Below are 70,496 nucleotides of genomic sequence, written 5' to 3'. Positions count from 1 at the left end.
CAGATTTCTGATTTCTTCTCCCGAAATTCAGAAACCTCTAGAAAATCACAGAAAATTTCAAAAATTGTAAAATTTTGAGAATACATTCCTCATAACATACACTATCATGGAAAAATAATTTTCGATGAAAATAACTTCCATTTTCAAATCTTGATACAAAGTTCAAAAACTTTGAAATAGTTCAAAGTTAAGTCAACTTTGTATTACAATGTTCAATGATGAATGCTATCACTAAAATGACTTCATCAAGGTTTTTCAAATCAATTTCAAAATGATTTTAAACCTTTTAATTTAGGACCATAATCTTAGGGCTAAATGTACATGACTTGTACAAATGCTTTCCCTATGATCCTCAATTTAGAATTAGGCTCATCTAGGTACAAGAGCTATGCACCTTGATCCTAACTCATCATCCTAATATCTCACACACATCTAAAGTGTATCAAACACATCCAAGTCAATTTTGATGTGAGATATGGGTTTAGGTCAACTTAGGCTAAGTTCTCATGCATTTTCTAAACACCAATTTGATCTCAATATCAAATTGTATTTTTATCCTTAAATCAATTTCATTGATTATTAATGCAAGAGATGATGACATGGCATAAAATGATGTCATAAATAGAAGCATGTTCCAATTTCATGATGTCATGGCATAAAGTATAAAACTTAAAATAAGCATGACATATAATTAGCCTAAGCATGATCATGACATTTCGAATGATAATAAGTTAAACATGACGTCATGACATGGCATATGGCAAACAACCATGGTAAGTTAGCACAAATAAAATACCTAGATTACCTATCTAAGTATCCTTAACACCTTAGCTAACTTAAAATCTAAACCTAGATTGCTCAAAGTGCTTCAAGAAAATGCCCAAACCTAAGTTGGCATTCCTATTTTTCTTGATTAATTTATGCCACTTAACATTAAGTATATCCTCAAATATTGGCATATTTCATATTTCCTCAAGAATAGCACCTTTTTAATTAAGGCCTAGATTGTCTTAAATTCCTAAGAGAGTACCAAGACCCCAACTTGGTATTTCTCTAGGTTTTCCTAACTTGTGCCAATAAAGATTAAAGTCGATATATTTTTTTTTCAAATATGGCACAATTTACTCTTCAAGGAGTAAATGATAAATCCATTTCATTTTCAAAGATTCACAAAACCTTGAAAATGTTCCTCGAGTGTCAATTTCCTCAAAGTTGGGTTAACTACCCTTCTAATCGGAGTTGACACTTTCTAACCCATCTATGGGGTAGAGAAGATGCTCCTAGGAACCCAATACCTATTAGAGCTCATTGGGTTCACTAAATATTCACTAGGGATAACTTCCCTAGCAACCCTCCTAATGACCCTCTTAGGCTTTAAAGCCTTGGCCATTTGGGACTCATCAAGATCAACTCTAGGGGTGACTCCCCTTGTGACCTTGGTGTTGGTCTTCCTAGCCCTAGGTTTTGTTCCATAATCGAATGGAACATTGTGATAAGTGGGCTTGACCGTTTGGGACTTAGGTTTGTGACCCAAACATTTCTTGTCCTTGGACTTGAATTTTTGACCCGTAAATCCTAGAGATGACTTCTCCAAGTTCTTAAGAGCCTTTTCCAAAGTATCAAGTCTTGACCTCAAGACTTGATTCTCCTTTTCTAATACCTCAAGTTTTAATTTGTCATTGTTCCTTGAGGTACTCCTAGGCATATGTCGAGTAGTTTTGGGATTTCTACCTAGATTTTCCTTAGCCTTAGATGAGTTGATCCTAGGGTTGGCTTTCCTAGTGTTATCCTTATCTAGGCTAACATGTTTAGCACCTAAGCACATATATTGGTTCCTAAAGTTAACATGCTTATCATTATTAGCAATTGCAATAAAACTACTAGCATGCGTCTTATTAGAATTGCAATAATGAACTTTAAATGTTACCTTAGGGTTTGCCTTCGCTCCCCCTATTGACGTGCTCGGTCTCTTGTCCTTGTGAGGTTGCCTCCCCCTCGGACATTGACTCCTATAGTGTCCCCTTCGCTTGCATTGGAAGCACACCACGTGCTCCTTGCCTTTGCGTATCGGGACTCCGACTTCCTTGACCTTTGGCGCCGGTGGAGACTTTCTAATCCTCTTTGGACACTTACTCTTGTAGTGCCCAAACTCCCTACACTCAAAACACATTATGTGTAATTTGCTTGAAATTAAAGTGCTTGAGTTACCTAGGGTTGAGGATGGATGAACGCTCTCTCCTTCATCCCTTCCGGAGGTAGAAGCTTCTTCTTCTTGCTCCGAACTTGAAGAAGAACTCTCCTCTTCTTCTTTAGATGTTGAGTGGCCCTCAACTTCTAAATCCATTCCTCCATGATGTGAACTCCTTGGCTCACTTCACTCCTCTTCATGACTTGAAGTGGAGTTCTCCTCATGGAACTTTGCCAAGTTATTCCACAACTCCTTGGCATCGTTATATCCACCTATCCTACACAAAACATCATTAGGTAAAGAGAATTCAATGATTTTCGTTACCTCATCATTGATGGTTGATTGGTGGATTTGCTCCTTGGTCCACTTTTTCTTCTCTAGGGTTTCTCCGTCTTTATCCACCGGATGAGTAAACCCTACCTGCACACAACTCCAATTTTCAAGGTTAGTCATAAAAAAATACCTCATTCTTACCTTCCAATACGCGAAGTCGCAGCACTCATAGAATGGTGGAAACGTGATGTCTTCTCCGAGTCGATCCATTCTCTAGCTTGTGCTTCCCCGGGTGTTAATCCGACGAAGAGCAACCTTGCTCTGATACCACTTGTTAGGACCGATGGTCGCGGCTAGAGAGGGGGGTGTGAATAGCCGACCCCAAATCGTTCGTTTCTTCCTACGAATTAGGTTAGCGCAGCGGAAATAAACAATAGAAACGAAAATGAGAAAGACAAACCTCAAACAACCCGATGTAACGAGGTTCGGAGATGATGCTCCTACTCCTCGGCGTGTCCGTAAGGTGGACGAAGTCTATCAATCCGTCGGTGGATGAAACCCCGGAGAACCGGCTAATGAAAACTCTTTCTGGGTGGAGAAACCTCACCACAAATCCTTTGCAACAGCAATAAGGAGTACAACAAAATAGAACAAGAAGAACAAGACTAGAAGAAATGTGAACAACACTTGCTTGCCTTCTCGTCGGAGTTTGTTGATGAAGCAGCAGCTTCACGGCTCCTAGAATCGCTAGAAAACCAGCACGAAAGTTCACCCGAAGCTTCAGCACAATGAGAGCTCAGCAAAGCTCTAGAGAAACAGTAGCAGCAACCAGGAACAAGGAGGAAGAAGAAGTTACTATAGAAACCCTTGAACTCCTTTTATAACCTGCGAAGAAGACACAGCAGAAACTAGCCGTTGCTACGCAACGGCTAGGACCTAGACCGATCAGGCTGAAGCCTGATCGGTCCACAGAGCTCCTGGACCGATCAGGCATGCTCCTGATCGGTCCAGCTGTTGAGGTTGCAAGGTTGCAAACATAGTCCCATATTGGAAACACATGGGAAAGATCATGGGTTTATAAGAGAAAAGATATCTCCATTGGCATGAGGCCTTTTGGGTAGAGCCCAAGAGCAAAACCATGAGGGCTTAGGCCCAAAGTGGACAATATCATGTCATTGTGGAGATATCTAAATTCTTTTCGATCCTACAATTGGTATCAGAGCCCGGATTGCCAGAAGGTTTAACCGTCGACTGCGCACAAGAGCTATGGTCTGATTGAACCATGTGAGTATAATATTGACCTCGAACAAAAAAGTGGGGGCTCCTATGTTCGGATCAAGATGACCAGACACCAGGCAGGAAGTCCTAGTAGGTCGGGTGGACCGAGGGGCAGGAAGTCCTAGTTGCGGCTAGGCAAGGAAGTCCTAGTAGGTCGGGTAGACCGAGGGGCAGGAAGTCCTAGTAGGTCGGGTAGACCGAGGGGCAGGAAGTCCTAGTAGGTCGGGTAGACCGAGGGGCAGGAAGTCCTGGTGGGTCGAGAATCGGACGTGGGAAGCCCATGGTCCTTTGTTTGAGGGGGGGATTGTTGAGGTTGCAAGGTTGCAAACATAGTCCCATATTGGAAACACATGGGAAAGATCATGAGTTTATAAGAGAAAAGATATCTCCATTGGCATGAGGCCTTTTGGGTAGAGCCCAAGAGCAAAACCATGAGGGCTTAAGCCCAAAGTGGACAATATCATGTCATTGTGGAGATATCTAAATTCTTTTCGATCCTACACCAGCTTCATCCTGATCGGTCCTGGGGACCGATCCCCTTCCTTTTCTCCCGAGCTTTTTGCCTTTTGATCGTTGTTTCCTGATCGGTCTGCAGACCGATCAGATAACACTCAGTAGGCTACTGTTTGGTCACTGATCGGTCACCAGACCGATCCAGATACCCAGCGTATCACTGGATCGATCAAGAGCTTGGTTTTTTGCCCAAATCAAGTCCCAAGCCTTCCAAACCAATATCCGGTCAACCTTGACCTATTGGTATCTCATGCTTAGCATCTGGTTACTCCCTTGACCTGCTAAGACTCCCTACCAAGTGTCCGGTCAATCCCTTTGACCCACTTGGACTTTTCTCTTCGTGTCAAGTATCCGGTCACTCCCTTGACCTACTTGACCTTCTCAACACCAGATATCCGATCACCCTTGATCCATCTAGATTTTCCCTTGCCCGGCTTCACTCACCAGGACTTTCCCACTGCCTGGCTTCACTCACCAGGACTTTCACCTAGCTTCACTCACTAGGGTTTTCACAACTGCCTGGCTTTACTCACCAGGACTTTCTCGTCTGCCTGGCTTCACTCACCAGGACTTTCCCGTCTGCCTGGCTTCACTCACCAGGACTTTCCACATCCGGTCCAGAGAACGAGCTACCGAGCCCTCTCTGACCTCAGTTCGGAGAACGAGCTACCGAGCCCTCTCCGACTTCCATCCGGTCTTGAGAACGAGCTCCCGAGCCCTCTCTGACCACAGTCCAGAGAACGAGCTACCGAGCCCTCTCCGACTTCCCATGTGCCAAGCTTCCATACTTGGACTTCTCCGTGCCAAGTCTCCATACTTGGACTTTTCCCATGCCAAGCTCCCTGCTTGGACTTTTCCCGTGCCAAGCTCCCTGCTTGGACTTTTCTGAGTCAGGTCAACTCACCTCGGGTCAACCAGGTCAACCTTGACCACGGGTTGCACCCACAATCTCCCAAGCTTGTATCCTTGTCAAACATCAAGATACAACCATTGTCAAACACAACTCGTCAAACATCAAAACACAACTCGAGTCAAATCAACTCGAGTCTGGTCAACCAGGTCAACCTTGACCTAAGGTTGCACCAACAGTTTCTTCGTGCAACTCAAGGAACTTCTCCCAAAGTTCCTTCGCGGAGTCATAGTTGTCGATCCGGTTGACTTCTGGTGGTGGCAGAATGCTCAGTAGATGATACTCTACTTTGTCGTTTGCCACGTAGTCAGCCTGTTCTTTTTTCGACCACTGATACTTTTCTTTACCTTCTGGTGTTGTAACACCGAATTCTATAATTAATAATAAATCGAAATCGGTCTTAAAAAATATCTGCATTCACTTTTTCCAGCTAGCAAATTCCCCTTCGAACTTTGACAGGTAGATGCTTGGTCTGACCATTATTTCGTTGCTTCATTCGGCGGTTAGTCCTCTCGAAGCGCCTTGGCTCTGATACCACTTGTTGGACCGCTGGGGCCGGCTAGAAGGGGGGTTGAATAATCTAAAAAAATAAAAACATCCCTTCTCGAACTTTCAACAGAATAACACTTTCATAAAGTAAATTAACTAAACATAACAGAAAGAAGAGGCAAGAGGATTTTTACTTGGTTACAACCGGGGAGGTTGTTAATCCAAGGAAAGTGTAGCACTAAATACTCCTTCAGGGGGAGAAGCCTCTTACAACGATGAAGCGCAAAAACATAAAAGCTAATCTAGAAATGAAGTGTACAAGTGTTGGAAATAAATTGCTTGGAATGAATGTAAAGCTTCTGGACTAAGGCTGCATTTATAGCCTTGGTCGGGGTGCCCCGAAGTGTTCCGGGTGCCCTAGGGGCATAAAACTTTATCCCCAATGCATAGATTTCGGTTTGACCGAGATTTGGATATATTTTTGGTCAGGATGTTTGATTCCCAAGCGGCGAAGTTTGGATGTGTGATTTTAGTATGAAGACCTGACGGGTCAAATTGTACGTTAAGAAGGTAACTTGACATTTGGTAAGTGGAGGTAAGTTACTGGAGGAGAGTGACTCGGTGACGACGTGTCCAGGTTATGGGAATAGTAGACGTTGGTTCAGTTTACATCCATTTTGGATCACTAAATTGAGACATTGACTAGTTCATGATTTTGAAAGGATAGGAACTAATTAATATTATTTTTATTGTGTTAATTTTGTCTTGCAGGTTATTATTTGTTGTGTTGAACTAACAAATTTAACAGGGCAAAAGGAACACAAAGTCCCTCGAGTGAACAATACCCGAGGTGCCTTCCAGGCGACGTAAGGCGCCTTGAGTCAGGCTATGGAAGGCGCCTTCACTCGGATAACGTAGAAGGCTTCGTTGACAATAAGAAACAATTTTGTTGGGATAATTTTTGAGGTTGAAGGCGCCTACAATGCTATGGAAGACGTCTTAGCTTCCACACTCAATAAAAGAACATCTCGACCAACAATTCTTACACATCTCTTCTACAAGCTACTACGCGTCCGTTTGACATTCTGACTACTCTGGCTTCGTGTTATTGCTCTACTACGACACTACCGCATCCGACTGCTGTTGAGAAGTAGTCCAACACTGAGCTTGATCAGTCAAAACTATAAGTGTTGGGTAACGAAGTTTCATTATTGTACTTAATTGTTATATAAAGAAAAAAGTAGTATGTTACACTTTTCATATTACTTTATTGTACTCAATCCCTTCTTTTGGTGATTTTGGAAGAGATATTTAGTGGATTACCCGTTAATAAGTCCATGAGACCTAGGTTTTGGAGTAGGAGTCACTGAAGACTCTGAACCAAATAAAATCGATTGAGTTCGCGTACTTATGCTCTTCTTCTTTCTATCTTTGTATTTTTCCACTTCGTACTTATCTTAAAAGAAAAAAAAAGAAAAAATTTTAAACCACATGATTCACCCCCTCTCACGTGCGTCTCGATCTAACAAGTGGTATCAGAGTAAGATTCTGCTCTAAATTGATGCAACCACCAATCAAGCCGGGGGAATTGTTTTATTTTTTTGGATTTTAGTTTTTCATATTTATTTGAATTGGTTAATTTACCTCTTCAAATAATCCTTTCTTTTTCAGTTTTTACTCGAAGTTGGTTCAACACTACTCGAGTCATTGATATATTTTTTTCTTAAAACTCTACTAATTTAAGACCTAGTCTTGAGACATTCCTTCTAATTTTTTTTGCAAGATAACTTAAATGGCACAACTCGAAGGGTGCAGTACTGCTCGCCCTCCTCTCTTCGACGGGAACAACTTTCTGTATTGGAATAAGAGAATGGAGGTTTATTTGAAGACCGACATCAAGTAGTGGTTTTCAATCCGACGTGGGTACTAGGAACCGGTTGACGAAGCAACCAAAACACCTTTCGACCCGGAGGACTGGAACCTGGAAATGAAGAAGAAGGCAAGCCACTGAATACCCTCCAATGCGGGCTGACTAAGGAAGAGCTGAACCGAGTCAGATCATTCAACAACGCAAAGGAGCTGCCAGCTATGGAACAAATTGGTCAAACTACACGAAGGAATCACCAACTCAAGGGTAACGGAACGAGACCTATTTCTAAATTCTTTATTTAATATCAAAATGCAGGACGGAGAAACCGCAAGTCAACTACACATGAGGATTAAGGATATCCACAACAACCTACACATGATTAAACATCAACTCGAGAACCATGACATCATTAGGTATGCTCTAAATTTGTTTCCTCGAAACACACTGTGAGCATCGATTATAGATGTCTATAAAGTTTCAAGGAACCTTTCAAAGTTAAAGTAAGACGAGCTATTTTGTGAATTGGAACTGCATGAACAAATTAACGCCACAAAGGTTGAGAAAGGGATTGCTTTCCTTGTAGGTACTTCAAAGAAGACAAAGCAGAAGAAGGGGCTTCAAGCAACATGGAACGAGTCTTCCTCGGATGGATCAGAAGCCGGCAAACTAAGCAAGCTAGTTACCTCGCGTTGATGGTAACCGGAGGTGAATCAGATCAAGAAGATGAGTCCGAATACAAGTTAAGCGATGGATACACATCCGGTTCAGACGAACCAAATAGGGTAAATTTTAATTATACAGTAAAGTTTTTAAAGATAATTTCTTGCTTAAATAAAAAAATTAATAAAAACTAAGGAACACGCTAAATTTCTCCTTAAGGAAAACAACACCCTTAAGGAACAACTGAACTTAACCTCTTTAACTGATTAAGTTCAAGATATAAATTCAACTCAAGTTACAAACCTTGAGGAAGAAAATTCTATCTTGAAAAGTTAAATTAAAGAATTAAAAGGACAATTGGAAAAGTTTAACTTGAGAATCAAGTATCTAAACATGATACTTGGATCTTAAAGAGCTATATACAATAAATCTGGAATCGGATATGAGTCTAACTCTGCCCTTAAATCATTTCTAACCCTAACTCAAAATAAAAGACTAACTAAAACTTGAGTTCCTAAAACTTATTTAACTAACCATATAGGACAAAAATAATATTATGTACCTAAATACAAAATTCACATTATTAAAATGAACCCTAAAATAATTTGAATCAATCAAGAAAATTTATAAAATTAAGACATAAATCCAATCAGAATTACAAAATCCACAAACAAAACTATAATCAAGTTTATTATAACTATAAAATATATCGACACAAACATAAAACTTAAACCCAAGTTTAATAATTCAGGGGAGACACTAAATTAATTAGCACCTCCAAAATGATAGTTTACCCGCCTGGGTAATTAGGACTAGTTTAATTAGGGGCAAAGTTTAACTTGACAAATAATACTGGAGAAGTTTTGGATGATAGTAGATTAGGGAAGCTCTATTTGTGTATGTCTAGGAAGATATGACTTTGACCTAGTGCAATTGACATAGTGGAACTAACTGAAGTTACCTTTTACTAATCTTACCTAGTTAAACCAAAGTTTTATACTAAGTTCCATAGACAAGATCATTTGAAAAATTTTGAAGAACGTGGTTACTCTAATGATGCCCAAGTGACTCACCACAGCCTAGACGTTTATCCAAAAAATACTTGCTTGTTGAACTCAAAACTAAACTTGAATCTAATACACGTTAAATAAAATTCTGAAATTCAACTTAATTTATCTCATAAAATTAAAAGATTCTCTTGATTGAAAATATAGATCGGGTGAGATGAATAATAATTAAATTAAATATAAAAAAATTAAATCAAATTTAATTAAATTTAAATAAAATTAAATTAAATTAGATTAAATTAAAATAAATTAAAATTAAATCAAATCAAGATAAATTAAATTAAATTAATTGATTAATATGAATTTAATAACTAAATATTAATATAAATCCAAAATTTAATTAATCAACTAATAATAAGTAATAACTTAATTAATTACTAAAACCTTAATTAATTAATAATTGGTTTGAAATGATTTTTTCACAATCAAAGTAAACAATAATTTATTTAATAATACTAACATAAAAGAGTGACTCTAACTTAGTAATAAATCATTATCTCAATAATTAATTTCTTTAAAATCTATCGTATTTGTAAATCTAGTAAAATAATTATAAGTAAGTTTTTTTACCTGAAAAACTAACACCTTAGGTTAAGTGTAAGGATATTTATTCAAATAATTTTCAAATTCTAAGCTAATTTTTACTAATATTTTTTAAAAACTCCAATTTTCATTGTGTTTAAAAATTAGTTATGGACTTATCCTAGATATTCCCCCTAGAAAAGCATCATCATATACATTTAAGCAATGAACATCTCACAAGGACATTAAGTCTACCTTGATTGTGTATTCAAAAAATTTAGAATGACATGAGATGCGTAGGCTTTTTGCCTGGACTTCGGATGTTTATATCAGTGCATCAACATAAGTCAGGATAAAAAATACAATAACACATTGAGCATGTTAAATAGTTTTTTTCAGTAAATTTCTAACTGGATATTATCACTTAACTTAACTAATTAAGTAAAAACTGCTATCTTCTGATAATTAGTTAGTAACTAACTGTTAGACATTTAAGGATAATTTAAGATGAATATTATTTTTTTAAATATCAGGTTCAGGGAAAGAATATTTGAAAACTACTTTCAAAAGAGTTTTATTTCATTTTAATTTTTTTTTTTTTTTTGCAAAGTGTTGGTTTAAAAATTCTTTTGAAACTTTACTAAAACTTACTTTGAAAATGATTCAAAAATTATTTCTAAAATATTTTCAAAACTACTTTGCTTTCTGAAAAATATTTTGCAAAATGCTTCTAAAACTTCATTTTAAAACTTGCTTTGAACAACACTCTTATATTTTTTAAATATTGATTTTGAAAAAGAAAAATGAAAGTGTTTTGAAAATTACATTGAAAAAATACTTAAAACTACTTTGAAAAATATTTTGAAAGATGTTTTCGAAAACACTTTGAAAAGTTTTATAAAATTCTTGTAAAGGTTATCCTTTCACTTTGAAAAATATCTTTGATAAACCTTGTTAAAATTTATTTGAAAACTATTTTTAAAATATTTTCAAAATTATTTTTCTTAGACAAATTTCTTTGAAAACGCTTTGTTTTGCAAAATTCTTGCAAAATCTTTAACAAATTATTGTAAAATGTCTTTCAAAATACATGAAATTTTTCAATACTTGTTTCAAAAATTTTGAAAATTATATGAAGGATCGAAAAGAATTTAGATATCTCTATAATGATATGATATTATTCACTTTATGCCTAAGTCCTCATAGTTTTGCTCTGGGACTCTACCCAAAAGGCCTCATGCCAATGAAGATATATTTTTCTTATAAACTCATAATCTTTCTCATATGTTTTCAATGTGAGAGTATGTTTCAACCTTGCAATTCTAACAATATCTCCTCAAACAAAGGACCACAGGGTCCCCCTCAAGCATCGGATCACTCTTGACCTGCTCAGAGCCTCCCCTCAAGCATCAGGTCTCTCCTACTTCGTTTAAGGTTTCACCCACATGATTCAATCTTGGATCATGGCTCTGGCTCATGCTTCTTCCGGCGGTTAGTTCGGTGAAGAGTGACATCTCTCTGATACTAATTAAATGATCGAAAAGAATTTAGATATCTCCATAATGGTATGATATTATCCACTTTAGGCCTAACCTCTCATGGTTTTACTCTTGAGCTCTACCCAAAAGGTCTCATGCCAATGAAGATATCTTTTTCTTATAAACTCATGATTTTTTTCCATATATTTTCAATGTGAGATAGATTATATTTACAACCTTGCAACCCCAACACTATCTTACAAAATAGTTTGAAAAATTCTTACAAAATTTAGCTTTGCAAAATGCTTTGTTTTTGTAAAATTTAATTTTTAAAATTTTGAAAACCTTTCAAAACTTTTGAAAATTATTTTCAAAATACTTTAAAAATTTTTCTTAACTCCTTCATACAATAAACCTATAAATTTTTATGCTTACTTTAATTTTTTTTTTAATTGCTATGCTTGTATATGTATATTTTTTGATCAATGCCAAAGAGGGGGGAGGGGGGGGGGGGGGTTGGGGGGGGGGGTAAGAGTTTAAGTAAGAAAAAATAAAAAAAATATGAAAAACTTAATCCTTAAAATAATCAAGAGAATAAACTTAACTCTTTCATTTTTGTTCTTAAAATCATTTTTATATATGTTTTGCATATTTTTTTTTAACTTTAATCCAAGTTATCATTGCATAAAAAAGGAGGAGATTGTTGGTATATTTGACACCAATGATCAAATTTAAATTTTGATGAATGACAAGTGAATTAAAGTTAGATGTGTTGTTAATTTAACCTTGTTACTGAGTGCGCAGGGCTGACTAACTTGACCGATCAAGAAAACCACACACCAGGTGGGAAGTCCATTCAGGATGTGCGATTCTTAATTGACGAAGTCCATATGTGAGATTCTGGCTGGAGGTCGGGATGTTCGATTCCCGATGAGTTGAAGTTCGGATGTGCGATTCCAGTAGGAGGTCGGGATGTTTGATTTCCGAGTGAAGCAGTCTGGATATGTGATTCTGATAGGAAGACCTGGTGGGTCAGATTGGACGTCAAGGAGGTAACTTGACATTTGGTAAGTGGAGGTAAGTCACTAGAGAATGTCGAGGATGTTTGATTTCAGATGAGCTGTAGTCCGGATGTGCGATTCAAGCAAGAGGTCGGGATGTTCGATTCCCGAGTGATGAAGTCAGGATGTGTGGTTTCGACAGGAAGACTTGGTGGGTCAGATTGGACGTCAAGGAGGTAACTTGACATTTGGTAAGTGGAGGTAAGTCGCTAGAGGAGAGTGACTCAGTGAGGGCATGTTGGTTGAGGGGACAGTAGGAATCAGTTCAGTTTATGTCAATTTTGGATCATTAAACTGAGACATTGATTAGTTTATGGTCTTGGAAGGACAGGAACTAATTAATACTATTTTTATCGTGCTAACTTTGTCTTACAAGTTATTATTTGTTATGTTGGACTAATACATTTTACAGGACAAAAGGAGTACAAAGTGCCTTGGGTGAACAATACCCGAGACGCCTTCCAGGCGACGGAAGGCACCTTGACTCAAGCTATGGAAGGCATCTTCGGGAGCTTGGAAGTCTCCTTCACTCGGATAACACAGAAGACTTCCTTGACAATAAAAAGTAATTTTGTCGGGATAATTTTTGGGATTGAAGGTGCCTCCAGTGCTATGAAAGACACCTTCAACACTCAATAAAAGAGCATCTCGACCACCAACTCTTACACATATCTTCTATAAGTTTCTATGCGTTCGTTTGACGTTCCAAATACTCTGACTTCGTACTGTTACTATGCTACGATACTATTACGCCCGACTGTTACTGAGAAGCCGTCTAATACCGAACTCGATCCGTTAAAAGTACTAGTGTTGGGTAATGAAGTTTCATTATTGTACTTAATTGTTGCATAAAGGAAAATGTAACATGTTACACTTTTCCTATTATTTTATTATACTCAATCTCTTCTCCCAGTGATTCCAGAGGAAGTATTTGATGGATTACTCATATATAAATTCATGAGATCTAGATCTTAAAATAAGAATCGTTGAAGACTTCGAAATAAATAAAATCGACTGAGTTCGTATACTTAAGTTCTTCTTCTTTCTATTTCTATAATTTTCTGCTTCGTATTTATTTTGAAAGAAAAAAACTAAAAGATTTTAAACCACATGTTTTTCCTAACGTGCGCAACGATAACTAATAATTTAGTTCCTTCTTCGACTTAATCTCTCTACTAGCAATTTCATTTTACCATATGACATTTTCTCCTTTCGAGTCTCATTTACTCCTCCCTCGACTCTCTTCTCGCAAATCAATGGAAAAGTCTTCTCGCACCTTTTTATTAGGGATGCAAATGAGCTAGACTACAGCAGACTAATATTTGCGATCGTCCGCGATGTCCGGAGACTTATCGCGAAGGGTCGGGTTTTGTTATTTACTTCATCCGCTTCAATCAGATCCATTTACGGACGAGAAAATTCTAATTTTACTGCTGGCTAAGCCTAAGCGGTAGCGAAGGGTTGGATTTTGTTATTAACAATCCGGTTGCACCCCGGTCCATTTACAGACTCAGCGACCCGGTTCATTTACATAAACGCTCGATCGTTTCGGCCGAGCCTTGATACCACTCTCCTACTTCCAAAACTCTTTCCCTTTCTCCGTCGATCCCATCGGATCTCGCGACTCCGGCATGGCTCAGCCCTTCGTCAAAAAGGACGACGACCACGACGAGGAAGGTCATATCCAGTCCTCATTTTTTTTTGGTTATTTCATGTTCTATCGTTCATTCTATTGTCTTCGAGTTTACCAATTTTGATTGAAATCATCGCGCCGTGATGATATCTCACGATCTACCGTATGGAGATCTGCAGGTTTCGATATAGATCCGTTTTGGAAAAGAAATATGCCTTTTCTTCACGAGATTTGTCGGGTTTTTTTTATAGTGGATCTGAAGTCGTTGAGCGATTTGTTTTCCCTTTGACCTTGTGGTTCGTGCATTGAAGTGATTTAGTATTTAGATCTCGCTAGTATTGCTTCCGTTGGAGGAAGATAACGAGATTGAAACTCACCTGTTTTATCACTTAGATTCAAACTGGTATTTATGTGCTTTGGAAAGGAATAATGATCTCCAAATCTTACTCTTGATGCAGAGGAATACTCTCCCTTTCATGGTATTGAGAAAGGGGCTGTCCTACAAGAGGCGAGAGTTTTCCACGATCCCCAACTCGATGCCAGAAAATGTTCTCAGGTACCCATTCCAGATCTCTGCGGCTCATATGCCTATATAATAGTGTTAGATTATTCCACATGCTTTATTCCTAATTTTTACGACAAACCCACAGGTGATCACTAAGCTACTGTATTTGCTTAATCAAGGAGAGACATTTACAAAGGTGAGGTCCTGTTACTCTTTCCTGTTTCAACCGAGTTTCTATTTTTTTCCGGCTATGTTTATGTTCAAAATGGTTGCTAATTTCTATATATTATAGGTTGAGGCAACAGGTGTCTTTTTTGCTGTTACAAAACTATTTCAGTCTAAGGATACTGTGCTTAGGAGGATGGTGTATTTGATGATTAAGGAACTCTCTCCATCTGCAGATGAGGTAGACTGTCTGTAATCTGCGTTGAAAAGTTTTAGGATATTAATAGTCAATAATACCAAGGATTTGCTATTTTACCTCTTCTGTTTAGGTTATTATTGTCACAAGCTCTTTGATGAAGGATATGAATAGTAAGACTGATATGTATAGAGCCAATGCCATTCGAGTCCTTTGTAGAATTACTGATAGCACTCTTCTTGCTCAAATTGAGAGATACTTAAAGCAAGCTATTGTTGACAAAAACCCTGTTGTTTCTAGTGCGGCTCTTGTTAGTGCAGTTCACTTGCTTCAGGTATCATGTTATTGCTTTTGGTTATGCCCATGGTTTACTTTCATTTTGCGACATTTATTTCAAATATGGATACAGACAAACCCAGAAATTGTAAAGAGATGGAGCAATGAGGTGCAAGAAGCTGTTCAATCAAGAGCTGCTCTTGTGCAATTTCATGCACTTGCACTTCTACACCAGGTGTGTTACTTAGTTCTTTTACAAGGTGCCTGCATCTTGACTTGCATGCACATCACCATGGTTCATTATTTACGAATTATATGTTCACCCGCATGCAAAAGATAGAAAGCACAAGTAGAATAATTGTTTTGAGTTGCTGGAGATGACGGGTCTTATGTAATTTTAATTGGTTATTTGCTTTCAATTGATTTGTTAATCTTTGTATCATGCATACATGAGATTTAAAAATATATTAGAGTTTTTGACATAATCTCTATATTGTTTTTGCTAATTGCTTTTATGAATTGCAGATTAGACAAAATGATCGCCTCGCTGTCACAAAGCTTGTTACTAGTTTGACTAAAGGATCAGTGCGTTCACCTTTAGCTCAGTGCCTATTGATGAGATACACTAGCCAGGTATTTTCATGGACTTGAGGTTAAAGTAAACAATGTAAGATTTTATAACTAGACATTTTTTCCCAGGTAATTCGAGAGTCAAATGCTAACACACAAGGAGAGCGCCCATTTTTTGACTACCTTGAATCTAGTCTGCGGCACAAAGCTGAGATGGTTGTCTTTGAGGCTGCAAGAGCAATAACAGAATTGAGTGGTGTCACTAGTCGAGAGTTGACCCCTGCAATCACTGTATTGCAGTTGTTTTTGAGTTCATCAAAACCTGTTCTTAGATTTGCAGCTATTAGAACACTAAATAAGGTAAGAGTAATCAAAATTTATTATCTTTTTCAAATAACAGATACTAAGTAAATTCTCAGAAAATCTCATTTCATATTTTAACAATCATATATTCCAAGTTTGATCTATCCTGTGCTACACATGCATATCTTATTACTTTCATAGTCCCTTTAACATCAATTCATAGGTTAGTTATTCATTTTATTTATCAAAGAAATTGTTGAGCCCGAGTAAACTGTTGCAGGTTGCTAATACTCATCCTCTAGCAGTTACAAATTGCAACATTGATATGGAGAGCCTAATTTCAGACCAAAACAGGAGCATTGCTACCCTTGCTATAACTACACTTCTAAAAACTGGAAATGAATCAAGTGTAGATCGCCTGATGAAACAAATAACAAATTTCATGTCAGATATTGCAGATGAGTTCAAGATTGTTGTTGTAGAAGCTATAAGATCTTTGTGCTTGAAATTCCCCCTTAAATACCGTTCTCTGTAAGTAAATTCCTCATCACTTTATCATCTCTGTTAGATATTTCTTTATTGAAGGCAAACTTTTTTTTTTTTTTTTTTGCAATTTACTTCCTAGGATGAATTTCTTAAGCAACATTCTTCGGGAAGAAGGGGGCTTTGACTACAAGAAAGCAATTGTTGATTCAATAGTCATCCTTATCAGAGATATACCTGAAGCAAAAGAAATCGGCTTATTCCACCTATGTGAATTCATCGAGGACTGTGAATTTACATATCTGTCTGCTCAGGTAATTGTCATGTGATGTTCTGCCATGTTCATTTGCTTGAGTTGATTTTTTTTTCTGCTTTCTACTAGATTCTTCACTTTCTTGGAAATGAAGGCCCAAAGACTTCAGATCCTAGTAGATATATTCGCTATATCTATAACCGTGTGATACTTGAAAATGCAACTGTCCGAGCCTGTGCTGTGAGCACCTTGGCAAAGTTTGGTGCTATGGTAGATTCACTAAAGGTACCAGAACTTGTAGTTTTTTGAAAACAGTATTCTTTTTATTTATAATTGATCACTTCTTGTTATCGGCTTTGGTTATTTTCTGCAGCCTCGTATATTTGTTCTATTGCGACGGTGCCTATTTGATAGTGATGATGAGGTAACTTCTGCTATTATATTAACTAAGATTATTAGTGGCTCATAGAACTCATTTTTCTTTTCTTGAAATGTGGTAAATTTTGGTTCTACAGAAATCAGTAAAATTTATAAGTGCCTCCCCTTTCGGTGATATTTAAAGTGTTTTCTTGATATTCTTCATTCACTTACAATTCTGATTCGAGTTACACTATTTTTCAAAATGGTTCCACTATGAAAACACTAAGTTCCTATGAAAAAGAATTATATGTTTAATGGTTAAATTTTCAGCTAGTGCGATCACTGGTACAATTCATATCCATACCTTCATTTCTTAGTTATGGTTCATTGTTATTCTTACATTGCTGCCTCTATTGTTAAGAGGAAATAATCTTTTTTATCACTATTGTCTGTAGGTCAGGGACAGAGCTACACTTTATCTTAACACACTAGGAAGTGATCCTTCCGCTGAAACTGATCAGGAAGTAAAGGAATTCTTATTCGGTCCCCTGGATGTGCCACTTGTCAACTTAGAAACTAGCTTGCGTAATTATGTATGATCATCACTATAATGTTTTTGCCAAGCATGATAACTATTTCTTCTACTTAATTTACTGCCTTTTTCTAATTCAGGTGGCATCAGAAGTACCCTTTGATTTTGTTTGTGTTCCCAAGGAGATAAAATCACAACCTCTTGCTGAGAAAAAAGCTCCTGGTAAAAAGCCTGCTGGCTTAGGGGCTGCTCCCACTGCTCCCACTTCTGCCATTGATGAATATGAAAAATTGCTTTCATCCATCCCCGAGTTTGCCAGCTTTGGAAAACTTTTCAAGGTTATTTATAGCTGTTTTCAGTGTGATATCTTATCTTTATTGATATTGCTTATTCACTTTGTTTTCTCAGTCATCTGCACCTGTGGAGTTGACCGAAGCGGAGACTGAATATTCTGTTAATGTGGTGAAGCACATCTTTGATAGTCATGTGGTATTCCAATACAACTGCACAAATACCATTACTGAACAATTGCTCGAGATGGTCAGTATTTATTTAGGAAATAGTTACTCAACTAGCGATGGCCAATTTTACAATATTCTTATTTTCATTTCATTTGCATCAGGTTACTGTTTTTGTTGATGCATCTGAAGCAGAGGAATTTTCAGAAGTTGCAACAAAGCCACTACGATCCTTACCGTATGATTTGCCAGGACAGACTTTTGTCGCTTTTGAAAAGCCAGAAGGTGTTCCTGCTACGGGAAAGTTCTCAAATCTCCTGAAGTTTGTGGTTAAGGAGGTTTGTCACACCACTCAATTCAGTGGGATGTTATTATAAGCATGTTTGTAAATCTCATTAAAATTTCCATTCCTTTCTGCTTATAGTTTTAGTAAGATTGAAGATACTGCCTATCCGACTACAGCTTCCTGAGTAAATGAGATCATCAGGCTCTTTCCTTTGTTTCGTGTAGTTTAGATTTTATGTTAGTTATGTAGTCACATTAAGATCAGCACACTTCAGTAGTGCTTGGATGCTTATTTATTTATCATGTGTCACTGGCATAAATTCAACCATTCACCTCTTGTGCCATCATCAGGTGGATCCAGCTACAGGTGAGGCAGAGGAAGAAGGTGTTGAAGATGAGTACCAGCTCGAAGATCTTGAAATTGTCGCAGCTGATTACATGCTGAAGGTGGGAGTCTCCAACTTCAAAAATGCTTGGGAAAGTTTGGACCCTGACAACGAGCGCATTGATGAGTATGGCCTAGGTGTGAAAGAGAGCTTGACAGAAACCGTCAAGGCAGTTATAGATATTCTCGGCATGCAACCTTGTGAGGTTAGTCTTCTTCCAAATGATGCACTCCATCTTACCACAGAAAAAAACCAACCATGTTCAACTTCTTCACAGGGAACCGATGTTGTTCCGAGCAACTCAAGGTCACACACATGCTTGCTCTCAGGGATTTTCCTTGGCAATGTGAAGGTGCTTGTTAGAGTGTCGTTTGGCATTGATGGGTCCAAGCAGGTTGCAATGAAGCTGGCAGTTAGATCTGAAGATCTAGAGATCAGCGAAAAGATTCATGAAATTGTTTCTGAGGGTTGAATGCAGCAAACATTGTTTGGATTCATCTTTTGACAACAAATTATTTCACCTTCTGTTCCAATCTTTTTTTCCCTATACTTTTTCTTTCTTCTTCTTCCTTAGAACTTGTTCAATTCCGGCGACTGTGGTGGTTGTCATTTTGTTTGCTAAGAACTTGTTTTGCTCAGCCTTAATTGTTTGATGAATGAAATGTATTCAATTATACCATTCACCTTTTATCAAACACAAGGAATGGTGTTTTTTTGCGTTACTGATTCGGTTTGATAGAAATTTTTCATCAGCATAAATTTGAATGGTAGTCGGTGTTCCAGGATTGTTTTTCTACGGAAGGAAATTTATTATGCGCCTGATTAATCGAGTGCTTTGCGAAAAAAAAAAAAAATGATGACCGGATTAAATAACTATTTCTGTGACATCAATGCGCTATAAACGTGATGGTCCAACTTAAGGAAAAATAGTGAAAAATCAATGAAACATGACATATGCATCCTGCATATTATTCCATAGCCCTGTTCAATCATATTATCCTATAGTTTAAATATAAACTACAATTTTTTATTAATCGAGTCTTTTTCATTCATATGATTTGTCCATCCATACAATTTTTTTTATTAATTTGTTCAATCATACGAATATCCTAAATTAAATCTATTATTCCGTACAACTCGGAGGAGCATGGAGGAGGACTGCGAGAATGCTGCGGGTTGGTGAATGGATGACGGGTGCCTTGTCGGTTCATCGTACAATTATGAACGTCACACAAATCACGGTGAAACCACAATCAGCTTACTTTTGTTTGAATTCAAGAGTGATACGGTGGATTGGAAAACGACTGTCCAAAGAGATTAAGGGGTTAATAAATTTGTATAAGTGGAGTTTACGGTTAGAAAGTTGAACAGCTGATCTAGTAGGATCCCATATTCCCGATCGGCCCTATCGATGGGATATGTTCTATGTGGACCCCACTTCGATGTGGACTGGACTCATTTAAGACTTAACTCTTCTCTCTCCTGATCGATCTTATCGATCAGATAGGTTCTTTGTAGACCCCACTTCCATCGAGGACCATACTCACTTAGGACTCAACTCTCCTCTCTCCCGATTGACCCTGTCGATCGGACAGGTTCTATGTGGACCCCACTTCCGACGTGGACTGGGCTCACTTGGAACTTAGCTCCCCTCTCGCCCGATCAGCCTTGACCATCGGAAAGGCTATCCATGGATCCCACTCCCGGCGCGGCCAGACTCACTCGGGATTCAGTTCCCCTCTCTCTCGATCGGCCTTGCCGATTGGAAAGGCTATCCATGGGCCCCATTCTTGGCTCGAACCATATTTGAATTGACCTCTATTCCCACTCCCCTGATCGACCTTGTTGATCGGACAATCTCTCAATGCCCCAATACTCTACTTGGGGCTCTGCTCCCCATTTTTTCTTCCGATCGGTCTTGCTGATCGGATAGGCCATAAAAGAGTCAATGTTGACTTGCTAGACCATCCATAAAACTTTACTCCCTTTGGGGATGTCGCTACAACCTAGTTAGGCTATATAAAGAAATGAGTTCTCTGAGAAGCTCATCTTTTAGCTAATAGCCCAAAAGGCCTCCCGGCCCCAAACCCCATTTACTGATATTAGTATATCACATGGGTTTGTCAAAGGATCATATCTATGTGCTACTTACACAATATACCTTCTCCATACTGATGTGATTGATGGATGTAGTAAAAGCATAATGATGGGACATATTGGTTGATTGCAGGATGATGCCTCATTAATGAATAGATTGTAAGAGATATTATAAAAAGGGTCATTCTCTGTTGGCAAAGACACACACATATACGCATCTCCTTCTACTTGTTGCTATTTACTGTCATCTTTGCGCCACCATCGTTTTTGACTTGATCATCGGAGCGGCTGCGCCAGGGATCACCTGGCCCGCTTACTGACGATCTCCTTCTCTTCATAGGAGTTCTTGGAGCCAGTGATCTACACGCCACATCACCGACGGTCCATCCTCATTGCTCTCACACAAGATCAAATTTGATGTCGTCTGTGGGAAACTCTTCGCCTGATTCGGAATGTGAAGATGGATGACACTAGAAGAGTAACTATCACTTTGTCGCAAGAAGATATCGATTTGCTTGTGCTGTACAAAGCACGAGCACAGACGCAAAAGTGACATGCAATAGTTCCTTCCCCTTCGAAAGCATCCACTACATCTGCCACGCCATTTGAAGAACCACCTGCTGTTGAGTGAGGATCCAAGTCCAAACAGCCAATGAAGTTTCCTCGAGCATTTGACTGAATGCCCACCGAAGGCTATCTTGGAGCCAAGTGGTCCTAGGGATCTTTAACTAGAGATTCACCCCTGAGGATCTGAAATGGGGGAAGGCCCCAGCCAGTGTCAGCACGCTAGAGCGATAGGGAACACCTTTCTCACAAGAAATCCTAAAAGATAAACTACCCAAACGATTTTGGCCTTTGCTGATCGGAGAATATGGAGGTTTTGCCGATCCCGAGGATCATCTCCGCAAGTTTGAGAATGCTGCCCTGCTGTATTAATACACTGATGGTGTCAAGTGTCGAGTGTTCCTAACAACCCTCTTTGGTTCGGCACAAAGGTGGTTTGACTGACTCCTTATTGGTTCGATCACCAGCTTTAAGGATTTTATGAAGGCTTTCCTCCAATACTTCGCCAGTAGCCGGAGGTACCATAAGACCAACTTAAGTTTATTCGCTCTTAAGCAGAGAGCAAAGGAGTCCTTGGAGACCTATATAAAGAGATTTGACCAAGTGACTATGAATGCCCCTTCTACCTTATCTGAAATTCTGATAAGCGCTTTCTCACAAAGGCTCCTGGGCAGGGATTTCTTTCGTTCTCTGGCAAGAAAGCCCCCAAAAGACTTCGATAATTTATTAGGCGGGGTGGGTAAATACATCAACATGAAGAAAGCTCAATTCGCTTATAAGAAGGAAACACCTAACCTAGTCCCTCCTTTTCAAACCAGGTGGAAGGATCCTCAAGCTCCCCTGCAACGTAAAGAGCACCGACCAACTCCCATGCCCCTGGTTCAGTTGCCCCGGGCTCAACGAGGAAGAGTTGTGCAGCAAGTGAAAGTAGCTCAGACATCCTTTGTCGAGTTGTGTTGATGGATCCCTACTTTTTGAGTTTACCATCGGACCATGACACACAATACTCAAGAGTGTCAATAGTACGCTCAGGATAGTCGCCAAGCGGTTGAGCAAGGACAGCCACCTCCCTAGATTGCTCCGCAACTACTTAGACAAATAGTGTCGAGTCTTGGATTAGCTAGTAAACCAGCTAACATACAACCACTATCCAGTAATCTTCCCACCTCACATTATGCCAGGGCGTCTACGTCAACCAGACAAGAGGGAAATTAAAGTAGCACAATAGTGAGAAGAGTAGGTATGATTTTACAAGGATCCACTGATGGAGACTCCAATAGAGCATGAAAAACCCATGAATAATAACTGGAAATTCATGTGGTTAGCTCCAACCAGTAGTAATTGGAGGGCCCACAAATTAGTTTCGAGCTTTAGGATCTTGAAGGAGTGGAGCTTCCCTACGATGACGCCTTGATCATCAAAGCCATTATTGTATATTATGAAGTAGTGCACATTTTCGTGGACACGGGAAGTTCCATCTATATTCTCTTCAAGGCAGCCTTTGATAAAATGCAAATAGACCAATGTGAGTTCCAACCTATGACAACTGCCTTGTATGGATTTATAGGCAACGAGATACAACCGCTCGAATAAATCAGGCTCGTCATCTCCTTGGGATCCAAGCCACTTATGAGGACTCGACGAAGTACTTTTATTGTAGCGGATGCCCCTTAGCCTATAATGTCATCTTAGGAAGGCCTGCACTGCATGAATTTCGGATGGCCATTTTCACCTATCAAAAAATAAAGTTCTCGATAGAAGGTTAAGTGAGAGAAGTAAGAGGAAATCAGTTGGTAGTACGAAAATGCTACGTGGCCAAAATAAAGGAATGAAAGGCTCAAAGAACCCAAGTGGCCGGGGGTACACGCCATATAACAAGAAACCTTAGGCCGGCCAAGGATAGGAAAACTAAGGGGGCGCTTGGTTCGGGTAAGGGAATGGGAAAGGATATGAGAATGATTGTAAATATTATTGAAATGGGAATAATACCCATACCCCTCATATTAGTGGGGAATGACCCATTCCTCTATTTAGATGAATGAATCCGTGGGTCCCACCTTCATTTCCCCAAACCAAGCACAAGTTTAGTTTCATTCCCATTCCAAACCCCCCAAACAAGCAGCCCCTAAGGTTACCTAAGAATTGATTCCTAAAAAACGTGACATGTCCTGGAGGAGGAAGATTGGGACGATCAAGGAAGTTGAAAATGATGATATGAAAATTCGTCGGATTGTCTTAAGTTAGCTTAAGCTGATTCAGCTCCCCGTTGTTGATATCTGAGAGCATGATAGTGTATCATAGGGAGGGGATGTACAGTGAAGTTTCAAGGGACATAGAATCATAGCAAGGAGACAAGAAAAAATGCCAGAAACTTATGGAGGAGAGCGAAAATAGAAGGAGGAACGAAAACGAAGAAAAAGTAGCCGGCGAAAGACAACAAGAGCAACGGGAGAAGATGAACACATGAGCATTTACTCTAAGCTGCCACAACACCATCTGATTACTTGGATTAAAAAGCAAACTAAAATATCACCATCGTTCGATTAGGGAGACAACTGAATTCAAACCGTCAAACATCTCTTCAGCAAACCTCTCATGACTAGCGACGTGGATGAGCCACGTGACAGCACTATAGAAATTAGCATTTATGATGGATGTGACAGATGAATCATAACCATGATACTCCCTCACCTATATCACAGTGCCTTACTATGCATTTATGACACTTGCAAAATATATCACTTCCCATTATCAAACATTTATAAGGCCTGACATCTCGTTTTTTTGAGAAAGATGACAACAAAAGTAAACTTAACGAAAATGTATCAAATTGTCGATCAGATAGACAAAATTAAGATAGTGTCTAGTCAGTTGATAATGATCCTCATTCGATTAGACTTGAAGAAGAGGTTTGTGATATGATGAATAGGGAAAGAGTCATCTTGAGGGGCCAAGGGGTTAATAAACTTGCATAGGTGACAGTTAAAGTCCACGGTGGGTCAGAGAGCCGAATAATTGGCCTAGTAGGGCCCCACACTCTTGATCGACCCTATCGATCAGACAAGCTCTCTATGGACCCTACTCCCAGTCTAGACCGAACTCACTCGGGACTCAGCTCCCCTCTCTCTCGATCAACCCTACCGATTGGACAAGTGCTTTGTAGACCTCACTCCCGGTGCGGACCGGACTCACTCGGGACTCAACTCTCCTCTCTCCCGATTGACCCTGATGATCGGATAGGTTCTCTATGGATCCCACTCCCAGTGTGGACTGGACTTACTCGGTACTTAGCTCTCATTTCTCCTGATCAACCTTGCCGATCAGAAAGGCTATCCGTGGAGCCCACTCTCGAGGCGGACCGGACTCACTCGGGACTCAACTCCCCTCTCTCCAGATCGGCCTTGTAGATCAGAAAGGCTATTGGTGGCCCCCATTCTCGGCTAGGACCGAATTCTCAGGGCTCTGTTCCCACTCTTTCGATGGGCCGATCAGACAATCTCTCAATGTCCTAATGCTTTACTCTCAACTTAGACCTAACACACTCAGGCTCTGCTCCCCGTTTTTTCTCCTGATTGGTCCTGTCAACCGGACATGTCATAAAAGAGTCAATGTTGACTTGCTAAACCGCTTATAAAACTCTGCTACCTTTGAGGATATCATTACGACCCAGTTAAGCTATTTATAGAAATGGATTCTCTGAGAAGCCCATCTTCTAGCTAATAGTTAAAAACTCATTTATTGTCATTAATACAACATGTTGGTTTGCCAAACGATTGTATCTATGTACAGATACTTACACAATACACCTTCTCTATACCAATGTAATTGATGGATACAATATAAGTATAATGATGAGACAAATTAATTGATTGTAGGATAATGCTTCATTTATACGGAGAATGTGAGGGACATTATAAAAGGGGATCATTCTCCGTTTGCATAGCTACGCGCACACATATGTATCTCCTTCTACTCGTTATTACTTGCTGTCATCTTTGCGCCACCATCGTTTTTGACTTAATCGTCGGAGTAGTTGTGCCAGGGACCCTAATCCGCTTACTTCCGGACAGGATCGCAGCGAAAAGTCATAGACCATGGTTTTAATTCTCATGCAAAAGAAGAAGAAATAACAATGTCTACGTATTCCCTCCTCTGTTGTGCTCTTCAAAGCCATGGTCGGATGCGCTTGTTTAAACCTATCATCAAAATGACCAGTGACAAGAACTCCAGCTTTGAAATCAAGATCAATCTATTCAAAGCCTTGCAAGGGTAGAATGCCAATATGCAGGAGAACATATAGCATAAATAAGCTGATGGCTGGGGAGGCGATGGCGCTGTGAAGCGGCATCAGCGACTGCGCGCTTCCCGCCATCGACCTAGAGAGTTCACATCGGAAGTAATCAGGATAACAAGATCGGAAGAATGCGTCGATTCACCTCCTCAGAGTTGCGGCAGCTCTTCGGGATGGCGCGGGTTTCGGAAGGCAGGGTTTTGGAGAGGGGGCGACGGATCTGGAGGCGGCCGTCACGGTGGACCTGCACAGCGACACCATCCGTAATGGGACGGAGGATCACAAACGCATCAACGGCCGTGATCTGATCAAACACATCGACAGCGAAAAAATGTTTTGTTTTTGTTTCTTAAATCAGAAAACAGCAACGCCAATGAGGCGAATTGGGGCAAGTCTCGACCCGATCGCTTTGGATTTGGGCGGCTGGTGACCGGCGGCGACCATGATTCGCGCGGTGATCGTGATGAACACCCAGGGAAAACCTCGCCTCCTCAAGTTCTACGATTTCCAGGTCCCTTAATCTCTCTTCTTCTCCTCCCTTGTCATCTTCGTCGGGCTTATTATCGAGTTCTCTTGTTGCTCCTGTTTCATCGCCAGCCACCGGAGAAACAGAAGGAGCTCATCCGCAGCGTCTTCGCAGGTCAGGAGGCCCCCAATCTCTGAACATCCTCCTTTCCCGTACGTTCTCCGCTTCTAATTCCAACAAAAGATCCAATCTTTTTGCACCCCTTGTTGTAGTTCTATCTGGAAGACCGGACAATGTCAGCAATTTCGTCGAAGCAGATGCAATCTTCGGCCCAGTATTTTTCTGCTTTTAAACATGTTCTTGCCTTGCAATTTTTTCCTTAAATTGAGGGTGCTAATTCTTTAGGAACTCGATCTTTTTACCAATAATAAATTATGTTCACGATGGATTGGAGAGCTCGAGAGCAAAATACATCGTTTCTTGGAGAGATATTAGTAGTTCCTGAAAAGGTCTCAATCTTCGCTGCAAGTCTTTATGTGAATGTCATCATATGAGCTTTTCTGTTTCATTGCAGGGTACAAGGTTGGTCTACAAGCACCTTGCAACGCTTTATTTCATTTTCGTGTTTGACAATAGTGAAAATGAACTTGCTATGCTCGACCTCATTCAAGGTGAAAGCAAAGTGTTAACTGCACAAATTAGTGATTTTCTCCTCTAGAAAAACTGTGTGAGAGGTTTCTATGATACTAAATAGTTCAAGTAGTATACTTAACGTTCATTTTATCATATTTTTAGGAACGTCTAACATGTCCATGAATAGAATTATTCTACCTAATATGAATTCCATTGCCTGCAGTCTTTGTGGAGACAATGGATAGATGCTTCAAGAATGTCTGTGAGCTTGATATAGTGTTTAACTTCAACAAGGTACAGTAGTTAGCTAAGAGATTTGCTTGCATTTTTATCAGCAACACCTTGAATCAGTTCGACTAGCTGAGTCTGTGAGCACATTTGCCTCATTTCAAGCATATATCTTAGCATGTAACTGATATTTGAAATGCTAAGCTTGTGTTCCAAGTAAAGAAAATGTACTTCAAAAGAAATCAGGAGAAATTAGATTAGAAAACTACTTCTTTTTTTTTGTATAAAGTAGAAGGAAGGAGAACTAATAGGTTTATGGATCAGAAGATGGAAAATTATGAAATGGAATAATGCAATCTTAATGGTTATAATTTGCTTGAATATGACAAAGGCAGTATAAGCAGCCTTGTAACATTTATTGTTTGATTTGTAACCAAACCTTCTACTTCTAGTAGTGTCTACCTATGCCATTCTTGCTTATAAGTCAATTTCTCACGGTCAAGCAGGGCATTAACAAAGATGCTACGGTTTGGGTTATCCTTTCTGATACATATTTATGGTTTATGAACTATAAACTCGTACAATTTCTCACTTCATGTGTTCATTGTTACCTTGAAGTTGTTGTAAGATAATCTCAAAAATTTCATGATTCTAAATTAGTATGTGCTGTTGATTTGCAGATGCATGCCATTGTTGATGAAATCATATTTGGAGGGCAGGTGCTGGAAACTAGTTCTGAGCAAGTGATGAAGGCTGTCGAGGAGATTTCTAGGTGCATGCATATGATTTTTCTTTGCACTTTTTCTTCTCCTCATTTCTATTAAATAATATTTTCTTCTCTGATCAATAAATATACCATATATTTAATTGGTTTCTCTTGCGCAGACTTGAAAAATCTTCCAACTCAATCAGCTTTGTGCCTAAGGCTGTATCGGGAAGGTTTGGCCGCTAACTAGTTCAAGATTTCGTTGGACTCGTATACGTAGGCTCACAGTTTTGTCTGTTCTATTGCGATGCAACATCAATCTTTCTGTTTTATGATCAAGTTGTAAGGGGAGTCTTTAACGTATTGTTATGGTAATAAATATTGAAATCAACAGTGTCAACCCACCATCAAATTTTCTCGTGCTATCAAAGTCATACCGATTCTAATTTAAAGTTGGCTGCTATTGGCATGCATAGTAGCTCACATACTCGTACCTTTTCGTGTACAACATACTATAGGCTTCTCTACTTCTATTTAGAGTTGTCAATTTGGGTGGGGCTAGTTGAGTTATTCGTTCCGTCAAATAATTTAAGCAGGTTGAGTTAGAATTTTATCAACCTAAATCCGTCGCGCAGGCCGACCCGTCTAGACCCGCGACCCGCGCGAGTCGGCCCGTGACGGGATTGGGTTGGTCCGCGGGTTAAGAAACACATGCAAGTTAAGTTTTTTTGTCAATTTATTATCTTTCTTTATTATAATTTTAAAATAAAAATAGTACTTTTCATCCCACATAAGTACTCGTCTGTGCTCATTTATATTTAAAATACATGTTTATGTACATTTGCTTAATAAAACATTTTCGAAGTAAAATGTTGAAAATATGAAATATTTTTTATTTTTTTAAAAAAAAATTAATGGGCCCGTGGGTTAGCTCGCCAAACCCGCAACTCGCCTTAGATTGGGTTGGGTTGGAAATTTCTCAACCCGCCAAGTAGACGGGTTAGCTCACCCTGCCCCATCAAATGGTTGGTCCGTTATGGGTGGATCCACTCTATTACGGGTTGGTCCGTTTGATAGCTTTATTTCTATTCTCACTTTTGTTGTAGAAACTATTGAAATATTATAATAGTTATAACTAAGGCATGTGGTTCTATGGTGTAGTGGTTAGCACTCTGGACTTTGAATCCAGCGACCTGGGTTCGAATCCCGGTAGGACCTTTTTAAAATTAATTTCCCCATTTTTTAATAATCTTTTGGCCACTATCTTCCAATTAATTAAAGAAGCTTTAAATAAAAAAGGCCAAGCCCTGTCCTCGGGGAAAAGACAAGTGGTTCTACGGTGCGCTTGTATAATTAATGCTCTCGCTTAAACTAATTTTTCTGGAAAATTGTCATTTAAAACTTTAGGGCTTGATGTTAAAGTTTTAAGCACTCGAATAAACTATTTGAGATTCAAATAAGAATCCACTGTGTGGTGGCGAATCCAAACATATCTATAAAGAGATCACAGGTTAGATAGATTACTGATTAAAGTATAGAATGCTAATGGTTATATTCTTCGCTAATATGCATTCTAAATATTCTCTCTCAGCATCTCTTTCCATTTATTTTATAGATATTCTCCATGTCCTTCAAAATTCCTATAAATGTAACTTTAAGGCTAACAGTAGATAGAAATTCCTTTGTTGCTTGGGCACGTATCTTGTATGGATAAGAATTACAACGAGGCTAAATATATTATACATACACAGATTTTTTAGTGACCATTATATATATTTAATGATCGACGAATATTTTATTTTCATGATTACTATCCATTGGTCTGATGTGCGTGCATCTTTTGCTGGCTTCCTTCTTTAAAATTATATTTTCTTAATCGTCAATTTCTAAATATCACTTGGCTGGTTAAAATCATATATATTCTATCATATCACTTTCAATATGAAATCCACTTGCCGAATAAATCTCGTCGCAGTGGTTAATTAACTAGCTACCTAGATTTGGTTTTCTTAACAAGCCAAGAGAAAAATCCAAACCAAGATTTGCATAAGATAAAGTGGTACGGCCTCCGTATAATATATTTGCGGTTAAAGTATAATTTTATTAATTGTATATGTAGTTAAATAGTCAATAAATATATATATATATATATATATATATATATATATATAGTGACAACACACCCATTACCTCACTGTACTAATTGATATTTTAGTAAATGATGCATCTAGATCTTATATTTTTTATTTACCAAAGGTACACATTATTTCAAAGATATTATAATAATTTTTTATTTTTTTTAAAAAATATTTTAATGACTTTTTAATGATCAAAGTTAACAAAATACACATTAATTATTGAGAGTAGGGTTGTAAATGAATCAAGCGTTCGTGAATAAGTTTGGTGTTCGGTTTGGTAAGAGCTTATTTATGTTCATTCAATATACATAAGATTAATTAAACAAACAAGCTTGAACAGCTTGTTAAGCTAAATAAACAAGCTTGAACACATATGTGTTCAGCTTGTTAACGTTCGTGAATAACATTTGTGAACAATGTTCACAGATCATATTTATTAATAAAACTCTTTTCAATATGTTAAATAAATAATAAAATAAATAAATAAATTTAAATTATCAATCTTAATAACCAATCAAACAATTAAAAGTTTCAAATAATCAAACAAACTTTAATTGAGAGTTTGATAACATTTAAACAAATCAAGCTCAAACTAAGCTCAAGCTAAGTTCGAACCAAGCTCAAGTCAAACTTGAATTGAGAATTTGATAACATCTAAACGAATCAAGCTCGAATCAAGCTCAAGCTAAGCTCGAACCAAGCTCAAGCCAAGCTTCAGACAAACTCAAGCTCATAAAAAATAAACCAAATTAAACTTAAGTATTTATTTTAAAAACTTGATTCATTTTAAGTTTGATGCGATTCGATTATTTTATTAAATAAGTTTGAACATTTTAAAATTTGGTTCGACTCGATTACAATGTTATCTGAGATTATAATAAATTTTATAGTGAAGAAGATGGTGAAGGGAAGAAGAGAATGAAGTGGAGGAATTCGAAAAATAGGGCTCCCATGATTACCTATTTGAAAATTGCGGGTCCCTTCAGTCCTAACCGATAATACGGAGGTATACCCACTTGGACAGAGATACCATCAAACTGAAGCGGGGCCCTCGTCGACGACCCGCATCCGCAGTCACGTCACGTGGGAATGGAATGGGAATTTTCCTAATTGTTGGACGCTATTTATGGAATTTGCTCCCGATCGAACTTTGCTACAAATACCGCCGATCGAACCTCGCTGCCTTGCTCCATCGCTCTGCTTCCTTTCCAACTGCTTCCTCTACGACATCTTCTCGCTCTCGTCTCTCGCTTGATTTCTGCTCGTCTCGACCAATCTCGCAGCCTTTCGACCTTCGATTCGCCTTCCCCGAACCGAAGTCACGGCGTTGCTCTGCTTACGATCTTTTGATCGTTTGAGGTCGGTGGTGGGGTTCTAGGGATTTTGGCCGTGCGCTTTAGGTCGATGAGGCTGAACGGAGAAATCTCGTACCTCCGAAATGAGGAGGTAGAAGAGGAAGAAGCAGAAGAGAGGGTTCCCCTTATGTCGCTCTCGCCTCCGCCGCCGTCGCATAAGCTTGTCGTCGGATACGCTCTCACGTCGAAGAAGGTCAAGAGTTTCTTGCAGCCTAAGTTGGAAGGATTGGCGAGGTGAGTCCCTCCTACTTCAAAAATTTGATGTTAGAAACTTAAGAAATAGGTTGGTGATTTTTCTTAGGATGACCTGAGGTGAATACGGGTCACTGTTAGCGAAAGTGTTGGAAATCTGGATTTGTGACGAGTCCATCGAGTATCAAAGTGACTTTTGGTTTAGACGGCAACGATACAGCTTTGCGTTGGTTTCTTCTGAATTTTAAATGAGAGCGATCGTTAATTTAAATATTCTCCAGCTTTTCTTGTACCGGGATTCATTATGCTTTTTTAAAAAAAAAATAAAAAAATCTTCATTTTACGTGCTTATATTTAAAATAAAGATTTAGTTTTCCCGTTGATTCTCAGTTCCTTCTATTTGATTATTTCCTTTATGTTTTTTTTCCCATTCTATTGTCGACGTTTGAAAATCAAATCCGGCCTCCGTTTAAGAGGATAGTAGGGGAAGTTCATAAACCATAGCGTACTATTTCAAAGACAGCTGGCATTGATTCTTGCAAGCGTCCACAATAGGGCTCCATTTGCCTTATCTTCAACAGTATGCTTGATTCTGCATTTATCTAAGTTGACATATCTGATGTGGTGGTATCTGGAATCTTTGGTTCCATAAATCAGAAGATTCTCTTGCCCGTGCAGCTCGGCCATTATGTCTGAGAAAACAGTGACATCATTCCACTGTGAATCTCTTGGATTTGCATGGCCTTTGCTACCGACTTAGATGCCCTCATTGTTATTGAGCTTTAAAAGTTTACATCAGACATTGATTTTAGTTTACAGCGTTGTCTACTCTGTTTCTTGCCATAAAAAATACTCTCACAAGAAAATAGCTATTTATTTGTCAGATCTGATGTCTCAGTATTCTGAAAAGTCAAAAAACTGAAGAGGGGGTTTTGTGATATGTGATGCAGGAAGAAGGGAATTATATTTGTTGCCATTGACCACTTTCAGCCACTTTTAAATCAAGGCCCTTTTGACATTGTTCTCCACAAGGTCAGGTGTTTCCCATGGACAATGACTGCAGTTGTTTTAAATTTTGATAGGCAATGACTCTTTCTATGTTAGAGATTGAACTTATTGAATGTTTTTTTTTTTATTGTTATTTCAATGATTCATCTTATTGGTAATTTTCTTAAATATGTTAACAAACTAGTGGTCCCAACTCTTGTGTTTTGATTTTCCACATGCCGGAACTGATAATCTTCTGTTTTTTAATATTTGTGCAGTTGACTGGAAAAGAGTGGCAACAAATTCTAGAGGTTAGTGATCACCTTCTGAAATACTAGGACTTCTCTTTAATCACTTATCAGTATACTATCACCTGATCAATTCATTTACTCCAAAGGGTGCATAACTTCTTCATCATGCTAGAACTCAATATATTCATCAAAAGTTGAAGTCTTACTCGATGGTTAACCTACAGGGTTCCCCTTCTACTGGTTTTACTTACAGAACTTTTCTATCCGTCTGATTAATAAAAGTGAAGTTTAACAGAGAATTGTACTTCATCTTTCCAAAAACCATAGCCCCAAATGATTGAAGGTGGCCCAAATTGTGATGCATCTAACTCGTGAACTATTTTTCTTGGATCTGACCTTAGGTTTTAGAGTCATCTTCTTAGAAACTTTATTCTTGTAGTTCTTGGTATATTATGTCTCCCTATGCAAGATCAATTTAATACCCGTAGCCATGCTTTTCAGTAGGATTCTAGTGTTGGTATGCCATGATTCAAATTTCTGTTGTCTAACTTGTACATTTTTCTTTTGCAGAGTCTCAGTCCCTTACTCCAACTATATTGACCTGAACCCTTTTACAGCAAGTAAATTACTTGAATGTTTTTGATTTGCAACTAATAAATTGTCACTGCTGACGGATAAAAAAGTTCTCATTAAATTTTATCTAATGTGTCAATAGTAGTTGTTGAAATTGTCATAATTTGTGTTCCACTCTCTTGATGATTGTATTATGATCTTCTCTCTAGGAGAATAATTTCCAAAAATTCATCTTCAGGATCCTCTATGTCAGAGGCATATAATTATTATTTGTCTCTTAATTCTTTGAAGGATTACTTGGAAAAACATCCAGAAGTTACTGTACTTGATCCACCAGCTGCCATAAAACATTTGCATAATCGCCAATCAATGCTCCAGGATGTGGCTGATCTGAATTTGTCAGACTGCTATGGTAATTTTTGTTATGCATCATCCTGAAAATTGGTTGCATGGTCACAGATATATTATTTTCCATATTCCATGTCACCCTTACAGCCTTACTAGAATAATTTGATAGACTTATCCTCAGCTTCAGTACATTTCTGTTTACAAAATCATTGACTATTATTCACCATAAAGTATTCACATGATGAAACCAATCTTATCTCTGACTTATATTTTATTCTTTCCAACCATGAAAGCTCACAATTATACACTATAATTGAACCTGTTTGAATAATAATTGCAGGCAAAGTTGGTGTTCCTAGACAACTGGTTGTCACAAAAGACCCTTCATCAATTCCAGATGCTGTTTGCAAGGCTGAGCTAAGTTTACCATTAGGTAAACCCTCTGACAACTATTTCACTATCTTAGCAATGATTCTTTATGCACACAAATTATTGCAACTGATGTTGGAAGGAAGGAATGGGATCTCTAGATGTGCAATAGCAAAATTACTGTATGGCATCTAATGGTATATTTGTTATAACAACCAGGATGGCTTAACAATAAGGACAATGCTAAATGGCCTGAATTTAGCTAGCTAGAATGAAACACTTTATATTCATTTTTTGGCTGGCATGCATTAATTAAGATGACATGCATTAAATGGAACACTTTATATTCATTTTCTGGTGGCCAGATTCTGGCCATTGAGATTTACCGTAACAATAATGTGCACATCCATTTAGTGAAATTTGTTTGCATATCAGTTTGTGGAAAATCTAGCTCTTCATGCTACATAGGTACAACCCAAAATACTTAGGTCCTAATTCCTACGGTGGATGAGCCCCGGTAGGAAATGCACTTAGGAGAAGGCTTCTGAGTCACTGTTTCCCATTGCTTGGGTAGAAAAGGTGGGACTGAAGTAATGTGTTGGGGAGTTATAACCACCCCAACACATTTATTGGGAAAGAAATACTGAAATGTAACCACCCGATCAAACCAATCAAACTCCTAAATTACAAACTACTCATTAAACTATTAGTTTTTTACCGAACCCAGTAGATAAGTTTCTAAAATACCTAAATCACGTATCATAGTTTCAAAATTATCAAATCACGTACCTACTTCCCGTTTTACCCTCGTCCTCAAATCAATTCGAATGGAAAAAAATCAGTCGTTTTTTGATTCTTTTTGTGTCTGAAAAAATTCATTAATCGGTTTCGGCCAAAACCGGCTGATGGACTTAGAGATCTCAAAATGACATGAAACCAGTTCCTATGTGTTCGTCTAGTTCTCCTGATTGTAAAAATGCTATCAAACATCAATTTGACATAATATATTGAGAGCAGTGATTTTTTAAACATGATGTGTTCAAAAAACTAATTTATGTTTAAAAAATTGCTGCTCTCAATATATTCAATCAAATTGATGTTTGATAGCATTTTTACAATCGGAAAAACTAGACGAACACATGAACCAGTTTAATGTCATTTCGAGGTCTCTAGTAGGGCTGCAAACGAATCGAGCCGGCTCGCGAGCTTTTCGAGCCGGCTCGAAAAATATTCGATTCGTATTCGAATTTATCGAATTCGAGCCGAACTCGAACATGTTCGAACTTTTTTTCGAGCCGAACTCGAATCCAAATTATATTGTTCGAGCCGCTCGCGAGCCGCTCACGAGCCTTAATATTTATTAATATAAGTTAAATATATATTAAATAAATAAATTTCGAGCCTTTCGAACCTATTTTCGAGTAATAATTCGAATAGTTCGCGAACATGTTCGAATATTTCGAGCCGAATTCGAACTCGAACCCTAATTCGAACCGAACTCGAACCAAACATTTTAAAATTTTCGAGCTTCGAATCGAGCTCGAACTCGAATATACCTATTTCGAGCCGAATTCGAGCCTTAAATTTTTCAGCATATTCGGCTCGATTCGATTCGTTTGCACCCCTAGTCTCTAGGACCCTCAGCCTAACCGAATATATTAAAAGCAGTGATTTTTTAAACATGAATGTGTCTGAAAAGTTAATTCGTGTTCAAAAAATCACTGCTCTCAATATATTGAGTTAAATTGATGTTTGAGGGCATGGATATAATCATAAGAACTAGAAGAACTCATAGGATCTAGTTTCACTTCATTCCGAGCTCTCTTGGTCTATCAACCGATTTTAGCCGAATGAACCTACATTTATTTTATTTAGGTTCATGCGGCCATAGTTTCAAAAAAATCAGTGCTCTCAATATATACGTTAAATTGACATTTTATGATATTTTTATAATCAGGAGAACTAGACGAATGCATAGGAACGAGTTTCATATCATTTCAAAGTCTCTAGGTCCATCAACCGATTTTGGCAAAAATCAGTTGATGGATCTAGAGACCTTGGAATGATATGAAATCAGTTTCTATGTATTTATCTAGTTCTCATGATTATTAAAATGCTATCAAACATCATTTAACCCAATATATTGAGAGTAGTGATTTTTTGAACACGAATGTGTCCGAAAAACTGATTTATGTTTAAAAAATCACTGCTCTCAATATATTGGGTCAAATCGATGCTTGATAGTATTTTTACAATCAGGAGAACTAGACGAATATATAGGAACTGATTTCATATCATTTCGAGGTCTCTAGGTCCATCAGTCGATTTTGGTCGAAACCGACTGATAGATTTTTCAAATAGAATGAAATTGATTCTGGAAAAAAAAATTAGTCGACTGATTTGTTTTTCTAGTCGAATTGATTTGAGGACGAGGGTGAAATGGAAAGTGGATACATGATTTGGTAATTTTGAAACTATGATACGTGATTTGGGTATTTTGGAAACTTATCTACTGGTTCGGTAAAAAGCTGTTAAACTATTACCAAATTAAAAGGTGCCCGTGCACTCAATTCTAAAATAGAACAATTACAAACATAAATTCCACTATGTAGCGATCCTTGTATATGACTTCACCCTCAGGGTATCTCATAGTCTGTTGAATTGCTTTAGTCATGCTGCGTGATGGATAAATCAACAAATTCCATGCCAACGTAGTGTTGTCCTGATCATTGCACGTTATATCTGAAGGTAGAAGGTTATGACCTCAAAATGATGTAACTCTTTTTGTACAGCTAGTGTTCATTCATGCAAATTTGACTTGGCAACAATTTAACCTTTTGTTGACAGAGTAGTGAATTAGGTACATGTGGGCAGCTAACTCGCATGCCTACTTTTTAACCTGAGCATGGTTGTGTTCTCTTCATGTTATTATTTTTGTTTCTTTTTGCAGTTGTCAAACCTTTAGTCGCTGATGGAAGCGCAAAATCACATGAATTGTCACTTGCCTTTGACGAAGTTTCCTTATCAAAACTTGACCCTCCGTTGGTTCTCCAGGAATTTGTTAACCATGGTAGTATGCTTTTGACTCTTCATTGCCAGGCTACCTTTTTCAGTAAACTATTTTCTGAACTAATTTCCCTCTCCCATAGGTGGGGTTCTCTTTAAGGTCTATATTGTTGGGGAGGCAATAAAGGTTGTTCGTAGGTTTTCCCTACCTGATGTTAATAAGAGGGAACCATCAAACAACACAGGTGTCTTTCAGTTTCCAAGAGTTTCTTGTGCTGCTGCATCTGCAGATGATGCAGAATTGGACCCTAGTATTGCTGGTAAGGTTAATGCTGAAGACACATCTGATATTAATTGTTTGTTGGCTAATAGTATGTCACACAAGGTGACGTGAGATGTTTTTTTTTCTTTCTTTCTAAGCTTCTTTACTACTCTTCTGTAGAACTTCCTCCACGGCCTTTGCTTGAGAACCTAGCTAGGGAGCTCCGTCATCGGCTGGTGATGATTTGCTATGTGCATGCACTATCCAATTAATTTGTTGGTTTGTTGAAGTTTTAAACTTGCTTATAATTGCCTGTAGGGTCTTCGATTATTCAACATAGATATAATCAGAGAGCACGGAACAAAAGACCGGTTTTATGTCATTGATATCAATTATTTTCCCGGTAAATGCAGCCTACTTGTTCAGTTTTTTTGGTTGGAAAGTTTTTCTTTAAGGCTCATTAAATTTGGGTTTTATTCGTATTCTTTTGTTTGTCATGAGTTAGTTTGACCTTTCCCTTTATTGAACAAGCCATAACTGTCAGAGAGAACATTAGATATACAGCTCTTCGTTGGTGATTGCTTGCATTACGAATGTTTAGTTGGAAATTCATGCCTTGTTTGGTTAGATAAGTAGACCACCGTTTGTTGTTTTTAATTTCTTTATAGTTCTCACAATAACATTTTTCATATGGTTTGGGGAGAGTCTAAGTATCTTCATATGAAATATAAATTTTATTTTGAAATGTTGTCATTTTGTGTATTTCCATATGGAATGAAATAATGCATGTGCATCCATTGTAATATCTTTGATTAGTGGTTCTTAACTTGAATACTGCCCTAGTCATCTCTATCTCTGTCATATGTTGGATCTCAAGAAAATTTTAGAGGTATATATATTTTATGTTCCTCAATTTTTTTGGTGACTATAAAACTATATGTTGGATTATTTTCTTAGTATCACCTTCTCGCCACATTTTGCCATGACCACTAAAATCACAGCATCTTTAGAAAGTCCGCGTCAATTAGTTGGTAATTTTAGCTTTTGGATGATTGTCTTTATTCAATTGTGAGTTATTCCCTGTCGATGCAACTTCAACAAATATTATGTTCTTAGTTGCATTGTGCAATCTCTGCAGGCTATAGTAAAATGCCAGGATATGAACACATATTCACTGACTTCCTCCTCGGCCTGGTACAGAGCAAGCTCAAAAGGTGACTACCGATCTGTTAAACATGACTTCCAGTTAGCGTTTGTCAACATGAAAAAGGCTAAAACACATCTGAAATTCCTCAATGCACATAAGCTCCAATCTCGGCAAATTGTTATGCACGAGCAAGTGCAGTGCTGCTTTTTTCGACTACCCATTTCTAATCAGTCCATTCTTCCTGCTTACCCCCCACCTTCATTGTTGTTTCATGATGTCTTCGTTTGTGCATTCTGGTTGTAACATGCTTCATTATTTAGTTGATGGTAAAATGTTAATGTCATTCCCAAACCGCGCGTCGTCCTGATGACGGTGTCGCAAAACACCAAACACTTTGCGGGTCTCTAATGCCCTTTCGTCACATGTCGCTCGCTCGGCTGGCTGGTTCTGTACTAGTGCTAAGGTTGAGCCTGTGCGTACATTGTAGTTCCTTGGGCCATAGGCATGTGGCTTATTCAATAGTGTCTAAGAATTAGTTGGAATTTTTTTACTTATTTAAAACCATGATCTGGGACAAACTTTGTGTTGGAAAATAATTGACGCAGATAATATTATTTGTATAAAGTTCAAATTATGCGTTATATATTATTGTACAAGTTTATACAAAGGACCACACTGGGACAAACTTTGTCCTAATTGCTATCCCTACATATTAATTATCCTCAGTAGGCTTTAATCTTTCAACACAGTTCTTGACTCCTACCACATGTCTATGAATAAAATAAACTATTAGTTAACTTTTCTTTCTTTTTAATTTCAACACCATGATCTGTTCTCCAACTAATCTTGCATTGTCTTGTTGTTGTGATTGGTGGGAAGGTTTGGGATTATACCATCAAGTACCTAAAATAGTGCTTCATTAAAATGATTTTTGAGAATTCTTTTAGTAAAAAACCAAATTGTTTTCCATTTCTCTGAGGGTTCTAAGAAAAATATATATATTTATTATGAAAGAGTGTTATACTTCGTACATTTAGGTGCTTTTTTTAGTGAAATATATGAATATCTGAATTCGTTTTCTCTCTTATTTTACAAAAAAAAAAATGTAGTTGGAAGAGAAAATTTAACTGAAACAATTAAAACCTTGTGCTCCATCTTATTTTTATCACAACAACAGTGAAAAAAAAGGTAATATTCTTGATGCATATGCCAACTGCACAATTTTAAAATGAAATTTTATACATCTATTTTTTTAATACATACATTTATTTAATTCTAGTAGACTGTATGTTAAAATTAGCAACCCATCCAACGTTACATGATTATTGATAACTGTGGAGCCACGTGGAATAAAATTACACCCAAGCAACAATTTCCTTAATTAGATGCCATCAATTGCGATTAATAAGAAGCATGAGGAATAAATTATAAATAAACAACAATTAACCCTAAACCCTAATTAAAATTAAGGAAGATAAGGGACAGCCATGTATGCATAATTAAAAGTCGCATGTTATCAATAACAACAAAGCTACAATTTCAACAATAAACTAAAAAGTTATTATGGAAACTACCCGACTGTAATCATAGTCACTTCAAAAAGCAATGAACGTATGGAAAGTAAGAATAATTTCCCTCCAAATTTATCAGGTCGCCCTTCATTTCTTTTGGTATGGTTGATTGAGTTGGTTTGATTATTAGGATAAAAGTTATTTGCTCCTATTAAATTATATAATGTAATATCAGAAATCTAGATCCAACTTAATATCCGATGATTCTTATGTATCAAATATTTTATGGATTATTAGTTATTTAGATATCCAATCTTATATTCAAAGAAATATAAAATATAAATATAATAAAAAAATAAAATATTTTAAAATGATAATAGACATTACTCATTACACGTTGTAGTAGTTAATCGATAGTAATTACTATAACGTGTAATAAATTATCGATAGTAACTATTATAAGTAGGGATAATCATAGATCGGGTTGATTTTATTATTATGATAAAAAATTATTCGATCGATCCCATTAAATCAGATAATATAGTATCAAAATTCTATATCCAGTCCTGGTATATCTGACGAAGTTTTTTTCAATTCAATTTAGACCGGTATAAATGGTTTGATGGGAGTGACGGATTGACCGCTCACCTTTAGTTTGAACTCCATGAACCACTTTTGGCGAGGCATAAATTAATTAAATGCAGCAGTCGATAAAATATTAATAACACTGAAAGTTTGTTTGAGCGTTGGACGGCCCAACTACCACCGAATTATGAGATCAATCAAGATTCATAATACTCAACTAATTCACCCATCAATCAAACTGAAAATAGTCCAATCGAGTTAATCAAAATCACTATCATTTTAAAAGTTACTCCACGTAATCCGTTGAATGATATATATAGACTGATTATTTATATTAAATTAATTTCATTAAATAATTTTTATGTTAATAATTTATTTTTAAATTACAATTGCCACTCGTAAAGATAAAATGATTAAATACCATGTGCATGGCACTTTCGTAATATGTGTCAAACGTTGTAGCTTTCTGAACGTAAATTAGTGAAAAAGGTCTATTTAATACTAACAAAATTAAAAGTTGTTTTGTTCTGGTAAGAAAAAGATTGGAACATCGGCGAACCCTTCTCTCTCCCCCTCTCCGACTCTCAATCCTCTTCGCAGCTATAGACTTGTCGCCTCTTCCTGCGTCCGGCTCCAGTCTCCGTCGTCTCCCCTACGATTCGCCTCTCCAGGTGGTGGTCGGATCCGCCAGTGTTGGCCACTGGATCAGATTTCTCTTGCCGCAGCTGGTGTCTGGGTTTCACAAGGAGGCGGCGAGAGCAGAAAGCTCGCCTTCTGGCCAGAGTGGGCTGACAGAGCGACCTTATCTTGGTGGCGCAGTGGTCATTCCCCAGGGGGAGTGGGAATGAAACCCACGATTGAAACTTTATTTTGAGGTCGGTAGATGGAGGTGAAGACGCCACCTCCTCGCAAGACGTCGTCTCGAATAGCATTTCCCTTGGCGGTTCTTATTTCGGTACTCTCTCTCGAGGTAGAATGCTTCGATCCGTTTTGTCTCTATTTTATTGGATTTTTCTGGAGATTTTATTGTTGTGGGTGGGAATATTTGCTGTTGAAACTGTTAAGTTGGATCGATTTGGGTTTGGCTGTAGAACTTTGACTTCCGTTTAGGCGAGTGTTCGTGATCTGCCGCGATTTTGCGGGGAATAGGGAGGCCTGGTGAGGACTGCTGGTGGTCTAGGGTTTACTTTATTTTCATGGGTAGATCTCATTGTAGACTAATTTTAAGTCTTTTAATTGTAGATCTGTCTTCTGGATTAAATAAAATCCCTCCTAGTGAGAGAAACTTGATTTCTTACTCTCTTTCAAGTTGTTCGAATTTACCCTAAAATTTTGAAACTCTAGCAAAATGAGGTTATGCCTTGTGGTGCAGACAATGCCATTATACTGAATTTTACTCGGATTGACAGTCCGTTTGTCTCTTTATTTTCATCTTTCCTAGCTATTTCATGATGCCATTTTTTATTTTATTTTATTTTTTTTATGTTGTGGTTTACTAACAAGATCTTATTGTTCTTTCTAGATAATTTTACTTCTGGTGAGTTTTGGAGGAATTGGTGCAGAATCTCAAGATAAGTATCCATTTATTCGGCAAAATTTGGAAGCTGGGGAGGGAGATGTTTATCTCACTCACTCATGCATTCATGATGAGATACTCCACCAGAGGCGGCGCCCTGGCAGAAAAGAGTACTCGGTCACTCCACAAGTATACCACGAACATAGTTCCTCTGGATCACAACAAGGTGGTAGAAGAGCTTTGCTTCAGGTGTCTACTACACCTCCACTACAAAAGGATTCGAAGAAGCCTATCCGGATATATCTAAATTATGATGCTGTTGGCCATTCTCATGATAGGGATTGTCTAAGCATTGGAGATCTTGTGAAGGTAAGTTGTTGAAGTTAATAAAATTGCTTATGAACAATGAGGTCTTGTATTTTATAAGCGAGAATCATTCTCTGATCATGGTGTTGCTTCAGCTTGGTGAACCTTCTGCAACATCAATTCCAAGAACTCCCGTGTGCACTCCCAACGGAGACAGGCCAGTGTTTGCAGATTGTTGGTATAACTGTACACTGGAAGATATTCCAGGGGAAGATAAGAAGCAACGTCTTAGGAAGGTACGAATTATAGCCTATTGGTTCAGTCTGTATTAAACAGTGTAGTATCATTTGTTTTTTCTATTGATTTGAGATGAGATCTGTTCTACGTCTGATACAGTTGATTGCTTGACTTCGTTGGTCCAATATTTCACCACCTCTCTTATGGTATTTCTGTAACTTTTTCTTTCATAATTGTTGACTAGGCACTAGGCCAAACTGCAGAGTGGTTCAGAAGTGCTCTAGCAGTTGAACCTGTTAAGGGGAACTTGCGATTAAGTGGATATTCTGCATGTGGTCAGGATGGTGGTGTGCAACTCCCCCATGAATATGTTGAAGGTACTGATTTGTTTTTGGGTTGGTTTAAGTGTTCTACAGAATGTCATTTCAATACTCGATTTTTTTGTATTTTGCTATATAATTTCTCAATCCCATGTAGATGGTGTTGCTGACACGGACCTAGTCCTCTTGGTAACAACTAGACCCACGACTGGCAATACTCTTGCATGGGCAGTGGCATGTGAGCGAGATCAATGGGGTCGTGCTATTGCTGGTGCTTTCTTGCAACCATATTTGTTGGAAGTTAATGAAGTTTGTTTATTGTTCCAATTAAAATTATTCTTCTATGATTTGTAGGTCACGTGAATGTTGCTCCTCGCCATTTAACAGCTGAAGCTGAGACGTTGCTTTCTGCCACATTGATACATGAGGTTTGTAAATGCTATACGGTTCTACTTTTAAGTTCTTTTGTTATGCCTGGCATGTGGCAACTGAAGAATATTTGTCTTTGAAGGTCATGCATGTTTTAGGTTTCGATCCTCATGCCTTTGCACACTTCCATGATGAGAGAAAGAGAAGGCGTAGCCAGGTATCACTTTAGTGTTTGTCATCACAATTTGATGTTTTTTGTTACTTTATATCTAGTTCATCTGCCTGCTTACTGTTTGTCTACATATGTAACTATCCTTTCAGGTCACTGTGCAAGTTATGGATGAGAAGCTTGGCCGTATGGTCACACGTGTTGTCCTACCCCGAGTTGTTATGCATGCAAGATACCATTATGGGGTAAGTTGGAGCAAACAATTCTTTTCATTCTGTATTTGGACTATGAAAATTAGTTTAGTGTTGAAACTTAGTTTTCTTTTTCTTGTGGTTTGATGTTTATTGCTGTTCGATAGGCATTTTCTGAGAATTTTACTGGCTTAGAATTGGAAGATGGAGGTGGCCGTGGTACATCAGGTAGTTTGTTTCTAATAAAAGGCATCATTTAGTTATTTTTTTTATTTGAAAATTTAAATAATTTGCTTTCCATTATCACTAACAGATATATGTTTCATGATCAGGTTCTCACTGGGAGAAAAGACTTTTAATGAATGAAATTATGACAGGATCTGTGGATACAAGATCTGTGGTTTCAGAAATGACCTTAGCTTTATTAGAGGATAGTGGCTGGTACCAGGCTAATTATAGCATGGCTGAGCACCTTGATTGGGGTAGGAGTCAAGGAACTATGTTTGTTACATTTCCTTGCAATCATTGGAAGGGGGCATATCGTTGCAACACTACTCAGTTGTCAGGCTGTACATACAACAGGGAGGCTGAAGGATATTGTCCTATCGTAAGCTATAATGGGGATTTGCCTAAATGGGCTCAATATTTCCCACAAGCTAATAAAGGTACGATTAAGAATTGCAAGCACAACCTCTTCATATCTTTTGTTTCTTGGTCTGATTATAACTGCTCTTTAGTAATGCTCATTTCATTATGACTACATTTCTCTTTATTTGGATTCTATATTATTATCCTTCTAGTCATTTTTTTTTATTCTGAGGTTTTCCATTATTTCCCTCTTTGAATTGATAATAGAAAAAAAAAAAATCCTGGCATGTTAAGCACCTTTGATTTGCAGCACTTGTAATGTAAGCTCAAGGCTAGAGAAGAATGAACCATAAGAATTGAAGAGTTTGAGTTATTATAGGCAGACAGAGTGATTGAGGCCAGGCTGTGTAATATCTAGATTAGGGAAAGGACCTTAAATACATGGATAAAAAAATGATTGATTAAGGCATCGAAGATAAAGACAATGTTGTTTATCCATGGTTCGTAGTCATTTCAATGGATTTATTTCTTCATTGTCCGTGTTATTTTTTTTAAGAAAAGGAAATAGATGCAATGAGCCATCACTTCTCTGTCCTTGAGCATGATTTGCTTTTAGTGCACTGCACCCTGGTTCAACCTCTTTATGGCAGTAACTGAAATGATTCTCTATGTAACGCTTACTCCTATTCAGGTGGGCAATCCTCATTGGCAGACTATTGCACATATTTTGTTGCCTATTCTGATGGTTCTTGCACAGACACTAGTAGTGCACGTGCACCGGATAGAATGTTAGGTGAGGTTCGAGGAAGTAACTCAAGGTGAGACTCAAATTCAGCATTCAGTTCAATGTAATAATAGCAAGTCATTTGTGGAACAAATGAAACCCACATGAGAAACAATTTGAAAACAAACTTAGGCTGAAATCCAACGTGACTTGATCTTATTATGAGATGCTATTTGTTTGTTAGGTGCATGGCTTCATCATTGGTACGAAAGGGCTTTGTTAGGGGATCTATGACCCTGGGAAACGGCTGTTACCAACATAGGTGTGTGAATCGTACACTAGAGGTAAATACCAATCTGTATATTTATGCTCTTATATGTACTACAATTGATCTTAAATTTATCTCATCTATATTTATTTAGGTTGCTGTGGATGGTATTTGGAAGGCATGCCCTGAAGCTGGTGGTCCTGTTCAGTTCCAAGGATTCAGCGGCAAGTTCTCAGTCATGCCAAAAACATTTAAAACCAGATTTATGCACAATTCCTTCTCTTATACATGTTCTTGATGCTGCAGGTGAGCTAATTTGTCCATCGTATCACGAGTTGTGCAGCAGTGTGTCTGTGTCAGTAAACGGCCAGTGTCCTGACCGCTGTAGTTTTAATGGTGATTGCGTTAATGGGCAGTGTCACTGCTTTCTTGGTTTTTATGGTTCCAATTGCAGTGAAAGTGAGTTAACAGGACTCAGCATTTGTGAAGTTTTAACCTATTTATGCATGTCTTTACTATAATGATATTTATCCTCCATTGTCAAAACAATCATTTTGCTAAATACTTGGTGTTTGGATTGGTAGTATGGAAAAGTTTCTTGTTAATAGTGACTTAAGGAACGTTTCTTCTTTCACAGGATCATGTCCAGCAAACTGTAGTGGACACGGTACTTGCCATCCAAATGGATTCTGTGACTGTGAAAATGGTTGGACTGGCATCGATTGTTCTACTGGTACTTTATGCAATATCCTCTTCACATTCATTTCCAATGTACTTTATCAATGTTTGTTTATTTTTGCGCATTGGTAATCTGATGCCATTTTGTCAAACAAACATCCATGTGCTATATTGCTAATCCACGTTCTGCAGCCATATGTGATGAGCACTGCAGTCTGCATGGAGGAGTATGCGACAATGGCGTGTGTGAGTTTCGCTGCTCTGATTATGCTGGCTACACTTGCCAGAATAGCTCATCATTGCTGCCTAGCCTTTCTCTATGTGGAGATGTTCTAGTTCGGGATGTATTTGGACAACATTGTGCACCGAGTGAGCCAAGCATATTGCAGCAGCTTGAAGCAGCTGTGGTAGTTCCAAATTACAACCGCTTGATGCCTGGCGGCCGCTCACTCTTTAGCATCTTCGACAACAGCTACTGTTCCACGGCAGCCAAACGGCTTGCTTGCTGGGTATGTTATTTGTGCCTAACTATTCTCCAGTTCCTCTTACTGTTATATTGGTTCTTTTCTAACCTTGCATGCACTTCAGCAAATTCTCACAAGCTTTCATTAACTTTTTGTATTTGTGTTTTTCTGAACTGTTGTAGATTTTTAGATTTCATTTTGATCATGCATTTAGCATTTATGATGTGTTTGATAAAATGGCCTACTTAATGTCACTTTCCAAATGCTCGTCTTGAATAGAACCTATCCCAATCTTTTTGCTCATTTTGTATCATAGATTTCAATCCAACGTTGCGATAAGGACGGAGACAACAGACTTCGGGTGTGCTACTCAGCATGCCAGTCTTACAATGGGGCGTGCGGAGTGGCACTTGACTGCTCAGATCAGACTCTATTCAGCAGCGAGGAAGACGAGGGCCAGTGCACTGGCTTTGGCGAGACAGTACCCTGGTGGATTCGGCGCTTTGGGAATCTCTATGCTCAGAGATGAATGAAACTGTAAAGGTCTAGCGTTCCGTGTTTGTCGTTTCTTTCTTTCTTTCTTTTGTAGTTTCCATTTTATGATCCATCGTTGCCCATATTTTGTTTGGCGAGGGTTAATCAATTAGGACTGCCATTTCACCCAAACAAAATGGACCTAATTAAGGTTCCAGGGTGTTGATGATAGTTAACTTTGTCGGTTTAAAACAAAACTTACTAGGAGGGCTTGTTCTAAGAATTAAGCCCTAATCCCATTGGAGATAATGATCGAGTTAACATGAGAGGGGAAGGTGGGAGAAAAACTCATAATTGTATTTATTGTGCCCCTGTTTCTAATGTATGATCCATTGGAAATGATTTGCTCGTTTCTTGAGGGTAAAAAGTGACGATTGAAGGTGAAAAAAGGGTAAACTCAATGGCCAGAATTTGAAAATGAATATAAAATATTTCATTTAATGTATGTCAGTTAAAAAATAAATATAAAGTGTTTTATTTTATTTTGGCCATTTAGCATTGTGTTAGTAGAAAAAAAAAAACAAAAAAGACATGCGTATCAAATCATTGTCTTGATATGATTTTATGCGGTGTTTATAAAAATTTCTTGAACTTGATCTACGGAAATGCAATGTGTGGAAATTATTTTTAAGATAAATTATAAGGACTACGGTCCTTAATTTTTGTGTTGGCTTGTAACTTTGAGGCGCGAATAATTTTGTGAGCCTCAACAAGAGCGAGCATGCTTCCGCCGTCTGCCGGCTATGGGCAGAATGTGATGTCGTACTCGGCGGTGCCGGCGGCGCACGTGAACGTGCTCGTGACGTCGTCGTCGTACGTGTAGCTGTACGCCGAGGGGCACGCCGCCTTGAACAACCGTGAGTACCTCGTTGGCCCGCACGTGCTCCCGTGCAGCAATACTCTGGCGCCCCGAACGCCTAGCATGCGCTTCGGCACGCCACCGTATTCCCGTCAGCATCCGACACCCGGAGCTCCGTTGGGCACCGCTCGTTCACGTCCTCCACGCACCCCGCGTACCGGCAGCTTCCCGTCGTCCCTGCCGTCGCCTCCGAGGACTGCACGCCCATCCCGACGTTGTAGCCATCGACGAGGCTGACGTCGTAAAAATCATCACCACCCTCGCTGTCCCCGAGGGTGAATTCAGCCATCGTGACCGGCGTGGCGCCGGAGACGGAGCAGCGGAACGCCCCGGCGCAGTCTCCAGTGGCGCACGCGGCGGAGTTGTTGCCAACGCTGAAGAGGCAGTGGGTGCGGGCCCAGAGGCTGCCGGACCAAGACGAAGGCGCCGAGGAGGACGCGGACTTGTTGAGGCCGAGCTCGAATCTGCCGCCGGCTAGGACTGCCTGGCCGTTGCCGGACAATGTGGCCGGCCAAATGGTGTATGGGCAATTATTGTTCACAGTAAGGTGGCACCGGCGCCCGCTACCACCGCAAGAGAAGACAACATAGCTCCTGTTTCACAATGCAGCATATACATCCATTTAATCCTTAGAAATTAAATAAACACAAAGGCTAAATTAAGATTTAAATTGTTCTCCGAGTCCGAAATAGAAGTTTATGCTGGACTAACACTAATGACAAATCTTGAAGAATCAAGTAACTCGAAAGTGAACATCGATTAAAGAGAAACCATATTAGAAGAATACAGTAATGCAAGAGGAGAATCTAATTTCAAATCTGACATGATTAATGAGGTATTTCTCTTACCTCTTCCTCCTGATCAATTATACTTTAGAATAAAGTCCATGTCTAAATTTATGTGTAATTAAAAGTGAAAAATGAATTAAAAAGGAAAATCAAGAAATAAAAATTATCTTAGTAAAATCATGTTTACTTGAAGATTTCGACAAAATGAAAATTGAAAATACTAAGTTAAAAGAAAAATTAGAAAAAGGTAATGCATGTTAACACGTTCAAAATTCAAGGAACAATGACTAAATTGGAATTTTAAATATCACAAGAGTCAAATTAAAAAAATAATAAGAAAATTTATTCCTAGAAAATACCTTGTCAATCCAGTAAGTAAGAACTTATATTGAGTTTTAAAATCATATATAGTTTAATTTTTTTATTTGATTATTTTGCTAGACTAGGAATTACTTTAGTTAGAAAAATATTTTTTGAAAAATTTATTTTAGAATTTTTAAAATAATTTATCATTACTTATATTTATTACGATTATTCTTAAAAATGACATCATTATTTTGGATTAATGTGTTTAACAGTAATAAAAAATTTTAAAATTTTTCATTGATTAATAATAATTTTAAAATTATTTTTTCTAATAGATGATTTTATTTTGTAAAAATTTAAATTTAAAAAAAATAATTTCCATAATTTTTCTAAGTACTAACATTTAACAAATTTTTTGAATATATTTTTAATATTTTACTTCTATTTTTAATGTGATTAAAAGAAAAGAAAAAATAATTAAATCTAGGAAGAGATACATTTTTTTTTATCAATTGTTAATCTTGCAAATTATATGTACTAAATTGTATATTCATTTATTTTAATATTTTGGTTTAACTGTAATTTAATTTGGGTTGATCCACATCAAAAAGGGAGAGATTGTAAGTATGTCGTGGTGGTTTTGATGTAATCAACCAAGTCAAATTAGGTTCTGCGTATTTGATGTCTTGTTTCTGAGTATGCAGGGACTTAAGAACGCAAGAAGTCAAGTGAAAGACACACCAGACGAGAAGGATGACACGGGAATCGAATCGACAGGCTCGGTGCATCCGAGGGACAAGAAGTTGCAGAAGAGTACACCGGTGGAGCAAGAAGGACGTGCACGACGCTTCTGAGGGACGAGAAGCCGGAGCGGAAGACTGTTTGAGGAGAAGGCTGGAGTTGGGTTTGGATGAGCTCAACTCTGGAAAGCTGGAGGATCACATATGCGACCGGAGAAGAAGATAGCAACCGAAGAAGACGCCTAACTGTTAGCACATGAGCGCCTGAACTATCAAGGCGCCCAACAGGCGCCTCGTCGCATGCCATTGCTGTGAATCATCTTCGGGTCCACTTTAGCAATGATCTGGGCGCTTGACATGGTCCATGTGTCCGAATGTCATGCCCCGGGAGTATAGTTTCTGGTACCCCACTCGGTGATAATATAATATAAGAAACCCTAAGAATCATCTAAACAGAATAATCAAGAAATTTATCAATTTATATATATCATAGTTTTCGAAGACCAAAAAATATACAGATAGACGACATCTCAAATAAAATTATAAAATATGAATACAACGAAACAAAAGTAAACAAACCAGGAATCAATACATCGAGATCTCTGAGCAACTCTATGTAAAGCCGGGACCAACTATAATATCAAAAGGATCACTGTGTCTGTGAAACTAGAGGCTAAGGAATGTAGAAAGTTAGCTAAATGGCTAAGTGGATATTCAAGAAAAATGTGCATAAATTTAATCTTGTTTAAGAAGTTAAAGAAGTAGAGTAAATCATAATCTTTCGTTACAACTTTATGTTATTCTTAAAATTCTCTATTTATATGTATATATGTATAATCATCTTCGGTTATCGTTATCTATAATTAGGTAATATTTTTATATTAGAGTTTAGGATCTTCACCTTATCATCATCAATTAAAATCAATTCTCCGATCTTATTATTTAATCAATCGGTATACAAGTTATCATGGTAATATCAACATATATATCAATAGTCTAAATATGATAAATCAACTAAAAAGTGAATCACTGGAGCTAATATCATCAGAGTGTAATATCACATGGATAGGCTAAAAGCCTTCTCAGAATATAAGACTGTCGCATACGTCATCTGACGTATGTGCTATCAACCCTCACCAGTGGAAGACATAATAAAACACTGACCGAGGGCTACATCACGCCACAACGCCTCAGATGTACGGTCAGGTATTTTGGACCACGGCCGCTGCGCTATCACAATAATATGTGGACGGTCCAGTACTCCAATATGAAGCTCTGGTATAAAGCTAGACTGATAGTCTTCACTTTTTAATATTCTTCATTTACCATCTTTATTATTACATTCTATCCATTTATCATAATTATTTTCTTTTCATATCAATTGGCCAATCAAGTTAACATTTTTGTATCAAGTTTGTTAATTTATCATCCTAAGGTTCACATATAAAAATTATAAGTATCAATAGGTAGAATATCAAAAACATGGAGTATGGAAAGTCAAACAAGTCAAAAAGACAAGTATCAATAAAAGAGTAATTCAGAATATTTATTTATTTATTTATTTTAAACAACCCTCCCCATATTAATCTCAGTACGAACCCACATGTGAATAACAAATAATATCAATTATTTTCCCTACACGATTTTATTATTTTAACCAATTTCGCTAATTGTAATATCATTTTAAATCTCTTTTGAAAATAATTATACAAGTATATATAATTTTATTATTTCTTTATTCATGCACAAGGATAAATATATATAAGAGTCAAAGAGAGATGTACCCACTTTATATACACCAAAATCTTCGAGTGTCGATAGGTCACCATGCTCCACTCAAGCTCGTGTCTAGAAACATAATACGAAACATATCTCAAAACATCAAAATACTATCCAATAAAAATCATGACATGAGCATCTAAATTTTTTATCTACAACTCGAAATTGAAAGATCATTTTGATCTCGCTTCCTAGTAATTTTCCCCATCCCAAAACTAATTGGGATCAAATATATCTCGCATGTTTTTCCCATAATCACTTTAAGTACCTTCATCCTTTTAACATTATGGAAAGGCTATTAAGACAAAAAAAAATGATATCAGACTCACCGTGAGGAAAAACTGATTGCTTCTGTTCGTTGTTGGAAATCAAGAAAAGAAGTCATCGCTAAAAACCTAAGAGAGAATGAAAGCAATAAGGGTTTACTATTGTTGGCAGAGAGAGCGGGATAAATCAAAGGGTGAAATAGCTGAAATGTTGAAAGAACAAGGAAGGAGAACCTTTTCCTTTTCGCCGGTGGCCTCAACTAACTTTGACAGAGGCTTCAATGGCTGTGGTGAGCTGGAAAAACAACAAAAGAAGTAGGGAGGAGGGCTACTGTCCTTGTCGTTGGGACTGCAGAGCAGCTGTCGCTGCTTACAGGAGAAGAGAAATCAGAAGATATGGGGGCTGCAGTGCTTGAGATGAAGAACGGGGAGAAATTTGTCGTTCATCACCGCTTGAGAAGAGAAAGAAGAAGATGAGAAGGGGTTGCAAGTTTTAGTGGGGAAGAGAAGAAAACAGGGAGAAAATGGAGGAGGTAGGTGTTGAAATACATAATGCGGAAGCACATAGACAAAAAAAAAAATTAAAGAAAAAGGAAAGAAAAGACAATTGCTTCTTTATTATTGATTGATTACTCACTTATTTATACATATTATTAAGATAATATATGAAAAATATACTGATAAAGATGGAAATATATTATTATAAATATGACAATAATAAATATAGAAATATGGTTTGGATTACAATCCAAACATAGTAAATCATCAATAATTAAAATTAATCTCTGAATCTCTTGAATTGCTATCTTTATCGTCATTACTCTCGACAAACTCAACGGGAGATATTTGAATGTTGAGTTTGGTTGTTAACCAATCATATATTCTATAGCAAAATCCACTAGTACGATCAACGAAACGATAGATTTGTTGAACTTTACCTTTAATGAAAGAAGACAACAACTAGAAGGAGACGAGGAGTTGTTGTTTGACAGCTGGAATCTGATCTGTGTTCGGAATAAAAGCAGCAGAGAACGAATGCTGCATTTTGGTGATTGCATATGCTGGAGCAGAGGAAGAAAATCTGCTATTGTGTGCTGAGCAAAAGCTTGCTATTTGGCCATCTAAAAAAGAAACAATAGTTATGAAGAATAGACAGTAATAATGAACCTACTATTGTAAAAGAGGAGATAGAAGGAGAAGAAAGAGAGAGGGAGATAAAGAGAGATAAATTTGATGTCCTTGAAATTAAGAAGGGCAATAGAATTGTTCTTACTACTAGAAAAACAAGAAGAGAAAGAGAAAAGAGGAGAAATTGAACCTCACTAAAAAGAAGATAGGAAGGAGAAGAAAAGAGGACACTAAGAATAAGAGAGAGGAGTTTTAGAGTAACATGTTGATTTGGGAAAGAAAGATTAAAAGGAAGAAATTTGTGAGTAGAAGATTCTTATCGAAAGTTGAAAGAAGAAGAAGGGGAACATTAATGAAGAAAGATAAGAAAAATAACTTCGGATTATTTTTGTGATGGAAACAACAAGAGAAGGAAAATAAAAAAAAATAGTTGCTAAAAGCTGAAACAACAAGGGAAGGGAAAGAGAGGAGGAAGACTCAGAAGGTGGAGGACGTGTTGGAGGACGTCGGCTTCTTGGAGGAAGAGGACTTCATGGAGTAAAGTGTGTTTCGATTCTTGAAGAGAGAGAAATAGAAGTCGTGGAAGAGAGGAAAAAAAAATAAAAATAAATAAATAAATAAATATATATATATATATATATTGGAAAAGCATGTCAGAAAAGGAAATTTGGACTGTTACATAATTTAGAAACAAGAAAAGAAGTGAGTCAAAATAAGGAAAGATATGAAAAGTAGAGAAATTTTAAAAAAAAATTAAAGACGAGCAATTTAGGAATATGCTCCTGGATTATTCTGCAGTTATAGATGATAAGGAGGTAGGGGCGTTGAAGAGATTTAAGGAGAAAGAATAAGCATAAATAGAAATATGGCTCTAGTGATTTGTTTTTTTTTTTGAAAAAAAAATAAAGAAGGGTGAAGTGGCGTATGCAAATTTGAGATAACTCAATCAAAAATAGAAGAAAAGTAGTTGTAGAAGAATGCGATGGTGAGATTTACCTTACCAATAATGACCCCAAGGGCGTAGCCAAGGCTGGGCTTTGCTGGGCTCTAGCCCAGTGCAGCCTAGCAATACCCAGTAATTTTAGGCCTCATCCAATAAGCAGCTTAATAATTTTAGGTCTCAATCTTACTATGTTGGGCTGGGTTTTACTGGGCTTAGCATTTTTAGCCCAGGATAATTTTTCAACCTGGCTGAGTTTTACTGGGCTCAGCATTTTAGCCCAGGATAATTATTGAACCTGGCTATGCCATTGAATGACCCATACTAGTAAGGAAATTGCTAGAATCTAGTTGCTATAAAGAAAGGCAAAAGACTGCGTGCTGTTGGAACTCATGGCTAGAAAGGAAAAAAAAAGTTGTCAGAAAATTTCTATTTATAGCTGTTGGTTGGAAAATGACAGCGGAAGCAGGAGGTATCCTAGTTGCTACTGTCAAGAAGAGAAAGAAGAAGAAAGAAATTGATGGAAAGAAAAATTAGGAAAAAGAGAACTTGGTTGATGTGGAGTAAAGAAAAAGAGAGAAATTGACGGGAATAAATTAAAGATAATGACTCTGATACCATATTGAAATACATAATGCGGAAGCACATAGACATAAGAAAAAATTAGAGATATAAGGAAAGAAAAGATAATTGCTTCTTTATTATTGATTGATCATTATCATAGGTTACCTCATTTATTTATACGTATTATGAAGATAATATATGGAAAATATAATGATAAATATGAAAATATATTATTATAAATATGGTAGTAATAAATATAGAAATATGGTTTGGATTACAATCTAAATATAGTAAATCATCAATAATTTAAATCAATATCTGAATCTCCTGCTATCTTTCTCGTCATTAGTATGGGTGTGTGCACATGGGTGGTATGGTAGTTGTCATTTTCTTTTGTTTTTTTGTTTTGTTTTCATACTTAACTCCGAATATGAAAAAATTCGATCTCCAAGCCTTTCTGTGGAGATAAAGTTTGTCTCCCTGAGGCACCTAGAAATGGTCAAGCGCCCGAAGATGTCACCTTAACAAACGACTAGTTTTGACCAGTAGAATATAAATAGAGCTCTAGTCTTCTTTAGTTACGACAACAGTTACTGTACTTTCATATCCATAGTCTTTACTTTCATTTCTATTATTTAACGCTTGTATGAAACTTCTTTGCCTATGAGGATTCGCTCATAGAAAAAGTTTGTAGTAAGCTTTCTTTGTCGTAGCATAGTAATTTTTTAATTATAAATCAAAGAAATCTGACTATCTCGTATTTTTTTTATTTCATTCTAATTTATTAAGTATTTATCTAATTTCAATTGAAAGTTTTCAGAAAAATATTTGTATCATTTCAAATAATTCATTCTCTTCTTATAGGCCACGTTGAGGCCAACACACTATTTTAATTTAAACGTCGGAGTACTACTTAAACAACTTTCGGACGGTCATGTGACATCACGAAAAGCCACTTAGTGAAATAAAACCGTCTAATAATTAAAATTAGTTAGATAGTACGATCTAAATACCTCATTGAAATAAATTGTTTAATATATAGAATTCGCTGTCAAGCAGATGTGATGGAATTCAAGGCTGCCCCTTCAATTAGTAAAATGTAAGTTTTCGAAATCGTTTTTCTATAAAAATCAAATTTCTGAATTTTTCTATAACAAAAAAAAAATATTTAGCCTTCGTCTAACGATTATACAGAAGTTACTTTTACACCTAATCATAATTTTCCAAATTATTTCTGAAATATTCTTAATTTTGTATTTAACATTAAGGTGGAAGTATATGTATTTTTCGCGAGTACAATTATTACCTATAAAACAAAAAAGTCAATAAAAGAAAAAAAAAAAAAGGAAATGCCATATCAATTTAATTTATTACATTCCCCAACAAGCTAGTGGCCGACGGCGAGCTCTGTTCGCTCAACCACGGATCCTGCACCGACACCGGCGACTCCACGTTCACTTCCTCGATCATGCACCTCGCCAGAGCCAACCTCTGGATCTTGGACGCCGCCCGAGGAGGCCGTTCCGCCACGCTGCTTGCCGAAGAGGAGCAGAACGACGAGAACGAGGAGCCCGTCGACAATAACGCGCCGTCCTCTGCCGGGGCCCACCCGCTGAGCTTGATCTGCTCCAGATCGTCCGCCACCTCCGTCATCGACGGCCGCATGTCCCGGTGGAAGGCCAGGCACCGGAACGCCAGCTCCGCCACCTTGTGCACCGAGGTCAGCGTCCAGGCGTCGCGGTGCGGCTCCAAGAAGGGGTCCACAATCTCGTCGACGCGCCCGCGGCCGATGCAGTCGACAGCCAGTGCGGCGAGGTTGACCTCGCTCTGCTGCCGCCCGAAGTCGACGGCCTTCATCCCGGTGACGATCTCCATCAGCACGACGCCAAAGCTGTAGACGTCGCTCTTGTCGGAGAGCTGGAAGTTCTGGTGGTACTGCGGGTCGACGTACCCCGGCGTGCCCTGCGGCGCCGTGGAGATGTGGGACTGGGAGGCGACGGAGTCGGCGAGGCCCATGCGGGAGAGTCCGAAGTCGGCGACCTTGGAGTGATAGTTGTGGTCGAGGAGGATGTTGCTGGACTTGATGTCGCGGTGGAAGATGGGGGGCCGAACGGAAGAGTGGAGGTAGGCTATCGCCTTGGCGGTGTCGACAGCAATGGAGAGGCGGACGGTCCATGGGAGTGCGGGACCGCGCTGGCGCTGCAGGTGCTGGGCCAACGTGCCGTTGGGCATGCACTCGTACACCAGGATATTGAGCCCCTTGCTGCTCTGCTCCATGCAGCATCCCAGGAGGCGGACCAGATTGGGGTGGCTAACCGACGACACCACCTTGATCTCGTTCATGACCTGCTCCAAGCTGTCGCGGTTCTTGATGAGCTTGACAGCCACCTGGCGACCGGAGCTGCCGAGTTCGCCGCCGTAGACGGTTCCGTATGCGCCGGTACCAAGGATGCGCTCAGGTGAGAAGCCGTCGGTGGCTTTCTCGATGTCCTTGTAAGAATAGAGCGGGACGGTGGAGGAGGCCTCCGACAGCAGGCGCCGTATGCTCTCGCGCTTCCGCGTCAGCGAGGTTCGCCGCCGGAGCCAGCAGTAGACCAGGACAAGCGCCGCCATTGTGGATGCTCCAGCGATGATGCCTGTTTCATGAATTACATCAAAGTTCTTTCCTTTTGATCCAGTTATCACAATTCCAAGCAAAAGCAAAGTAACACAAATAATTAACAACACAAATTTCAATAGTACGTTTCAAAATTGAGCAAAAGATCATTCTACTTTTGATTTGAACAGAACTTTAAATAAGTAAATTGTGTCTTTATGAATCAATTGAAGCGTAAAACAAATGAATGATACTTTTGTTCAGTGGTATCAAAATACTACTCTCTTGAGATATTTAAAACAAATAATCCATATTTGCAAATAAGGTCTTGCAACACAATCGCTATCTATGTTCGATACAAGAACTTATTGAACATGAATGCTATGTGAATCCGACAGAAAACAAAGAAAACTACCTCCAATAAGAGAACCAAATTTGCCGATTAAGCCATCACTGCTCCCTGTCAGAAAAGGAAAAGAGATACTATAATCATGATGTTAATCCAAATTCTTCTGTTCCACATACTCACTAAATAAAGCTGCTTCTACTTTTATCACAACAAATCTATTGCAAATGGCAGCAATAACTCAAACAGCATGAACAACAGTTCAACTGAAATTGCAGAAATACAAAATGGATTTGAAAAGTAACAGTTCTCAAGAGCCCGTGCATGTCCTTTTCTTTCAGGAAAGTTGACTTGAGCAAATAAAGACCTCGCTTTAGCAAATGCTTAGTGAGGGTGGGCAGATAAGAATTCGGAATGCTTATTTAAAGCATTTGAAAAGTCCAGAAAAGAGAAGAGGAAAAGCAGCTCAACATCATGTGGAAGCTTAACAATATAGTGTTTATTATAAGCACCAAACAAATTAGCAGAAAACAGAGAATGCTAAGCAAATTCGAACAGTTAAAACTATTAGCAGAGTTGTGTGACACAGAGATATAACCAAGTTTAAAGCAAGTAAATTCCATGATTTCCCCCCTTGTTTTTGATGACATAAGAAATTTAAATAATTATTGGATTGGGATTTGGCAATGAAACAGTACAATCCAAGGGAAACAATATGATTTCGAATCAAATAAGGGAACAACAGACCATCATCATATCTCGTTAATCTAATCCTTGTTTGCCCTAGCATATTCGAGCATTAATTTCACATCATTTGTGACGTCAAATTTACTGTAGATGGTTGCAATAACGTCCCGACTAATTAATTGTCAAAAACAATGCATGCCTTCTCTTCAAGGGAAGTTGACTGAACAAAATAAAGACTTTGCTCATGAGAAAAGGTTGACTTGAAGTAGGCCAAAATAGAACTTAATATTTAGAGCAACTGAGAAGTAGAAGAGGGAAGAACAGAAGAAGGATCATGGAAGACACGTTGAAACTTCAGAACTTTTTAGTAACACCAAATAACAATTAGGAGTTCCTCCTGTATTAGCAAACACGAAAAAAAAAGAAAAGAATCGAATTAAAAGCAGTGGGAGTACTGGATGATTCATAAGATTTAGGCAAGTAATGGTTGTTTGCGCCAGTTATGATGATTTAAGAAGTGGAAATCTTGTGTTGTCAAAAATCTGAAGGAAAAAAAAAACTTTGGGGGGCACGAAGCCATGGTAGAGACTAGAGAGAGGCGGAGCGGAGAACAAAGCACCAAATAAAACCAAATCCCGATCAAGGACAAACCTCGTCGACAACCGGTACCGTTGACGAACCCGTCCCCGTGAAACCCGGATCGGCACTTGCATCGGCAGCCCGACTGGCTAGTCCCATTAACCCATACCAGCTCGGAATTAGCGTCGCAGTAGCACGGCTGCGGCAGCCACCACTCCAGTTCAGCCGTGTTGAGATCCACAGACAGCACCGACTCCTTGTATGCGACACCGGAGGTGTAGAAGACCTCGCAGCCGGAGGAGTCGAGATCCTTCATGGCGGTGGCGTTGAGGAAACAGGTGGTGTTCTCGTAGTTCGTGCCGCACTGATCGTCGACGAGCACGGATTCGGCGCTGCAGTTTCCCCCCGAGTGCCGCCGCGTGCAATTGCGGAGCAGGACACCGGTCCGGTTGCTCAAAGCGAAGTTTTGGCGGAAGAAGATCGAGGCGGTGCGCACGGAGCGGTTGCAGGAAGGCTGTACGTCGACCACGATGGCATCTTGGGTGAGGTTGCGCACCGCAAAATCGCCGAGGTAGTAGGTGGATCTTGCGGGATTGGAGCAGTTCAAGGCGATCGAGCATCCGCCGGAGAAGCCGAAGGGGTAAGGTGCCGTGTAGCTGCCACAGGATCGATTGCAGTCCTCGACAGCCGCTTCCAAGCCCAAGAACCCGAAGAAGAAGAGGACGAAGAGGCTGTGCATACTTGAGGAAGAAGAACTCACTGGGGCATTTAGTCAAACGGCTTTCCTGAAAGCCATTACAGAAGCCGATCTAGGGTTGCTTCCGCTTGGTGGATAAAAAGATCGCATCCGATGAACAGAGAGAGGATCGTAACAGAAGGCGTGGACTTGGTTTGGAATTTTGATAGCTACGACTTCAAGATCGATCGGCCTCTCAATTTATGGCGAGTGTTACAGGGCGTCGAATTTTTCTACGCAAATGAAAGAAGAACTCAATTATTCTTAATTCTCCCGTTAAAATTAATTATCAATAATAACGATAGAAAAACAAAGACCGGCTTGTCTGTAACGGTCCGGTCCGGTTGGGCAACAGAGTCCCGTTTGACTTCTGTGTGAACCGGACTTCTAAACTTAAAATCGGCTCATCAATTCCATCAATTTCTGATTTATTTGTTTCTGGAAACATTTAAATGTCTTCTTTTTGGAGCATTTAATAATACAAAAGGGAGTGAAGTCTAACTAAATGGCATTTATACTAGTATTTCTTTTTAAAAATTAAGACTAATTTTATTTGATTTGACTGGGTTTGTTGATTGAGATATAATCTTATTTTAAGGATTGGGTTCGACTTGCCTCCCTTATTCATACCTTAATTATTTTATTAAGCCAATTGTTAATTATACCATTAAAATTAACAAAATATCAGGAAAATGAATCATTTATTTGAGAAATGGACAATAAACTATTATTCTCACAATCCAGAGGGTCCAGTCCATATCTTCTTGACCGTAATTCTTGATCTATTTTTTGATCATATTTTATGGTCTAAAGGATCCATGCTTCCAGAGGTAAGATTTTCTAGATCGCTTTTTGTGATTCAGAGGATCCTCTTTTTACATGCATTGGGAGCCAAGATTTCTTGGACCATTTTTTATGGTCTAGGAGATGAACCACTCATATTTGCGATCGGATCGTGGTCGCGATCTGACTGTAATCGGTTACGATCCTTTTCTGGGTTTACCGTCCTCATCAAGTTATAGTTTGGTTCGGAGCGGACGGCCGAAGGTCGTCCGGAGGAGACCCTCGCTCGATGCCCAACAACTTGACCACTTATCCACCACCGGTGTCCTCCAAAAGGTCTCTGGCCACCCGCTCCGAACCAAACTATAACTTGGTGGGGACGATTAATCCAAGAAAGGATCGCAAATAATTGCGACCGGATCACGACCACGATCCGATAGCAAATATGAATGGTCTATCCCCTGGACTAAAAAAAGATGATCCAAAAGATTTGTTCTCATGTATTGATGGAGATAGATGATCTCCACTTATTTTATAAGTAGAGATTATTCATCTCCATCAATATATGTAAAAGAAGTATCCTTTGAATCATAAAAAAATATTCTAGAGGATCTCGTCTCCGCTTTCTCCATGTCCATGAGAAAAGTAGAATTTGAGACAATAAAAATTAACTAGACTCGAAACTCAATTCTCAAGTCATTGTGTATGTTTATATTCTTCAAATTGATTAGGGCAATGGGTGGGGTTTACCATATTAATAGTAATTAGATTAATTATTTAATAGGAAGAGGATCATTCGGATTAGGTGGATCAATTGAATGGAAACCTTATAAATCAAGCTAAGGGAAATTAGTTAACAAAGGACAAATTAAGAAAGCAATTAATTTTTGATTGAATTGTCAATCAAGTAGCATGTGGAATAGCTGGTGGTTTTTTTTTGTCTTCCAGTTCAAATTAAAATTATAAAATCTATTTTTTCCCATTTGCTTTCTTTTTTAACAAAAAATAGTTGCACATAAATGATAAACTCCCTTATATTATTGTTTTTTCCTTCATTTCATGCATATGATTAAGATAATATATTTTATTTCTTTATTTTCTTAAATAGGAGAAATCGTCGAATTAATTGCACAAGCAGACAACACGCATATTTAAGTGAGTCAAGGTCAAGTTTGTCTTGCAAATTGACGCCAAAATTTAAGCCCTAATCACGTCAGGGAATTCATTTTCTTCAACATTGACATGTTGTTAGGTTTTGATTTTTATTGGCCTCTGATATTTTGTCCACAAGGTGAGATAGCTCTACTAAGATAGCTCTACTAATGATCAGATAATATCAAATATGAGATGAACAATGAGATCAATTTGATCTCATGGAAATTTCACACTAATTGTTCCGACAAGGAGTAAGTGGTCATCAATAATATAATTTCAAAAAGAAAAATAAGACAATGGATATATAGAGAGAGATATGTGCTTGTCAATAATAACAAAAGAGCAAAGGTGATAATGTTGGGTTCTTCGGGCCGCGAAAACCGCTTTTTCGCGTCGCGGAAATTCTGAGTCACCCAAAGCCATGGATCTCGTGCAAAGATTCGTAAACAAAATTTTCGAAAAACCTTTTCTTGTACGAGTTTGTAAAAACTTTAGATCTACACTAAAGTTAAGATCATTACCCTTGTAGCGAAGCCCTTCGCGTTCCCGCTTGTCCAAGATGTCGCCGGATCTCTAGTTGTCAAAGTAGACAACCTCTATATGTATCCACACGGACACAAGTAGAAAGAGATGACCAAAACACAAGGTGTGCTAGCACCAATGGAGTGTTCGGCCAAGGAATGGGAGAAGGAGAAGAGAGAGCACCCAAGGGAGAAGAAGAGTGAATGAATCAATTGAGAGGAAATTCAAAAAACCCCTTAGCCATCAAGTGGCCGACCACTCTAGGAGGTGTAACCCCCACATTAATTCCAATTAATGTGGAGACCATCAAGAGTTGTAACCCCCATGAGGTGGCACTCTAGGATGATGTGGATCAACACTATTGGTTCACATCTTGCCACCTCACTAAATGATATGGCAACAAGTGTAACCTCCTCATTTAATGTGGGTCGGCCACATTAAATGCTATGGAGGCTTGTAACCTCCATGAGGTGGCACACATTGATGATGTGGAGCAATCCTATTGGTCCACATCTTGCCAACTCACTAGTGATGTGGCAAAAAAGTCAAGTCAAACATGACTTTTTCTCTTCCTCTCAAATCAAGTCAAACTTGATCAAATCTCTCTCATGGTTGATCTAATCCAACCATATGATTCAAGCCAACTTAATATAATGAATCTAATTCATTAAATTAAGTTGATTTAATGAGTCATAATCTAAATTAGACTCATTGAATACATGAATCAACTTGAGTCCAACTCAATTAGCCCAATTTGGATTACTCTTAATCCAATATGATTCATCAAATGAATCTAATCCTCTTGGTTCATCATATGAACCAAATCTCCATCTAATTGTCCTTAGTGTGTGACCCTATAGGTTCTTGTAACGTTGGCAATGCCCTAAACCCATTTAGGAGCATAAGTAATGAGCGGTATCTAGCAACACATCATTACTACCCAAGTTACAAGAATGTCGAGATCCGACATCACCTTGTGACTACCAATTGTGACTCCTCACAAAATATGTCAAATGTCCTTCTATCCTTGACATCTAGATTGATCAATGTGAGGCATAGACCGTGTCATCCTCTAATCAATCTAAATCTTGAACTCCAAGTAGACTCACTCGATCAAATGAGCTCAACATCTCATGTTGACTCATTTGGGTATGGCCATGCACTTCGTGGTCTAACTCTATCAAGAATATTGATGTCGCTCCCGTCATATGGGAGGGATAGATCCCATCTACATCACTCACATCCCTCTGCATAATTTATTACATACCCAGTAATCGCCTTTATAGTCCACCCTGTTACGGGTGACGTTTGACGAAACCAAAGTACATAACTCCTTATGTAGGGATCCATGGTGACTTCAGGTCAAAGGACTAATAGTCACATGAGAAAGTATATGACACTCATATAACGATCCATGATACTTTCTCATGGCGGGTCATTCAGTATACATTCTCTAATGCATACCCATGTGTCAGCTTGATATCTCTATATCCATGACTTATGAGATCAAGTCATCGAGCTGACCTACATGCTAGTCTTATTGTATTAATATTGTCCCTGAATGTTAATACTCGACTAGGAATGATTTAGAGTAGTGTTCCCTATATCATCTCACTATCGATTCAACCAATCGATTGATATAGGTAAGAACCTTTCTACTCTAGGACGTTACTATACTTATTTTATCTGGCACTAATACAAATAAGCATAATAACCAAAAACCAAATGCCTTAATATATATACATGAATATGATATACATGAGTCCATACAATCATCAAATGATTGGCTCTAGGGCTCTAACTAACAGACAATGCACTTATTTTGAACAAGTCGGTTGATTTTGTCCGAAAATAGAGAAGATGACTGTTTGGGAAGGTAGTTGTGATGTTAACTGCTTGAAGATTCTGATTCAACAAAAAGTGGCTCCCGGCGATCCTGCGTGTCAAAAGGAGTGTTAGTAATCGGGCTAGGGAAGTAGTCCCCGACGTAAATAAGTCCTCCGATGTTCAAGTTAGTGATTGAGTCGAGTAGATGAACAATAAGAGGAACATTAACTATAAGTGTGTAAAACTACATAGCATCGCGTACCTAAGTCTATATATGGAGATCCCTTTTATAGTGTTATTGTCTGTCTGTGTACGAATCTCAAAACGTGTCTAAAAAAGGACACATCATAAAGATACTCTAACACTTTTCTTAAAATAGACCTGTAATCTCTGCGTTTGGCAGAGATATATCTTCTAATGTATAACTTGCAAGTAGAATATTTTTTATCCTCCATGGCATAAAACGCCACAACAAAATATAAGGTTGTTGGGGTTAAGGGGCCCACAATATGCTTGCATGGCCAGCCAACCAAGTTCCTCTCGTGACCCGATCGACAATCACTCATAAGGACAAGCCGATAGGATTAATAGAGTGTTGTCCGGAACTTGTCCTTCACTTGACCTATTTATTTAGCCAAAAGGGTTCAATTAGGACCTAACGTCCTCTCTGTCCGATCGAACTATAAAGCCTATCAGCTGGACTTCTTTACCTGGTTAATTAAATGTGTTATCTTCAAGTGACAAATAAGTTTTGACTTTGAAGAGTGTTGACTCGTCTTGAGTTATTCATCAATATTTAGGGACTTGGAGTCTTACCGACCCAATGATCCGATCGGATAACCTGATGGACTCGACGTTTGGATAATCCTGATGGACTCGGCATCCAACCGCCCTAATGCTCTGGTCAGATAACCTCTCAACTGAGATGATCTACTGCGCTAACTTCAAAGGTTGACGACTTTGACCGCCATGTCAGTCGTCCCTCTTGACTTTGACCCAACTTAGCAGCTTCACATTATCTGTTGTATCACAAACCTCTCCCTCAAATCTAGTCGAAGGAAACTATAAGTTTGACTGACTAGACACTTGTGTTGGTGGTGCTCCCTTGTCCTTCGATTAGACGCTCGTCTTTTTTTGTGACACTCAACTCTAGCTAATGTTGCACTTATTTATTGATACTTTTGGTGTTCTTTATTTCTCGACTGGGCGCTCCTCTTTTTGCACCACCGCTCGGCTCGAGCACCTTACTCTGACACCTTAGAAACATGATACATCACTCATCATTAATGATAAATACAATGAGCATGCGTTTTTATCATAAGCCTGTGTATTGCCTCTCATCCCTAATAAATGTCGCATGTATCTGTTTGGCACGTATTGTACGCCTGTGCTAAAGAATATCCGATGTGATAGATGACTGTTGAGATTCGATGTTTTTGGTGTAAGGAGCACCATATGATCGAATTTGAGTTCTGATATAGGTAAAAGGTTTAAAGTTAAGTCTTATTATTATATTGATAAGTCTGACTAAGTGTGCAGGAAATACTAAGTGATCTTAAGAAAGGTGAAAGTCCTAGTTGAGGTTAGGCAAAGAAGTCCTAGTAGACACTAGGCAGGTGGAAAGTTCTAGTTGTAACTAGGCAAGGAAGTCCTAGTCTGTGGGACTGGGCAAAATCTTGACAGGTCAAGGACGTCAGGAAAAAAAATCCTAGGGTCAGGGACACTAGGTGAAAGTCCTAGGGGTCACAGACACCAAGCGGATGACTGGACGGGTCGGGGATCAGACGTCTAGCAGAAAGTCTTGAAGTCTCGAGTGTTGGGCAAAAGTCCAAACGGTCTGGAGGACCGATTTGACATAAGATAAACTCTTTTGAGAGGATTATGTTAGGATGCATTCTCCGTAGAGGTATTGGTTGCTACTCGGAAAACCTAACGGTTCCACTGTACAAAAATTTTGTACAAAGGTCTGAACCTTTTCCTAGCTACCATGTGTTCTTTTAAATTAAACTTGGATCGCCTACGGAACTTAACACGTTTGATCCTAAGTTTAATTTATTTGTTCTTTCAGGTTTAGACTTGGATCTCCTGCGGAACTTAACACGTTCGATCCAAATCACCTAGGTCACGAAGACAATTAAATATCTATTTCCAAAATTAGCTTCCAGTACTGCATGGCGAGGCACTTGGCCTTCTTGGATATGGGAGCAACCACCGCCGACTAGATAAAGTCTTTTAAGGAAATTAAATATTTAACCTTCCCATAGTAACCCTAGGTTAACCGCTAAGAACAATCAAATCACAAAGAAAAGAAAAAAATAAATAAAAGAACACAACTTCGAAAACTAATTCGAAAAACTAGAATCACATGCCTCTTGTATTTGGTATTTTTACAAAGAAACAAAACTAACATGATGCGGAAAATAATTATTAGTTATACCTTTCTTTGTGGATAATAACCTCTTGATCTTCTAACGTATTCCTCTTCTAACCTCGGACATTGTGTGGATAATGATCTTCCGAGATGAGAACCACCAAAACACCTTCTTCTTCCATCCTTCAAGTTTCGGCCAAGCAAAAACTTCCAAAAGATGAAGAACTTTTTCCACCAACCAAGCTCTAAGGGATGCAAGAAACAAGCTTCCTTTCTCTCCTTTTCTCCAAGCTAGATCCGGCCACTTCTATGTCTCCAAGAGGTGATAAAGTCTCGGCCACAAGAAGGAGAAGAGAGAAGGGGAAGGGGAACCTCTAGGGGCCGGCCACACCTAGGAAGAAAAGAGAGGAAGAAAAAGAATAGAGTCGTTAGCTATTAAGGCACCTCTACCCCCTCTTTTATAATCCTTGGTCTTGGCAAATAAGGAAATTTAAATAAAAACTTCCTTAATTCCTTTGCCATGAAAAAGAAAAATTAATTAATTAAAAATTAATTTTCTTTTTCCAACTTATTTGGCCGGTCACTTTCTCCCCAAAACAAGGAAAGTTTTAATTAAAACAAGAATTAAAACTTCCTAATTTGTTTCTAGAAATTTATAAAAATTTCTCCAATAATTTTTATCCCTTCATGATTGGTTAATAAAAAGGAAATTTTATAAATTAAAATCTTTCTTTTAAACATGTGGATAATTTTCAAAAAGGAAAGTTATCTCTAAAAATTAAAATCTCCTTTCAATTTACAAATAAGGAAAGATATTAAATCTTTTCTTAATCTTTTGTAAAAACTAATAAAAGAGAATTTTTAATTTTTAAACTTTCTTTTAAATCATGAACATGATTAAAAGGAAAGTTTTTACCAAAATTAAAATCAACCTTTTAATCTACAAATAAGGAAAGAGATTTAGCTCTTCTCTTAATCTTTTGTAGAATCTTATAAAAGGAAATATTTAAATTTTTAAACTCTCTTTTAAATCATGTTATCCACATAAGAAAAATTTTTAAAATTAAAATTCCTTTTTATTTTAATAGGATCGGCCACCTACGCTTGAGTTCAAGCTAGGGTCGGCCACATGAATTCACCCATGAACCAAGCCATGGCCGGCCCTAGCTTGGTCTCCAAGCTAGCTTGGTCGGGCCCTATAGGATGGGTAAGAAGGTGGGTATAGGTGGGTATAGTACTCTATAATTAAGAGACTACGATAGGGACCGAGAGGAGAAATTAGTTTTGGTCTCCCGATAAAATTAAGCATCCCGTGTTCGCACCGAACACACAACTTAATTTTATCAATAATAATTCATTCCACTAGAGAACTATTATTGAACTACCGCACCAATCCCAAATTATATTTTTGGGCTCCTTCTTATTATGAGTGTATTAGTCTCCCTGTGTTTAAGATAATGAATGTCCACTAATTAAATGAATTACTGACAACTCACTTAATTAATATCTTAGTCCAAGAGTAGTACCACTCAATCTTATTATCATGTCGGACTAAGTCCACCTGCAGGGTTTAACATGACAATCCTTATGAGCTTCTCTTGAGAACATTCTCAACTTAGATCACTAGGATACAATTTCCTTCTATAATCAACAACACACACTATAAGTGATATCATTTCTCAACTTATCGGGCTTATTGATTTATCGAACTAAATCTCACCCATTGATAAATTAAAGAAAATAAATATCAAATATATGTGCTTGTTATTATATTAGGATTAAGAGCACACACTTCCATAATAACTGAGGTTCTTGTTCCTTTATAAAGTCAGTATAAAAAGAAACGACCTCTAATGGTCCTACTCAATACACTCTAAGTGTACTAGTGTAATTATAAAGTTAAGATAAACTAATACCTAATTACACTACGACCTTCCAATGTTTGTTCCTTTCCATCTTGGTCGTGAGCTACTGTTTATAATTTATAAGGTACTGATAGCATGATCCTCTGTGTGTGACACCACACACCATGTTATCTACAATATAAATTAATTGAACAGCTACATTTATCATAAATGTAGACATTTGACGAATGTGATTCTTATTTCTAGATAAATAATTATACCAAAAGCTAGACTTTTAGTATACATCCTAACAAGAGGGAACAGTAGGTAGGGGTGTAATCGAGCCGAGCCGAGTCGAGCCGAACTCTTGAATGTTTGAGTTTGGCTCGTTTATAATCGAGCCGAGCTCGAGCTTTATTTAACGAATATATTCATGGCTCACGAGCTTTTATCGAGCTTAAACGAGTTTAATAAATAAAAATTATAAAATTAAATATTCATTAAAAATTAAATTATATATTTAGAGAAAATTTTAATATTCTTATTAAAATTTATAATTTTATTCTGATAAATAAATTTAATATATATGTCTATATGTTTCATAAGTAGAGTGTAAAGTCTATAAATTCAACATCAAAACTATTATTATTTTTATTTAAAAGTTGATTGATGAGCTTAACGAACATGTTCACGAGCTAACGAGCCGAATATTGTGAAGCTTTAACTTGGTTTGTTTATCTTAACGAGCTTCATTAAACGAGCTCAAACGAGCTTTTATCGAATCGAACTTCGAATAGTTCACGAGCGGTTTGGTTCATTTACACCCCTAATAGTAGGTGTCAATCCGACCTGTTGGGACCGAAATGTAGCTAGAGGGGGGGTGAATAGCTCGGCACGAACTCGTGCTCGTCGTTGCTTGCTTCTTCAAGGATAAGCAGCGGAAATACAAAGAAACAACACATACAACGCTAACACAAAGGATTTACTTGATATCCACCTCAAGAAGAGGTGACTAATCCAAGGATCCACACACTCACGCACCCTCCACTATGTAAACACTCCTTTTCGGTAACTACCGAAGGCGGAGAAGCCCTACAATATACTCTCAATACAAGAAGAAAGCAAGGGAAGACAAATACAAGAAATATCTTACAAGATATGCAATGAAACCCTTAACCCTAGCTTCTTCTTCTTGTTGTAGACGCGCCTCTTGACTTGGATGTCTCTCCAAGATCCTTCAAGAACTAGCGGTGAGAGTGAAAATCGCTGTGGAGAAGCTGCTGTGGAGATCGGAGCTGAACAGTGCAAGTCTTGGTGAAGGAAGAGCTCGACAACGGCTATATCCTGCGCCAACGGTTAGATCCCAATCGATTGGAGTGCTCCCAATCGATTGGGGAGGCTTTGGATCGATTGGCCGATTGATCCAGATCGCCTCTGTGCTCCTGGGAATTGCCTGGATCGATCGACCATCGATCCAGGGCTTATCGCGCAGAATCGTAGCTCCCAATCGATTAGCCGATCGATTGGAGGCTCTCAATCGATCAGTCGATCGATTGGAGGCTCCCAATCGAGCCGATCGATTGGAGGCTCCCAATCGATCAGCCGATCGATTGGGCATGAGCCAATCGATCGGCTGATCGATCCAGCTCATGTTTTTGCCCAAAACCAAGTCCAAAGTCCCCTAAACCAACATCCGGTCAACCCTGACCTGTTGGTACATCATGCCTAGCATCTGGTCACCCTCGACCTGTTAGGACTCCCTCACCAAGTGTCCTGTCAATTCCTTTGACCCACTTGGACTTCCACAAGATGTCTGGTCAACCTTGACCCATCTGGATTTCCTCGTGCCAAGTATCCGGTCAATCCCTTTGGCCTACTTGGACCTTCCAATACCAGATGTATGATAAACCTTGATCCATCTGGATTTCTTGTGCCTGACTTCACTCACCAGGACTTCCCTTTTGCCTAGCTTTACTCACTAGGTCTTTCACCTGGCTTCACTCACCAGGATTTTCAACTGCCTCGCTTCACTCACTAGGTCTTTCACCTAGCTTCACTTATCAGGATTTTCAACTGCCTAGCTTCAATCACTAGGTTTTTCACCTGACTTCACTTACCAAGATTTCCAACTGCCTAGCTTTACTCACTAGGTCTTTCACCTGGCTTCACTCATCAAAATTTCCAGTCAAGTATCTAGTCAACCTTGACCTACTTGACTCTCCTTCATCCTCTCCCACATGAACAATTGCACCTGCAATCTCCATGTGTTGTCTTCATGTATTGTCAAAAATCGAAACCCAAACATCAAGACTTGAGCTTGACCCAATTCAAACTCAGTCAACCAGGTCAACCTTGACCCAGGGAATATTGCACCAATAATTTTTCCCTTTTTGATGTTTGACAATACCACATTTAAGTCAGGCTAATCTCATAGGCTCAACTCCCTTCATGCCAATATATGAATGATAATAATGGTTTTCTTCATTCTTCCCCTTTACCAGAGGGTAAACTTCCTCTACAGATAATGAAGGCCTGACTTAACCACCCATTCTCCCCCTATTGACACACATCAAAAACTCTCCCCCTGAAGAGTTACCCAACGTTGTTTACAACTTTACTCGTTGTTCATAACATAATAACGAAGGTCTCATACCCTTCATTATTCTGAATGCTCAACCCTTGAGCATATACCACCTGGTATATTCACACACGATTCAAATGAAGGTCTCATACCCTTCATTATCATCAAATGCTCATCCATGAGCATACATCACTTGAATAATGAAGATATCCACTTTCCATTATATTCAAATGTCCACCCTTGAGCATTTTTGCTAAAGAAGGTTAACCACCTTCCAAGGTGTATTGAAAATAGATTTTCATGACCTTAAAG

At 38.3% G+C, this 70,496-nt stretch overlaps 5 protein-coding genes, 1 non-coding gene and 1 pseudogene across 8 annotated transcripts; 5 read left to right on the top strand and 2 right to left on the bottom strand.

Moving 5' to 3' along the window:
* The first annotated feature begins 13,832 nt into the window (after window positions 1–13,832).
* On the top strand, window positions 13,833–19,409 carry LOC121989842 (coatomer subunit gamma-2-like). Its single transcript, XM_042544137.1, has 18 exons — window positions 13,833–13,986; window positions 14,401–14,498; window positions 14,593–14,643; window positions 14,740–14,853; window positions 14,942–15,142; window positions 15,218–15,319; window positions 15,610–15,717; window positions 15,784–16,014; window positions 16,238–16,488; window positions 16,583–16,754; window positions 16,823–16,978; window positions 17,067–17,117; window positions 17,509–17,646; window positions 17,726–17,923; window positions 17,994–18,125; window positions 18,208–18,381; window positions 18,680–18,919; window positions 18,992–19,409. The coding sequence occupies exons 1-18, from the start codon at window positions 13,941–13,943 to the stop codon at window positions 19,184–19,186; spliced, it is 2,658 nt and encodes an 885-aa protein (XP_042400071.1). The 5' UTR covers window positions 13,833–13,940; the 3' UTR covers window positions 19,187–19,409.
* A 6,606-nt stretch (window positions 19,410–26,015) lies between these two features.
* On the top strand, window positions 26,016–28,151 carry LOC121989841 (AP-3 complex subunit sigma-like). 2 transcript variants are annotated; one of them, XM_042544135.1, is made up of 7 exons: window positions 26,016–26,177; window positions 26,264–26,306; window positions 26,405–26,466; window positions 26,707–26,803; window positions 26,989–27,059; window positions 27,674–27,765; window positions 27,879–28,151. In XM_042544135.1, the coding sequence occupies exons 1-7, from the start codon at window positions 26,109–26,111 to the stop codon at window positions 27,943–27,945; spliced, it is 501 nt and encodes a 166-aa protein (XP_042400069.1). In that variant the 5' UTR covers window positions 26,016–26,108; the 3' UTR covers window positions 27,946–28,151. The 2 variants fall into 2 exon arrangements, with proteins under 2 accessions (XP_042400069.1, XP_042400070.1); XM_042544136.1 differs by lacking the exons at window positions 26,016–26,177; window positions 26,264–26,306; window positions 26,405–26,466 and adding an exon at window positions 26,473–26,641.
* A 694-nt stretch (window positions 28,152–28,845) lies between these two features.
* On the top strand, window positions 28,846–28,917 carry TRNAQ-UUG. Its single transcript has one exon. It is a non-coding gene; the product is annotated as a tRNA-Gln (tRNA).
* Window positions 28,918–30,987: 2,070 nt separating this feature from the next.
* On the top strand, window positions 30,988–38,958 carry LOC121989840 (inositol-tetrakisphosphate 1-kinase 3-like). 2 transcript variants are annotated; one of them, XM_042544132.1, is made up of 10 exons: window positions 30,988–31,426; window positions 32,335–32,416; window positions 32,650–32,682; window positions 33,487–33,607; window positions 33,884–33,976; window positions 36,863–36,982; window positions 37,062–37,238; window positions 37,361–37,416; window positions 37,499–37,583; window positions 38,319–38,958. In XM_042544132.1, exons 1-10 carry the CDS (start codon window positions 31,242–31,244, stop codon window positions 38,396–38,398), a joined length of 1,032 nt encoding a protein of 343 aa, XP_042400066.1. In that variant the 5' UTR covers window positions 30,988–31,241; the 3' UTR covers window positions 38,399–38,958. The 2 variants fall into 2 exon arrangements, with proteins under 2 accessions (XP_042400066.1, XP_042400067.1); XM_042544133.1 differs by lacking the exon at window positions 30,988–31,426 and adding an exon at window positions 33,193–33,242.
* Window positions 38,959–40,932: 1,974 nt separating this feature from the next.
* Window positions 40,933–47,129, top strand: LOC121989839 (leishmanolysin-like peptidase). Its single transcript, XM_042544131.1, has 17 exons — window positions 40,933–41,393; window positions 41,946–42,308; window positions 42,401–42,541; window positions 42,727–42,859; window positions 42,960–43,073; window positions 43,157–43,230; window positions 43,314–43,388; window positions 43,493–43,585; window positions 43,699–43,759; window positions 43,864–44,196; window positions 44,811–44,937; window positions 45,088–45,187; window positions 45,266–45,335; window positions 45,418–45,570; window positions 45,749–45,844; window positions 45,982–46,298; window positions 46,570–47,129. The coding sequence occupies exons 1-17, from the start codon at window positions 41,307–41,309 to the stop codon at window positions 46,780–46,782; spliced, it is 2,550 nt and encodes an 849-aa protein (XP_042400065.1). The 5' UTR covers window positions 40,933–41,306; the 3' UTR covers window positions 46,783–47,129.
* Window positions 47,130–47,528: 399 nt separating this feature from the next.
* Window positions 47,529–51,644, bottom strand: LOC121991633 (annotated as a pseudogene).
* A 3,854-nt stretch (window positions 51,645–55,498) lies between these two features.
* On the bottom strand, window positions 55,499–59,378 carry LOC121989838 (wall-associated receptor kinase-like 14). Its single transcript, XM_042544130.1, has 3 exons — window positions 58,438–59,378; window positions 57,169–57,213; window positions 55,499–56,793 (listed from the first exon to the last, which is right to left on the bottom strand). Exons 1-3 carry the CDS (start codon window positions 59,102–59,104, stop codon window positions 55,520–55,522), a joined length of 1,986 nt encoding a protein of 661 aa, XP_042400064.1. The 5' UTR covers window positions 59,105–59,378; the 3' UTR covers window positions 55,499–55,519.
* Between the last annotated feature and the right edge of the window lie 11,118 nt (window positions 59,379–70,496).

Source organism: Zingiber officinale, chromosome 6B, assembly GCF_018446385.1.
Source record: "Zingiber officinale cultivar Zhangliang chromosome 6B, Zo_v1.1, whole genome shotgun sequence".
NCBI lineage: Eukaryota > Viridiplantae > Streptophyta > Magnoliopsida > Zingiberales > Zingiberaceae > Zingiber > Zingiber officinale.
The sequence above is the reverse complement of the archived record's forward strand: the minus strand, read 5'-3'. Positions and strand labels throughout refer to the sequence as shown.

Excerpts from the sequence above, each read along its gene's own strand:
- LOC121989839 (XM_042544131.1), top strand. The coding sequence starts at position 41,307 with ATGGAGGTGAAGACGCCACCTCCTCGCAAGACGTCGTCTCGAATAGCA. Across the intron at positions 42,542-42,726 it reads AGAAGCAACGTCTTAGGAAG|GCACTAGGCCAAACTGCAGA; the intron begins GTACGAATTATA and ends ATTGTTGACTAG. Across the intron at positions 43,389-43,492 it reads GAAAGAGAAGGCGTAGCCAG|GTCACTGTGCAAGTTATGGA; the intron begins GTATCACTTTAG and ends CTATCCTTTCAG.
- LOC121989838 (XM_042544130.1), bottom strand. The coding sequence starts at position 59,104 with ATGCACAGCCTCTTCGTCCTCTTCTTCTTCGGGTTCTTGGGCTTGGAA. Across the intron at positions 57,214-58,437 it reads CGGTACCGGTTGTCGACGAG|GGAGCAGTGATGGCTTAATC; the intron begins GTTTGTCCTTGA and ends CTTTTCTGACAG. Across the intron at positions 56,794-57,168 it reads ATTTGGTTCTCTTATTGGAG|GCATCATCGCTGGAGCATCC; the intron begins GTAGTTTTCTTT and ends TTCATGAAACAG.
- LOC121989842 (XM_042544137.1), top strand. The coding sequence starts at position 13,941 with ATGGCTCAGCCCTTCGTCAAAAAGGACGACGACCACGACGAGGAAG. Across the intron at positions 16,015-16,237 it reads CTATTAGAACACTAAATAAG|GTTGCTAATACTCATCCTCT; the intron begins GTAAGAGTAATC and ends AAACTGTTGCAG. Across the intron at positions 17,647-17,725 it reads AAACTAGCTTGCGTAATTAT|GTGGCATCAGAAGTACCCTT; the intron begins GTATGATCATCA and ends TTTCTAATTCAG.
- LOC121989840 (XM_042544132.1), top strand. The coding sequence starts at position 31,242 with ATGAGGCTGAACGGAGAAATCTCGTACCTCCGAAATGAGGAGGTAGAA. Across the intron at positions 33,977-36,862 it reads TGAGCTAAGTTTACCATTAG|TTGTCAAACCTTTAGTCGCT; the intron begins GTAAACCCTCTG and ends TTCTTTTTGCAG. Across the intron at positions 36,983-37,061 it reads CCAGGAATTTGTTAACCATG|GTGGGGTTCTCTTTAAGGTC; the intron begins GTAGTATGCTTT and ends CCTCTCCCATAG.
- LOC121989841 (XM_042544135.1), top strand. The coding sequence starts at position 26,109 with ATGATTCGCGCGGTGATCGTGATGAACACCCAGGGAAAACCTCGCCTC. Across the intron at positions 26,307-26,404 it reads CATCCGCAGCGTCTTCGCAG|TTCTATCTGGAAGACCGGAC; the intron begins GTCAGGAGGCCC and ends CCCTTGTTGTAG. Across the intron at positions 27,060-27,673 it reads TAGTGTTTAACTTCAACAAG|ATGCATGCCATTGTTGATGA; the intron begins GTACAGTAGTTA and ends GTTGATTTGCAG.